The 70096-nt window shown below is 40.3% G+C and overlaps 6 protein-coding genes across 8 annotated transcripts; 1 reads left to right on the top strand and 5 right to left on the bottom strand.

Annotated features, from left to right (window-relative positions):
- Window positions 1-20052: 20052 nt before the first annotated feature.
- LOC104425398 (Werner Syndrome-like exonuclease) lies at window positions 20053-23350 on the bottom strand. Of its 2 annotated transcripts, none has more exons than XM_010038090.3 (2): window positions 22512-23346; window positions 20053-21232 (listed from the first exon to the last, which is right to left on the bottom strand). In XM_010038090.3, exons 1-2 carry the CDS (start codon window positions 23159-23161, stop codon window positions 20368-20370), a joined length of 1515 nt encoding a protein of 504 aa, XP_010036392.2. In that variant the 5' UTR covers window positions 23162-23346; the 3' UTR covers window positions 20053-20367. The 2 variants fall into 2 exon arrangements, with proteins under 2 accessions (XP_010036392.2, XP_039161435.1); XM_039305501.1 differs by having other exon boundaries at window positions 21091-21867; window positions 22512-23350.
- Window positions 23351-23681: 331 nt separating this feature from the next.
- Window positions 23682-27516, bottom strand: LOC104425400 (phosphatidylinositol 4-kinase gamma 8). Its single transcript, XM_018864614.2, has 4 exons — window positions 27094-27516; window positions 26587-26630; window positions 26320-26429; window positions 23682-25742 (listed from the first exon to the last, which is right to left on the bottom strand). Exon 4 carries the CDS (start codon window positions 25647-25649, stop codon window positions 23979-23981), a length of 1671 nt encoding a protein of 556 aa, XP_018720159.2. The 5' UTR covers window positions 25650-25742; window positions 26320-26429; window positions 26587-26630; window positions 27094-27516; the 3' UTR covers window positions 23682-23978.
- Window positions 27517-28666: 1150 nt separating this feature from the next.
- LOC104425401 (4-alpha-glucanotransferase DPE2) lies at window positions 28667-37788 on the bottom strand. Of its 2 annotated transcripts, XM_010038092.3 has the most exons (22): window positions 36922-37787; window positions 35928-36045; window positions 35769-35824; window positions 35559-35686; window positions 35317-35443; window positions 35036-35232; window positions 34310-34388; window positions 34143-34181; window positions 33215-33334; window positions 32976-33077; window positions 32765-32848; window positions 32428-32670; window positions 32190-32315; window positions 31997-32071; window positions 31822-31893; window positions 30983-31099; window positions 30758-30855; window positions 30336-30495; window positions 30168-30266; window positions 29661-29858; window positions 29392-29485; window positions 28667-29239 (listed from the first exon to the last, which is right to left on the bottom strand). In XM_010038092.3, exons 1-22 carry the CDS (start codon window positions 37273-37275, stop codon window positions 29013-29015), a joined length of 2913 nt encoding a protein of 970 aa, XP_010036394.2. In that variant the 5' UTR covers window positions 37276-37787; the 3' UTR covers window positions 28667-29012. The 2 variants fall into 2 exon arrangements, with proteins under 2 accessions (XP_010036394.2, XP_018720863.2); XM_018865318.2 differs by having other exon boundaries at window positions 30168-30495; window positions 36922-37788.
- Window positions 37789-41048: 3260 nt separating this feature from the next.
- LOC104425402 lies at window positions 41049-45969 on the bottom strand. The gene is made up of 5 exons (XM_010038095.3): window positions 45344-45969; window positions 43390-43502; window positions 42945-43316; window positions 41870-42605; window positions 41049-41556 (listed from the first exon to the last, which is right to left on the bottom strand). Exons 1-5 carry the CDS (start codon window positions 45576-45578, stop codon window positions 41486-41488), a joined length of 1527 nt encoding a protein of 508 aa, XP_010036397.1. The 5' UTR covers window positions 45579-45969; the 3' UTR covers window positions 41049-41485.
- Window positions 45970-53562: 7593 nt separating this feature from the next.
- Window positions 53563-64590, top strand: LOC104427460 (transcription elongation factor SPT6 homolog). The gene is made up of 17 exons (XM_039304186.1): window positions 53563-53748; window positions 53917-54024; window positions 55050-55185; window positions 55459-55540; window positions 55646-55799; window positions 55883-56018; window positions 56097-56343; window positions 56434-56622; window positions 56697-56819; window positions 56933-57325; window positions 57414-57521; window positions 57634-58413; window positions 59048-59189; window positions 59266-60440; window positions 61463-61672; window positions 62809-63304; window positions 63992-64590. The coding sequence occupies exons 1-17, from the start codon at window positions 53718-53720 to the stop codon at window positions 64414-64416; spliced, it is 4935 nt and encodes a 1644-aa protein (XP_039160120.1). The 5' UTR covers window positions 53563-53717; the 3' UTR covers window positions 64417-64590.
- A 409-nt stretch (window positions 64591-64999) lies between these two features.
- Window positions 65000-69821, bottom strand: LOC104425403 (probable E3 ubiquitin-protein ligase RHC1A). Its single transcript, XM_039304188.1, has 2 exons — window positions 69579-69821; window positions 65000-66159 (listed from the first exon to the last, which is right to left on the bottom strand). The coding sequence occupies exon 2, from the start codon at window positions 66137-66139 to the stop codon at window positions 65219-65221; it is 921 nt and encodes a 306-aa protein (XP_039160122.1). The 5' UTR covers window positions 66140-66159; window positions 69579-69821; the 3' UTR covers window positions 65000-65218.
- Between the last annotated feature and the right edge of the window lie 275 nt (window positions 69822-70096).

The following is a 70096-nucleotide window of genomic DNA, read 5'->3' as shown; positions in this document are numbered from 1 at the left end:
GCGGTTCCGGTCCCGGTTTCGCGGTAGGGCAGGTTTGGGTTCTTTTGCACACCCCTATTTTTTAGTTAATTATTAACATTAGTGTGATTCTTTCAAAAATTACGAACTTCTCTTGTCTCTAGCAATCAAAAACCCTCTTATCTTACACAAACTTTTATTTACCTTTCTTATCAAACACCTTTTAATTTACCATACCAACTATTGTATAAAATCACAAACCACGTTTATGTGACATAGCAACTTTTCTCTGTTAAAAAAATTTGTAAACTTTTAGGGGCTACTAGAAATGCAAAAAGAAGTTGGCCAAATACTAAAACAAGCATAATATTTTATTTTTGTGTCAAATTTAACATGACCTTTCAAACATACCAAAAAAAAAAAAGTATAATGGTTCATTATCATGACGAATTTAACATGTCCTTTCAATCTTACAAAATTGAAAGCATGGTGTCTGACCCATGTGCCACAAATAGCATATGTTAGTAGTCCGTCCATAACCAAAAGTCCGAACCTTTAAACTATTGTGATTAAATGCGACCCAAACGATGTAGAATGAGATTTAGTTGGCCTAAATTTTTTGTTTTTATAATTCTCTAAAGCTTACCTATCTAATTCACTCAGCCTAAGTCACTAAGGAAATTTGCGTTTGCTTTGATCAGGATAAAAATTCGGGATAAGATATGATTTATTGTATCCTACGTTTGGTGATTGCTCAAGATAGGACAAAATCGAATATAATTGGGATATAGGCTTGATAAAAATTATCCCATTTGATGAGTGGGATAAAGGTGGATAAATTTTATATTGTCCATAATAGGAAAGTTATTTTTCTCAAATAACAAATTTTTTTAATTTAAAAAATTGAAATTATATTTTGACATAAATAATATTTGGATTCTAATTTAAGAAATTAAAAATTAAAAATTAAAATTTCATTTTTTTTAATTTAATCTTATTTTAATTTGTATATTCAACTTTAATTTATCTTATAATAAAAATTCAATCTATAAATTATATATTTATATTTATTATATATTTTAGGAATTTTTGTATTTTAGGTATGTTAGTACAATTTACTCTTTGATAAAATTTTATTAAAGAATGATGAAATGGGAAAAAGAAATAATAAAGAAAATAAATCAAAAAAAGAAAAATAAATTAATGAATAATGTCACGAGAAATTTTCACCATCTCCATTTATAAACTTTTAAGTTCTTTTATAATGATATGACGTTTTTATTTAAAAATGTACATGATATGATATGAAATATATCCAACTTTAATACTATAATTCACGAAACAATGGATAGGATATAGATAGGATATAGAAAAATCACAGGATTTCATATTCTATCCTATCCGTACTTATCTTGATTAAAATTCGGACAACTAAACGTAGCCTAAAGGTAAAAAGTCTTCAACCCAATTCACAGCTGAGCCAAGCCCAAGCTCCGAATTTGGGCCGCCCAAAACCATACTAAACCGGCCCATCATGCCGGCCACCCCTTGAAATGCAAAGATGGAGTGACTTCCATTGTTCATGAAAATCAAGCTTAACGACTAATGACCAAACGAACCGCATCTAGACGTACCTTTGGATTCGAGGAAAAAAACATAGAAGCCATTTCTTAAAATCCCTCTCATAAACATTTCATCAAGCAAGTCTTTGGCGTTCACTAAAAGTGATATGGCATTCCGATGAACGGACATTTCAATGTCGAGTTCGTCCTACGTCGATCGGAGGACACCTCAAGTGAGATGAAAATATTTCAAACAGATCCATGACATGGTTTCACGAAAATAAAAAAGACCTCGGTCTCATTTTTTTTGGAACAACACTAATCGAGGCATTATATTGAGCATGTGATGAGCACGGATTAAAGAGAGGTCATAAGCCCATTCTCGACTCCAGCTCGTGCCTGCACTCAAAAGAAACGAGCAAGTGACGCTCAAACTCGACAAAAGGCACGAGACCCGGTTTCCGTTTCGGCTCCGTTTTAAGCAAAACCTCGAGCAACGGGGTTCCCGAGAGAAGTGTCTATGTCGCGAGCCGGGATCTCGGGATAAAAGTGGATCGAACCCAAAGAAAACTCAACGGAAACTCGGGCGCCGTGGAAGAGGAGGCCGCGGCCTCGAGGCCGTCGGCCAGAGATCGTCGGTTTACGTTGAGATGGCCGGGAAACGCTTATTCGAGAACGGTTCGGCTCCGCGTCTCGCTCTCTCTCGGCCCATTCCTCCGCTCACTCTCGGTTCTCTCTCGGCTTCACCCTTTGCTCTCTCTCTCCTCAATCTCCTTCTCTCTCTCTCTCTCTCTCTTTTAACCTCCCAACGGGCGCGCATGGCTTCGCGACCGCCGGCCGCCGCCGTCGGCCCGGCCTCGATCCCGCGCTCCCTCTCGCCCCCGCTTCGCTTCGTCTGTCTAGTACCTTCGCCGCTTCGCAGAGCGCGGGATAAGCGTGAGAGGAAGGAGGAAGGGGAAAAGCAAGGGGGCCGGGCCTGGGCCGGGCCCTGTGGAAAAGGAAAAAAGGGCGGACCCCCCCGCTTCATTTTGGTATATTAGTGAAACTAAAAAAAGATTTGGATTATTTAATGTTCCATAGGAAAAAAAGTTTAGGATTTTTTTATGGATTTGTCCTTTAAAAATAATTTATGACAGGTTATATGTCGTGAAGAGTAGGATCTTATCGAATGATTCCCAATTCATTAAAAAGATTAGAATAGTTATTATAAGAACATAGGAATTTAAATTTTTTTTTTTTTTTTTTTTGGTCGAGAACATAGAAATTTAAACGCTCAAATTTTATTCGGCAGCTTAGGATTTCAAAGATCTAGGAAATGAAACCTCATAAGGTCAAGACATCACCTCTCGGAAAGGGAACTCCAAAGGTTATAATGGATCCTATCATTGACACGGCCTGAATAATAACCGGTTCTCAATTTGGTCCCGCACGTTCTTCAATTACATCACCTTCTCTCGCTTTGACGAGTAAAGATGGAAAACTATAGAATCCTAGCAGTCACATATATGCATCGACACCAACTTCATGTGCATCGAAATTCTGATATTGCTAGTATAAACACCTAGAGGGGGTGAATAGGCGCACAAACAATTTTTCTCAAATACGGAAGCAACAGATTGAAATACGATCGATGTAGAGAGAGAAGAGAAAATCAAATACAGGATTTATAGTGGTTCGGCTTATTCCAAGCCTACGTCCACTCTTCCGCACCGACAGCCCACCGGCTGGATTTTACTATGATCAAAGAGAAGTTACAAACACAAGCTTTGCCTTGATTCCATAGTGTAGATGTTCTATCACACCTCCTCAAGGTCTCTCACAAATATAGACTCTCTTTGTATACAAGTATTCGCTCAAGAGATTTATCTAAACAAATAGGAGCTTTAGACTTTGGAATTCTTTCTATTACGCACACTCTTTAAACAACTAAGAACGTCTTCCTTATATACTCCTTTATGCCATCATACCCGTTGGCACTTTCCAAAGGAATTCCTCCAATCAATCCGTTGGACGGAATCAATTAGGAAGATCGTTCGAGCTATTAAAGGAACGTGTTGATAGCCCATCAATCCTATTCGCCCATACAATCAGGATCTCGGTTTCCATAAGTAGAACCTTCCAATAATATTTAGACAATCATCGAATCTTCAGTCATTGAATCAATCTTGATCAATCAAAGGATTCTGATACGTCTTCTCCAACCACGAGATCTTCTCCAGATGATAAGGTTAAATCCTGAACAAAACATCCAGTTCGGGATAACCTTTCTTCAACGGATCAATGACTGTCAATGAGGATAGACTTTGAGTCTTGAGTCTGGCTGTCCGGAAGTCTGCAGACTTTAAACCAACAGAGTCTGCTGACCTTCAGACTAGACTGACGGAAACATTTTGTCAACTTCAAAACTCTTCACGAGGATTTCTCCAACAATCTCCCCCTTTTTGATGGTGACAAAACCTTCCCGCAGATTTGGATAACTTTGACCCGCAAACATTTCTCAAACACATATGCATATCTTATGGAAATAAATGGCTAATAGAATAACACTAGAATCTCGCAAACCACGTAAAATAGGTTAGTCCAATCTATGATTTAAGCCATTCATAAGATATCAATATTGATAAATAGAAGCAAGTCAAATCCAAATCAAATCCAAGTCTAGGCGCTTCTTATCCAGACACAAAAACAAAGTCAAAGTCTTTGTCAAAATAAATGACGCTAAACACAATCCAACAAAAAAAGTTAAAAAGATTGAAAGTTTTCAAATCATGCATCTCTCCCCCTTTTTGTCATCATTTAAAAAGGATGAGATGAAATCAAGATTGCTTGGGAACGCGGACAAGCTGGAAATCTTCCATAGATCGAACAATTCCTTCCAACCTCTTAAAGTCTTCCTTCACCTGTACAACCTCCTCACTCTTGGCATTGGCCCGATTCTGAATAGAGAGGGCTTGCATCTTTCATTTAATGAACAGAAGAAGCTTGACCTTCATTCTTCAAGCTTTGAACTTGCATCCTAAGGCATAAATCTGTCCTTTCATCTCCAAGAGAATATCCATGATTCTGCGAAAATCTGCTCCATTATCAGTCTGAGTACTTGCTTCTGCTCGTTCTGATGGAGTAAAAGCAGACGATGGTGGATCAGCATAATCTCGCAGGTTGGGCGATGAAGCTTCATGACCTTCCTCTGGAAATTGAGATGCATAAACATCTTCTGGGTCTGCAGGCGAGCGACTAACTCCTTCACTTTCTCATCCGGAAATGAAGATGTCACTCCTTTCTCCCGAACTCCCCCGTTTTCATGCCTACTGGTGGAGAAGAGATTTCCTCAGTTCTCCTTCTCTTCTTTCTTCTTCAGTCTTTTCTTGCCGTTTCCTTTCTTCTTCTTCCTTCTCCTTTGCTTCTCTTTCTTCTTCTTCCTTCTCCTCGCTTCTTTCGTCCTTTGTTCCGATTCTTTCTGGGAACAGATGACTTAAGTTCCTCAAAGCCATTGCGAGATGGTGATGTCATCGTCATCATCTTCATCCTCAACGAGGAGAGCTCTTTCTTTTCTTTTGATGGAGCAGCCATGGGCTCCTTCCCTTTTCTCTTAGCGTAAAAGAGAATTTATGAGATTTGGTAGGAGTCTTCTCCTTGAATTTCTCCAATTCCTTGCTGCTCCTTCGACGCATTTTGGTTACCATTTTCAGTCCTACTACCACCATATGATCGCATGATCGAACACAAAAGATTTGCGGAGGCTGAATATTCGAGAAACCGAATAACTTCAGAATAAGGCTTGGGTAAGGAGTTGACCTCTGTCCTTCATTACCGCCTCTATACATGTGAAACATAACAAAAAGATGAGGGAGAGAAAACTTACCACAGAGGATGGCATACATCAACTTTGCCTCGTAACTTGACACATCAGTTTTGAAGTAGATTTCGGCCGAAGGCAATTGATCACAATTTTGTGAAGCAAGATGTTGAATGCATTCATCCGTGAGTAAGTGATCTTCTCATCTCGTTCTCCCGCCCTTCACCAGCTCAAGTGTAGCCTCAAAGAATGGAAACTTTAATCGGATGATATATGCCTCTCTCAATTTCTAGCACATCTCGCAAAGATATCCATATCCACAACATAGTCTTGTTCTTTAACACCGAAAGAGAATTTATTCGCATCCAAAAAGCTAAGATTTGAATAGAAATATGCAATCAATTCAAAGTATAAGCCTCAAGAGAGTCGAGCAAAACTTTTCAAGTTGAAGATAACTGAACTTTTCCTCAAGTTCACTTTCACAAAGATCCAGAAAATCAAAGTCCACACTTCTAGGTTTATTACCCCACGCTCAAAGAATTTCGAGTACGATCCTTTTGTTCCTTTGATCTGAACAAATCTCCCTTTTTCCTTGAATTTCAGCCGCAATACCCATTTTCGGTTGAAATAGACTGAACAGATTGTCATCATCATTCCCATCTACAGATTCGGCCCCCCGCCACGAGGATCACTTGGGATATTCGCAAGGGTTTCTCACCACCCCTTTACGAGCGATTCCCAAACTTTCCATTCTTTTCGGAAAAGATATATTCGTTCCTATATCCTTTTTCTTTAACAAAATCATCAACATAGTTCAAAGGAGTATGAATTCTTTTAAAGCACGATATAGCTTGTAGATAAAAGCGGGCTTTTGAACTCTTACGGGTCCGCTCCTCGATGATTTCTTCCCGATGCTGATCAACAACGCCTGAGGACTAGATGGTGGAGAATGACGCCGCCGAGAATGTTGTGGGCTCGGTTGCTGATCTCGGAGAAACTTCATCTTCGCAAGATCAAGTGCGTAGGCCCCTTACTCATTCTTTGTGGTCCCACCTTTGCGATTCTTGACGACTTTCGTGAAGAAGACATCTTTAACGTAGTTTGGAAGTTTCCTAGCTTGACTTTCCCAAAAAAGATGATAACTTTTTGAAGATTTAGCGAAGAAGACAAACGGGAATGGAGGATCGATGCTTTTTAGGGTTTTTGAGAGAGAGTAGAAAAGTGAAGAGAAATCGACAGTGCTTGTTCGGTTAAAAAGAAGAGTAAACAAACCGTCACAAAGGAAATAAAAATATGCCTTTTCAAAATAACTGTCTTTATCCGCAAAAATAGTTATTTCAAAAATAACTTCCTTTTTGAAAATGAATCAATGCAATATTTATGTTAATTAAATATAGCAACAATTTAAACACAGTCCGATGATCGTACCTTTTCAAGATAAGATTGAGAGAGAAAGACTTACAAACTCAAGGTCTAGCCAAGACTCGTTGATAAAGTCTTGTAAGCTCCGAGTCTTTAGTCCGGTCCGTATAGACTCAAATTGATTTTTCTCCAAAGGCTTTGTGAATATATCCGCCGCTTGATTCTTTGAGTCAACAAATTGAATTGAAACATCTCCATTTTGAACATGGTCTCTTATAAAGTGATGTCGAATTTCTATATGCTTTGCTCTTGAGTGGAGAATTGGATTTTTGGTGAGGTTGATAGCGCCGGTGTTGTCGCAATTAATCTCCGTGCATGAGTCTTCAATTTCAAAGTCTCTTAGCTGTTGTTTTATCCATAGAATTTGCGAACAGCAGCTTCCAAGAGCTACATACTCTGCTTCTGTTGTTGAAAGAGACACAGTGCTTTGTTTCCTTGAAAACCAAGACACCGTCCCCGCTTCCAAGCAACCGGCAAGTTCCCGAAGTGCTCTTTCTATCAACTTCGCAACCGGCCAGATCTGCGCCCGAATATCCTAGAAGATTAAAGTCTCCTTCTTAGGATACCAAAGACCGATGCTTGATGATGAAGCGACGTATTTAATGATGCGTTTCGCAGCACCGAGATGAGATTCTAGATCGATTGAAACCTAGCACGAGATGCAAACACTCAACAAAATATCAGGTCTAGAGGTAAGATAAAGAAGTGATCCTATAATGCTCCCGTACAGCTTTTGATCAACTTTCTTCCCTTCTTCATCTTTGTCTATCTTTAAAGAACTTGACATTGGAATGTCTACCTTTTGCAATTCTCCAGTCAAACCTTTTGACAAGATCATTCACATATTTTTCTTGATAAATAAAAGTTCCTTCCTTCAATTGTTTTATTTGAAGACCAAGAAAGAATGTTAATTCTCCCATCATACTCATTTCAAACTCATCCTACATAGACTTAGAAAATTTCTTACGTATTCTCATTAGAGGATCCGAAAATAATGTCATCCACATATATTTGAACAAGTAAGAAACTTTTGTTTTCCTTCTTGATAAATAAGGTCGTATCTACTTTACCTTTGACAAAACCATTTTGTAATAGGAAATTACTTAACTGTCGTACTCAAGCCCGAGGTGCTTGCTTTAAACCATACAAAGCCTTTTCCCGAAGACCGAGTCCGGCTTCTTTGGGTCTTCAAACCCCGGCGGTTGTTCCACATAAACTTCCTCATGGATAAATCCATTTAGGAAGGCGCTTTTGACGTCCATTTGGAATAACTGAAATTCTTAAACAAGCAAACGCAAGCAATAGACGAATAGCTTCTAACCTTGCCACCGGAGCGTAAGTCTCATCATAGTCTATTCCTTCTTCTTGCGTATATCCCTTGGCCACGAGTCTTGCTTTATTTCGACGACTTTTCCTTTCTCGTTCATCTTGTTTCGAACACCCATTTGGCTCCAATAACGGTTTACCTTTAGGTTTGGATGTCAATTCCCAAACATCATTTATGCTGAACTGTCCGAGCTCTTCTTGCATAGCTTCAATCCAGCTTTTATCGATAAAGCTTCTTCTATGCTCTTTGGTTCAATTTCAGAAACGAGTGCCACAAAGACTAGACTCTTCTCGCCTTTTTGGATCGGTGCGAATTCCTTCATTAATTTCGCCGATTATAAGATCTTTGGGATGACTAGACTTATGCTTCCAGTTACTCGTTGATTTGTCTGGTTGATGATCTCTTTCTTTGTTTAGATCTTCACGAACATCTTGAAGCTGGTTTTCCAGAGTCTGAGATGCTTCTTGAGTTGTAGACTTTGGAGAGTGGCTCAGAGGGTTCGGACTCTTCTTGATGAGTCTCGACTTGATTCATCTTGCGTTGAGTCTTGAAATTTGACATTCATTGACTCCTCCACAGTCCGGCTCTTCTTGTTATAGACTCAGAGGCTTTGCTTAAAGTAGAATATCCAAGGAAGATACCTTCATCGATCTTTCTTCAAACTTACCAACTCGATCTTTTGCATTTTTCAATATGAAACATTTGCACCCAAATACATGAAAGTATGAAACAATAGGCTTCTTTTCTTTGAATAACTCATAAGGGGTTTTGAAGAATAGATCTTAAGAAAACTCTATTGATGATATAGCAAGCTGTTGAAACAGCTTCGCCCAAAATCGAGAAGAAATTCTACTTTCAATTAAAAGAGTTCTAGCCATTTCTTGAAGAGATCTCTGTACTTTCTTTCCACAACTCCATTTTTGAGGAGTGTATGGAGAGGAAAACATATGCTTACGGCCTGATTCATCACGAATTTTGTAAAATCTTGATTTTTAAATTCACCTCCATGATCTGTTCTTATACTAGAGATAACACAACCTTTTTCATTTTGAACCTTTTTAGCAAAATTTTCAAAATACGAAAAGGTTTCGGACTTACTTGAAAGGAAATATACCCAAGTAAACGGAGTAATCATCAACAATTACTAGGCGGACTTCTTACCCCCAATACTTTGAGTTCGGTTGGTCCGAAGAGATCCATATGCAGCAACCGTAGTACATGATTAGTAGAGACATAATTAATTGGTTTAAAAGAATTTTACCTGCTTTCCTGAATACATGGAGTGCATGAATCAGTCTTTTGGTGTGGCAATCTGGGTAGTCCTCGAACAAGCTGTTTTGAAGAAATTTTGGCTAATTGCTTCATGTTGACATGACCAAGCTTTTTGTGCCATAAGCTTGCTTCGTCTTGAATTGAGATAAGACATTGCGATTCATTTGGTTTCACATCCGTAAGATAGATGTTTCCATGTCTTCGACCTTAAAAGATTGAGTAGAGTCTTTACTTATTCCGGAACATGTTCCTTCTTGAAAGGAGATCTTGAAACCAGTATCACACAATTGACTAATGCTGAGAAGATTGTAATTGAGTCCTTCCACTAAGGAAACATTACTTATTGTGAGAGTTCCAATTTTCACGGTTCCAAATCCCACAATACTTCCTTTGCTGTTTCCACCAAATGAAACTTTTCCACCATTTACTTGAGCAAGCTTTATAAAGCAATTTGAGTCTCGTCATGTGTCTTGAGCATCCGCTGTCAAGATACCACTTTACCTCGTTTCTTGATGGAGACCTGCATTTAACAAAAAGTCTCAAGCTTTCTTTGGTACCCAAATTTTCTTGGGTCCTTTGGTGTTAGTAAGATAAACAGTATTAGCCCATACTTTCCTAATAGGTTTCTATACCATAGGACACTCTTTTTCAAAGTGATCCGGACTGTTGCACTTAGAACATCCGAGAGCATTTCTACCTACGGGTTTTACAAAGACTTTCTTGAAGTGATTTTGTAAACCTCACTTGAAAGCCTTTTCTTAATTCTTTCTTTTACTTTAGGAAAATCAATCAAGGGAATTGTTTCTTGTCATACCCGGACGGACTTATTGAAGTAAGGTCTTTGTGCTTTGAAAGAATTTTCTCAAGTTTTTCAGATCCCATAGAAAATTTCTTTGATATATTAGATAAGTCTGTTTTAAAGAAAGCATTTTCTTTTAAAATATTTTCTTCACTTTCTTTAAGATTGGAAACAGACAAGTCTAGACTTTTAACTTTTTCTGCTAAAACCTTTTCCTTTTGTTTTAGAGCTGAGTTTTCCCTTTTAGTTTGGAAATACTTTTGAGAGAAGTCTTAAGACTAACGCATAGTTCCTCAATATATTTAGAAACTTTGACAGGAATTTTAAAATTACTTGCCTCAAATTCACTGTCTGAGTCGGATCCTGAGTCTGATCCAGAGTCTGAGTCTAATTGTGTCATTAGACATAGATTGGCATATTCATTATCACTTTCTTCACACTCGCATCGCTCCAGGTTTCAACTTTGAGAGCTTTTCGAAATTTTTCAGCTTTTCCTTTCTTTTCTTCAAAAGAGGAGTTGGGTCTCGATGTGTCCCTTTTTCTTGCATTCAAAGCAGACTACATCTTTGTTTGGTTCCTCATCATCACGGACTTGGTATGCTGTCTTTGAAAGCCTTGTTTCTTTGAGTTGAACCTTTTTCCTTTTCGTTTAGTTTTTCGAATCTTCTTATCATGAGAGCAAGCTCCTCATCGTCCATATCTTCTTCAATCTGTAACATCGAATCATCATTTGATTTTAATGCAATGGATTTCTTACCTCTTGGATCTTCATCTTCATTGATTCTTTCCACTTCATAGGACTGAAGAGTTCCAATCAGCTCATCATCGAGATAGTGGCATAATTCTCTGCGTCTCTCTTATCGAAGTCTTTATGTGATTCCAATCCTTGGAGAGTCCACGCATTAGCTTGTTTACCTTCATGGGATCAAAAGTTGGTTGACCTTGATTTTCAAGACCATTTACAATATCTCGTAAAACGACTAAACATGTCGATATTGATTCTCCCGGCTTCATTCGAAGGCTTCAGATTGACCGAGAAGAATGTTGATTCTTGTTTCCTTCACTGACCGTTTCCTTCATAGGTGATATGCAATCTGTCCCAAACTTCTTTTGCTGTACCACAAGAAGATATTCTATTATATTCAGTTGGTGATAAAGCACAATATAAGGAATAAATTGCTTTTGCATCGAGTGTCTGTCTCTTGGTTATTTCTTCCTAAGACATTCCATTTTGGATTCTTCAGTTTCTTTTCCTCTTTCGTAGATCGATGCGGGGTAGGAGTAATTCCTTTTCTACAACGTCCCATTCCGAGAGGATCCTTTGATCGTAGGAAAGCTTTCATCTTGTTCTTCCAGATGTTGTAATCCTTTCCATCAAAGTAAGGTGGTCTGGTATTGCTTTGCCCTTCCATCAGCCCTGGTGCTAGCATACTAGCCATGGATCTTTTACTATGAAGTAATACACTTCAAATAAAGTAAGTACACAGGCTCTGATACCAATTGATATTGCTAATATAAACACCTAGAGGGGGGTGAATAGGCGCACAAACAATTTTTCTCAAATACGGAAGCAACACATTGAAATACGATCGATGTAGAGAGAGAAGAGAAAATCAAACACAGGATTTATAGTGGTTCGGCTTATTCCAAGCCTACGTCCACTCTTCCGCACTGACAGCCCACCGGCTGGATTTTACTATGATCAAAAGAGAAGTTACAGCACAGCTTTGCCTTGATTCCACAGTGTAGATGTTCTATCACACCTCCTCAAGGTCTCTCACAAATATAGACTCTCTTTTGTATACAAGTATTCGCTCAAGAGATTTATCTAAACAAATAGGAGCTTAGACTTTGGAATTCTTCTATTACGCACACTCTTTAAACAACTAAGAACGTCTTCCTTATATACTCCTTTATGCCATCATACCCGTTGGCACTTTTCAAAGGAATTCCTCCAATCAATCCGTTGGACGGAATCAATTAGGAAGATCGTTCGAGCTATTAAAGGAACGTGTTGATAGCCCATCAATCATGTTCGCCCATACAATCGGGATCTCGGTTTTCCATAAGTAGAACCTTCCAATAATATTTAGACAATCATCGAATCTTCAGTCATTGAATCAATCTTGATCAATCAAAGGATTATGATACGCCTTCTCCAGCCACGAGATCTTCTTCAGATGATAAGGTTAAATCCTGAACAAAACATCCAGTTCGGGAATAACCTTTCTTCAACGGATCAATGACTGTCAATGAGGATAGACTTTGAGTCTTGAGTCGGCTGTCCGGAAGTCTGCAGACTTTAAACCAACAGAGTCCCGACCTTCGACTAGGCGACGGAAACATTTTGTTAACTTCAAAACTCTTCACGAGGATTTCTCCAACAAATTCCCGATCAATGTGTGCACAACCAAAAATATGGACAGCGCATGTGTTTCGTAATGCGGTATACAATTGGTGCGAAAGATGCGAACTAATGCATCAGATCTTGAGTGTCTTCAAAAGTGAAACAGGAATTGAGCACAGCCACGAAACGATACTCCTCCACTGCATTCATCTCTCGAGATTCAAATTCATGTCAAGCTTTTACATCCATTTTGCAGCTGACTAGTAATCGGTTTGGAAACTATGCACAACATCAATTACGCATGCTCACTTCTGGTCAATCAATCCCAGGCCGCGAGTTCACATTATGCATGGCTCAGACACATTCCTCAATCCTCATCTTCGTTTCGGGGCATTCAATCAAACTATAGACCGTTATCGTAGACACACACGAACTTAGCTATTGAGGAGATATAGAAGTATGAGAGCGGTGATTCACAAAAGGAAAGTCATGCTAGCGAGGTTTATGCCATCAGGTTCTCTCCTTTTTCTTTTTCAATTGTATACCTACACTAATCACCAGAGTTACCAAGGCACTGGTGACAAACTTAATTCTAGTAAGCAATGCAGTTCCATACATGTGGATTGCGATGAAGAAACCAAGATATCTATGAAACTCATATACCGACGGGAGAGAAGATCCATACCAAAACGAACACATTGCTGACCTGATTTGAAACCAAACAATCTGTCACAAATCATCATATGATACTATTGTAAAACAAAGAAAGAACAAATGGAGGTAAGAATTTAACGAGGTTCGGCAATGTCCCAACGTCTTCAGAAAAAACTCTCACACTCTTCTTTTCTTGTGTCGTGAGAGATGATCTCCCATTATTTTCTATATGTACAGAACATGGTTGCTAAAACCATAAAAGGAAAAATATCAAGAAAAATATCCCTAAAATCAAGATGCAGAAATAGGAAATAAATCCAGATGCAAAAATAGGAAATACAATATTCACATCTCCTTTCCAAGAATAGGAGCATGAATTCCGCCAACACTCCCCTCCAGTTGGACCAAAGAGATCATCAAAGGTCAACTTGTTCACCATCTCTTGAAATGCTCCTTTAGACAGAGTCTTGATAAAGACGTCCGCTAATTGATCTTCACTACGAATGTACGGTGTCTCAATAGTCTTATCTTGCAAATTTCTCTCACAAAGTGACAATCCACCTCTAAGTGCTCAATCCCCTCATGGAATACAGGATTCAAAGCAATATGAGTAGCGGCATGATTATCACATAACAGTTTCGTTCATTTGGTTATAGAGTTGCAACCCAACTCTTGAAGCAACAATCTCAACCATACTATTTCACTTGTAGTCGTAACCCTAACTCGATATTTTACCTCTGCACTAGATCATGCAACAACCACTTGTTTCTTACTCTTCCAAGTGACAAGATTTCCTCCCACAAATGTACAAAAACCTGTAGTAGATTTTTTTATCAACGAGGCTACCAAGCCAATCCGCATTCACATAACCAATGATGTTCATGTGACCATTATTCTTCATCAATCCCTTTTTTGGAGAGGCCTTCAAGTACCGAAGAAGTGATTTATCAATTCCATGTGCCCCTTTGTTGGTTTCTGCATGAGTTGACTCACATGGCTAATAGCTTGTGCTACTCAAGTCGAGTAATAGTTAAATCAATCAATCGTCCAACGGGGCACTAAAATTGCCCAACATCCTGCAACAATGTATTATCAGAAATAAACTTACTATTATAATCCATGGGGTGTTCGCTGGCTTGACTCCTAACTTACCAGTCTCTTTCAGCAAATCAATAACATATTTTCGCTATGATAAGAACAATCTTTTCTGAGATCTAGCAACCTCAATACCAAGAGAATACCTCAAATTACTGAGGTCTTTGATGTCAAATTCTTTATTTAAATGCTATTTGAGAGCTTCAATTCTGAACAAATCACTACCTGTAATCACAACATTATCAACATATACTGGGACAACATCAATTCCTCTATCTATGACCTTGGTATACATTGAGTAGAGGTGGCAAAATGAGTCACTTGCTTTTTGACAAAAAGTAGTTAAATGGGTTTAACAATTAAAGACTTTGATAGATGGGTCTTAAATGGGTTTTAAGTGATTCTTAAATGGGTTGAATTTAGAACCTATTTTCACCCAAAACCTCACAATCTCTCTCTTCTCTCTTTAACCTTACAAAATAGTTATAAAACCGAAATTATAATTAGTTTTTATTTTAATTTTATTTATTTTTTCTTTCTTCTTTTTTTTTTCTTTCTTCTTCCTCCAGTCGTCGGCACGGCAATGGCCGGCGACCGACCAGGCGAGCCTCGAGCTTGCCAAATCTGGTGCGGCAAAGGCCTCGCCAATGCCCAGCAAGGCTTAAGCCTCGCTAGATTTGGCGAGGGCAAGCTCGAGCTCGCTCCGCCGCCGAGCCTCAAGCTTGCCAAATCCGACGAGGGGTGAGCTCGAGCTCGCGGATCCGGCAAGGCTCGAGCCTCGCCGGCGTCGAGTGAGCTCGAGCTAGCCGGATCTCGGTGAGCCTCGAGCTTGGCGTCGGCGAGTCGGGCGAGTTCGAGGCTCGCCTATGGCCAGAAGAAGAACAAAAAAAAAAAAGAAAATGAAAAATTATATTTAAAAAAATAATTAAAATTTAATTTAAAAATAATAATAATTAAAATTCGATTTTTTAAAATAATTATTTCAAAATTATAAAATTATCCATTAAATTTGTGTTGTATAAAACTATTTTAGCAATACCATTTTTTAAATATATATATAATATATAAGAAATGGATCCGGTATAGGTCGGGTCGGATATGAGTCAAAAATTTTGCATTACAATAAATGGGTCATAAACGGGTTAAATGGGTCGATTTGGGTCGGACCATTTATGACCCGACCTAAACCCGACCTGACCCACCCATTTAATGGGTCTAACATTGAGGAATCTGGTGCAATTCGCTTGAATTCAACCTTGACTAATGCGGTGCTAAGTCTACCGTACCATGCTCTAGGGGATTGTTTAAGACCGTAGATAACTTTCTTCAATCAGCACACAATTCCATCTTCATCCTATAAGGAATGCCCAAGTGGAAGATTCATGTAGACTTCTTCCTCAAGATCTCCATGAAGAAATGCATTCTTCATATCCATTTGAAACAATGGCCGCTCGCAATTAACTACTATAGACATAAGTGTATACATCTTGACGATCGGAAGAAATCTTTCTTTATGGTCTATACCATAAGTTTGTGTATACTCTTTTACAACAAGTCTTGCTTTGTGTCTTTCAACTGACCCATTGCTATTGTACTTGGTCTTGTAAATCCATTGGCATCATACAATCTTCTTCCCTTTTGGTAGCTATACCAATTCCCAGGTATGATTTCAATCAAGAGCATGAAATTCATCCTTCAAGGCATTAACCCACACATTCTTCTTATTTGCTTCCATGAAGCTATTGGGTTCCTATTGATCTTCAATGGCAGATAAGAAACTCAAAAACAGTAGAGATTTTGTCACACCTTATATATTCTTGAATAGGATGCTCAACAGAATAATCTGTGGCAAAGTCGCGAAGGCGAGTTGAAGGTCTCGGAACGCAGAATGACCTTTGTGGCTAAATTGGTGTAGCTGATTTGTTATCAGTTCCCCTTTCTACTTCAGATGTGTCAGTAATCCCCTTTTCGTCTTCTACAATAACTTCAATTGGTGCCATAACCGACCTGTTATCAATCCCCCTTTCGGTTTCAACTGTTTGTTCTATTGTTGGCACAATAGTGCTTTGTTGTCCTTCAATTTTGTGGCCCACTTGTGTGTTTTCTTGCCTCTTAAAGTCTTGACCAGTAGACACTCTGTCAATTTGCATAGTGTCAACATTCACCAGGATAGGAGCAAATTCAAAAGGGAATTCGCTATAATCATCTTGCTCCTCCTGAATTTGAGTCCTATCAAAATAAAACATGTGAGTTTCATCAAAACTAACATCTCAAGAAATATAGACACGTTTTGTGCGGGGATCATGGCACTTGTATACTTTCCTGATGGAAGAATATCCAATGAGCACATTTACAAGCACGAGGGTCCAATTTGCCTCCATTTTGAGAATGTACATAGCAAACACACCCAAAGATTCTTAAATGGGAGAGATCAAACTTGCGACCGTGCAACTCTTCCATAGGGCTTATATAATTCAAAATGCAGCTGAGTGCCGAACTTCTGGCACGGAGAGACACTTAAGTGCCAAAAGTTAGGAAAGTGACACTTAAGTACCAAAATCGGGGCAAAATAGATCACTTAAATATCAATCTGGCCAAAATGCTGACGTGACGATTTTCCGGCGAAATAAGTGCAAAACAGCATCGTTTTACACTCGACGTGGTTAGAAAATGCAAAAACGACGTCGTTTTGTCTTTGGCGCGATAAATAATTAACATAAAAATTAATTAAATTAAAAATATATATTTAAAAAAATGAGGGGGGAGGGGGAGAGAGGTGGCTAGGGCTAAGCCCTCGCCCGCCGACGACGGAAGGGGAGGGTCGGCCAAGGTCGCCCTTGGCCACCGGTGGCGAGGGCCCGTGAGCCTCGCCGGATCTAGGCGAGGGCCACGACCTCGCCCAAATCTACAGCCCTCGCCGCCTCCTCGTCGTCGCCGGGAAGGGCCAGCAACTATAGGGGAGCGTCGGCCGGGTCGCTGGGCCTCGGCTAAGAGCCGCAACCCGGTCGACCAGCGGCGAGGGCCACGAGCCCTCACCCAAATGGCAACCCAGGCCAAGCCAAGGCCGCCGCCCACCGAGGCGACCCTCCGGCGGGCGGCAACCCTTGGCTTGGCCGAGCAAGGGTCGGCGACCCTCATTGGATCTAGGCGAGGTGGCGACCCTCACCCAAATCTAGCGACCCCGACCGACCCTCCCCCTTCATCGCCGGCCTTTCCTAGCGGTGATGGGGAGGCGGTAGCAGCAGGGCTTAGCCCTCAACCGCCTCCTTTCCCGCTCTTTTTTGTTTTAATTTAAATATTTGTATTTTTAGTTTATATGTTTTAAATAATTTTATTTTATTAATTTTTTTACTACATCAGCACTAAAACGATGTCGTTTTTGCATTGTCTAGCCACGTCAGCGTGCAAAACGATACCGTTTTGCACTTATTTCGTTGGAAAATCGCAACGTTAGCATTTTGGCAAGATTGGCACTTAAATAATCCATTTTGTTCAAATTTTGGCACTTAAGTGTCACTTTCCTAACTTTAGGCATTTAAGTGTCCTTCCGTGTCAAATTTTGGCACTTGGGCTATACTTCTCCCAAATGCAGCTAGATAGTCGATTTATCAAATAGTAACTAGTAAGCACAGCATCTACCCAAAAAGTTTTGGGCAAATGTCTAAAGAATGGCAAGGCCCGAGTGTGACATCCGGGTTATCGCTCAACGAGATCATGAGCCTCGAGTACTTAGCAACCATTATCGGGCCATCAAGCTCATAACCAAACCACGCCAAGTCAGCACCCCCACCACCTCATCAACCAACGCCACCTTGATGACACGTTTGCACCATCGCCACTGGCTGATCGCACCACGTCACACCAGCCACGCCGCCTCACCATTCACGACCCTTAGTCCTTTCGAGCGAATCCACATCCACGTGACTAGCTTGCTGCCAAGTCAACACCACGCGACCCTCCTTTTCCTCCCGTTGGCGCATGATACTTCTGCTGAGTCAACCACGACAACGCCACCTAGCACTCACCACTTCATTTCATCGTTCAACACCACCTCTTCAACAGCTAGCAAGAATTTCTATTGCCGAGTCAAACAAACGACTGCATGAAAGCGTTGTTCTCTGTCATTGCTACACCATCTCACTGATCTCTTCAGCTTGCACACACAGCCACAATGATGCCGTCCGACCACGACGATGCAAAATTCAGCCAGCCGATCACATCGTCATTCCGCCGCTCGAGTCGTCTTCCTAGGCCACGGCAACTCGCTGAACAGCGGCCACCGTTCATCCAAGACTTGAGGCAAGTGATTTATTGCCGTTTATACTACATAGGTTAATTTCCATACGTCAGGGTTGATTTCCCCGAGTTTTAGTTGCCTTGATCAAATTCACACTTGATTATATTCATCAGCGGTTGGGAAAAATTCGTGTTGCAAATAGTGTTAATAATTTAGTACTTTGAGTTTATTAATATGTTATTGAAATGCTGATCACTAAGATTTTAGTGCATTTGAGTTTGAATGTCATGAAATGTGAACGGAATATGCGAACGCGATTATTCCTATGGTACAAATTTGATGGGACTTTCTTCACAAAAGTTTTGTGTTTTGGCTTATTCTACGATGTACTTAAATTTCATATTTTACGGATTTTGTATGTGCAAAATATATTTCAAAAACTATTCAGGTCTGAAATTATTTTTGTAAGCTATTTCCGAACCTTTGTTCGATTTCCATGAGGACCAAACTGGATCGAAACTAGCAGTTCCCATGAGGACCAGTTCGATTCTCAATTCCAATTTGGTGGAATCGATAAGTATCAGTCCAGTTCCCAATTCTGTGCATAGAACCGCCCATTCACCCGCCCAGGCCAAACCGACATATATATATTTAAAAAAAGAAATTTCTTCTCAATTACCTAATTATTTTGTAGTTTTTCGACAAAAACACATATGTACATATATGTATATTTGTAATTTTTGGACATCATTGACTAGTTTTGTCTCTTGGTGCATAAGAGGATTAACCCCTTACTTTTCTTTTCTTTTTTAATTCTAATAATCCATTTACTCCATTTCTCAACCAAAACAAAATAAACAAACGCAGAGGAAGGGGAGAACAAATTGAAGATGTCCATAAGAGCCAACAACTTGTTTTACGAGTGTAATTAGGTCTCTCATTAACCATTCACATGATTAAATTAGGTTTGACATTGAAAAAAGATGAATCATGCAATTAATTTTGTAACTTCTATGAAGGTTGGGACTTTTGACATGAAATCTAATTCTCCACATGTTTCCGGTGTTGGGAAATCTTAAAAGGATGACACCACCTTTAAAGAAATTAAGTTTTTAGCTGACAAGTATAAGGCCGAATATAAGGCCAACCAAAATCAATGGCTCACAATTGAACCCGAATATAAGACCGACCAAGCTTTGTAGGGATTAGGGATCGGTTTCATGGACCCATCCAAAAATCGGACCGGACCAACAGTCTAATTCTCTAGTAAGTCCAAGTAAGTCCATGGAACCAACGGACAGGTCTCGATTCCAATTTTTCGAAACCAGTCCTTAGTGGGTGGTTCTTGATTCCAATGTGAAAACCGCTCATCCAGACCATGCTTACCCCAGCTCATAGCTATCCCTCACCAATCATTTTCTTGTTAAAGCGATCTTGAAAAATCACCTTTTAAGGAGTAAAAGATGACATTGCAATCCCACTATTTAACACATTTTGCTAACAAACAACAAATTTGATTTCAACCCTGGAACTATCAAAGCTTTGGCTTTTGTCAAAAAAAAAAAATATTTACTTGGCCCATGCCTTAAGTTGGGACTTGAACTCCATTCACAATAATTATAAGAGGATACAAAGTGCTGGAAACAATATTACATAACACATATGAAGAGCTACACATATGGTCTGTAGCCCTAGAATCAACAATAATCCGAAAATTAAACTTAGTAGAGAGAGCATGGAGATTACAAGGTCTTGGCCATATTTTCGGATTCAATGCCTGTAGCATCCGATTCTTGCCATGACTTTGAAGCAACTACTAAACCTGTTGAGTTAAAAATTTTAGCTTAGACTGAAACTCTATGTCATCCCCCCGAACTGCAAACTTCGCATCAAGACCTTTATCTTTGCCAGACTGGTCGCAACTGCGGATTAAGAACCCAACACCGTTCCCTGGAATGCCCGTCACGATTACAGTGATCACAATAAGATCGTATGGGTTTCTTTCCCTTTTCTTTTGCCCACCGACTGCTAGCATCACTTTGCTTGAAATTAGACATAGTATAATAGGCTAAATTTTCCGGTGAATCAACAAATGCCTTCACCTTTGAATTTGCCACCATGAATCTTTTCCGTGTTTCCTCATTCTGTATGATGGAACACACAGTATTGAAAGACGGCAGCTTAGGTCGCATAAGAATATCTCTTTTGGTCTCCTCAAATTCAGGCTTGAGACTAGCCAAGAGCTGGAAAATCCTGTCTTGTTCTTCCCGTTGGATATAGTCGCGAACGTTTGGAGTAATAGGTCTATACTGCCGAAGTTCTTCCCACAGTTTCTTCATTTTACTCAGATGTTCTATGAATGACTGATTCATCCCTTGCTTGGAACTAACGAGACCTTGTTGAAGCTTAAACACTCGAGATGCATTATTGGCTTGTCCGTACATCTCATATAGGGAATCCCACAAATTCTTAGCAGTATCCATATAGGCGAATATCTCATATATTTGAGGCTCCATGGAGTTGAAAATCCATGACATAACATTATGATCGTTGGCTTGCCATTTGTCAAAGTTGGGATCAGTCGTAGCAGGAGCTTGGGTTCGTCCCGTAACATGACCCAGTCTGGATCTCTCTCCAAGAGCAGTTGTGACTGCCAGAGACCACGGAAGATAATTTACTCCATTCAACAACAGGGTTGTAAGCCGTTGATTATTTGTGTCTTGCGCAGCACCATTGGTGGGATTGCTAGATTCAGCCATAGAGCTGCAGCAACATTCAGCACAAACAACCAAAAAACAATAGCAACAAGAACGTGGATCAAGAATAAGAAACAAGAAGAGGTCGATTCACTTTTGCTCTGATACCATGTTGTAAAAGAAACAAAGAACAAATGGAGGCAAGAATTTAACGAGGTTCAGCAATGTGCCTACGTCCTCAGACAAAACTCTCTCTTCTATTTTTGTGTTGTAAGAGATGATCTCCCATTATTTTCTATATGTACAAAACAAGGTTGCTACAACCAAGTAAACAAGCAACCATAAAGGAAAAATATCAAGGAAAAATATCCCCGAAATCAAGATGCAGAAATAGGAGATACAATATTCACATCTCCTTTACAAGAATAGGAGCACGAATTCTGCCAACAGATATTCACATTGAAGCATAGAGATGCTTAGGTCTAAGTCATGCTCATGCATGAAAATACAAGGAAAAAGAAGTGCTGCAGATTAATCAACAGCTAAATCTCATTCTTGCATCAGCATGGCTCCGCGTACAACAACTGTAGTATAAATAACGCAATGCAGTTTTGTCCAAATCCAAGCAACCAGTAGATGGATAATATACGAGCTCCAATATTCACATAACAAGCACTAGTCAAGCACTAGTTTCATGTTTCCCTTGCATGGTCAACATGGTCAACACGGTCAGAAATCCCAACAGATATAATGTGCCGATGCAAGATTAGAGGGAAATGCCTAAATGGAAAATATCTAAATCTTGGAGCAAACCTAAATCCTAACTAAACAAGAGAAATCTTTCTAAAGCGGACAAGAGCATCGCATCATATTTCCGACGTATGCAGAAAGAGAGCCTCTAGCAAAGACAGTTTCCTCCACGAGATTAATAACCATCTATCCTTTACAGTCATTGCATATTTGTTCAGTTCAGTTCACATAATCAATAGAATCAAATCCCCAATTGTTCTACCACCCGTGTTTACGCACCCGTATCCAAATCCCAGATCAGGCACAAAATTATGAGAAGCAGACACCATCCCAATAAAATTTCCGCATCTAATGAAATTAGGACCGGCAAAGCAGATAAACATCATCCCTCTACTGTCAAAAAAAGATGCAATGCGACCATCGACCATATCACATCAGAGAAAAATTACAAACTGCAGTCAATCCCTTTGCAATCAGGATATTCAGTGTCCAAGTCAAAAATTGCGGTCGATCCCTTTACAACCAGAAGATTCAGGAGTCCCAAGTCTTGCACAAGAAAAACCTAGCAAACGCCCCAGTCAAATCCCAAAATTTACCTTCCTTCGTCCGGACGTGCCGTCGGCCGAGCACCACCAGCAGCATTAAGAGCCTCCCCAATCCGGAGCGACACGAAGGCGTCCAGGCACGCGTACTGGACCTGCACGCTCGTCAGCCACGGGTTGTCCCAGCGGGACTTGGAGACCCGCTTCGGCTTCTCGATCTCCCTCCCCAGCACCTCCTTCGCCAGCGTCTTCAGCCCCGCCCTCCCCAGCTCCTCCCGGCCGAGCTCCCTCGCGGCCAGGGCCCTCAGATCCACCGTGTTGCCCACATTGAGGCCGTAGTCGCAGAGCAGCTTCTCGACGTCCTCGTCGATGCCGACCCCGACGAAGACGTGGCGGGGATCGCGGAGGAAGTCGGCGAGGGTCGGAGGGATCTCGGGGGCGTGGAGGAGCTGGAAGATGAGGCAGTGGAGGCCCACGGAGAGCTGGAGGATGGCGACGGGGTTGTCGCTGTCTCGGGTGAAGTTGGGCCGCCACTCGACGTCCAGGCCGACCAGGAGGGCCTGGGAGCCGCGGGACGAGAGCCAGGAGGCGGCCATGGGAGGGGAGCTGGTGAGGAGGGTGCGGACGCTGAGGTCATAGAACGTGACGTCATAGAGGTTGTGGGTGTCGTCAGGGAGCTCGTGGTCGACGATGCCGATCGTCATCGTGGTGGGTGCTGCAGAGACTTCAGAGATGGTGTGAAGAAGAAGAAGACGAAGACGAAGACGAAGAAGAAAAAGAGGAAAAAGACAAAAAGTCACGACTTTTCGACCGTCACTGCCAATGGGATTGCTTGTGTTCTCGTCATTCGATGAAAAACAGTAGGGTTGTCTTGTGAGACTGACAAAAGACGAAGATTCTCTCTTCCCCTTAAAGAACAGACAAAAAAAATTAAATCTTTTCCAAAGGGTCAGATCTAATAATCTTGTGTAGTCATCTTTTTAATTTATTCTTAATACGACATAAATTCTCCCGTACGTGCGCAGTAACCTGGTAAGGAAACAAAAACATTCACGTTTCATCAGCTACTGTCTAGTTGGCTTGCCATTCTAAAGTCAAAACAGGGCTAGAGATGCACCAACACCAGTTGACAGGACTTTTGGAGTAGCTTTACTGCTATGTTCCAGAAAACCAGACCCCTCAAATTTGATCGTGCAGATCAGAGTGAACATACACACGGTGATGTAAATGGGGCAATGAGCTTATACACAATACAATACACACTGATATAATTGCATGGTGATAGTTACAAAATGAGGACGAAACCGCGTGATACAGTAGAAAAAGGAAAGGACGGCGACTTGCCGATCGCTTTTCCTCTCACGTCAGGCCCCGAATGGTCATTATCTACAATCTATACTAGCAAGTCATTTGGGAAACAGAAAAGGAAAATTAGTCCACAGTAATTACAAGCGATCTGTGTCCGAGCTTCTTTCTATCTTTTTGCTGATCTTTAAATCGTCTATTGCTTTGGTGATTTCCTCAGAAGTCGCAAGAAGTTCCCAACCTCTGCTTCGAGCTGTTGCATCTAGCGTTCTCCGTGACCTCGGGCAAGAGCTTCTCGAAGATTTCGAGGAACAGAACCCACTCGTCTTCGCTCATATCTCCGAAAGAGATCCCCTCGCCCTCATTGTCGTGTTGCTGCACTGCAAAACTCATGCTCCGGTTGAAAGCCCCCACCTTGGGACGGTTGATGGCATCGTCATGATTTTCAACCCCATCGTCTTCCATCGCATAAAACTCGTATTCACAATTCAGGGTGTCGTTTTCCTCCCTTTTTGGAGATAATAACACATCAGGCAGCCCAGACATTGACTTGACAGATAAAAACCTGGGAAGTTTACGTGGCCTAGCCGTCTCAGGGAGGTCCAAGTCCTCCTTCATGTCATCATCATTTTCCATGACAAACTGAGTAGCTTCAAGGTCGTCTCCTTCGTTTGTTTCATCAACAGGCACATCGCCGCCCAAAGTAATCAGCATGCTGGCCTTGGATTGAACGCACAGCTCCTCCAATAAACTAAGACTCTCCTGCCCACAAGAAAACTGGCGAGTCATCATCTCACCTATATCTGCAAGACAGAAGCCAGCAGCTGCGGTGTGCTTTAGAAAGATGGTGCATAGGATGAGAACCCGGACAGAGGACTCCTTCAGAGAAGGAACCTCGGTCCTCAAAAGCTCAGCATCCTTAAAGGGGTCTAAGTTGGATATGTATTCGCCTTCTAAATCGGAAAAAGGAACAGAGGCTTGAGGCCAGTGCAGCCATTCAAAATAAGGATCCTCAAGGAACTCGGGTAGGCAAAGGCCATGATCTATCGGCACAAGTTCCAGTGACCCAGCAGTAGAAATTTCGTTCAGATGTTTCTTAACCAGAATGTTTCCTGCGTGCCTGTCAAGATTTAGCATCCTCAAGTCCAAGATCCCAATTCTATGAACCGACGTTACCGAGAAGCTAGAGGGACCCAATTCTCCAGCATCAAAATCATGATCCACAAAGCGTTGTAGCGATGCGATCTTGTAGGGTGCTAATGATGTCGGCGACGCATCATTTTCATTAAAAACGTGAGAGATCTTCACCAAAGCAGTTGGAGGAACACCGGAAAATCCATCATGGTCAAGAATGTATGCAGCCAGTTCTCGAACGCCGCTTTCGCCAACACATATGGATCGTTTCATGCCAGGTTGGCCTAACATCAGACCCCTGAAGCCTTTGGGGTTGTTGAAAGCTAAAGGTTCTTCGTCAACAGGCTTTGCCACGGCGATGTCATGCCCATCTCGGCCACGCATGTAGTATGCTCCACCAAGTCCACTCGACACTGGCACAGGATTGACCCCAGAAGCCATTGCTATGGCAACCTCTACAACTAGAGCGCGAGCTCTGAAGGCCCTGCAGCCACCAAGAATCTCAATTTGCGGATTCCTATCAAAGTCATCTTCAACTTGGGTGGTCAAGGACAGGCAAGGGGTGGAGAAGCATCGGTGGAAATGAGCAACATCAAATGCTTGGTTCGAGGAACGGGCCAGATGGGTTTGGCCAAGATCAATTACAGTGAAGTCGAGATGAGTGAAGGATTGAAGTTTGCATCTCTGAGGTCGGCTTGGTGGCCTGAATCCATGATGCTGATCAATAGCTACCGCCATATTGGAAAATCTCATTCAACAGAACAAATGGCAGCAGGGCAGGGCAAGGGTAATCCCCAGAGGAATCCCAGAGAACAGGTCTTCCTTAATGGATTGGCCCATCAGAAACTGCATCCCAGAATAGACAACTTCGAGTCAGTCCTAACGGCACATCGACCGAGATGAACATTTGACAACCAAAACAAGTTGCATAAGTTATTACATGGAAAGAACAGTCCCTAACAGCCGAGCATATCTTTAGATTAACATAATTGCATCGTTCTCAAAATTGCTGGGAAAAGTTTGTTCGGGGATCTCTATTGAGAGTAAAAATTTCAAAAAAAAAAAAAAAGAAATGAATCATTTCTCAATCTCTTCAATCCCCTTGTATTCATATCAACTATAACATGATCAACGGTGACAATGCACACATTCATCACAGTACTAATCACAAACATTCTCTGTGGCACTGTAAAACTGACGAGTGGAATATGTTGTGTGACTTGACTAGATAAAACTTCCCCATGCTTGAACCTCAGAAATCTTTCTGATTCGACTTCCTACTCCATCAAGTAACGCTCGTGAAATAGACGCGGAAGCTGATCCAGTTGGATCTCTGCTTTGCTCCCAACAGAATAACAACTAAAACATCTTGGAATGCTTGAAAACCATATCCTAGAAAAATATAAAATAAATGTTGCCTCACCAGAATAATGCAGGTGCATATGTACAGTGCCGCACTTGCTTCATTAATGTCGACTTGCTGATGACAATCACATATTAGGTTCGACTCATACCCAATGGATCCATCATAACCTGCATATTCCAATGAAAAAGGACAAGGAATTTATAAGGAAAAAAACTACACGGAACAAACCAAAACCAGAAAGAAAAGCTCATTAACCAACGCGTAATGAAAAGAAAGTGTTGAGATATCTCGGGAGCAATCAAATCCAATATGGAATGCACCAACCTACAAAAGCCCTCGCTCCTCCGCACGAAAACCGCCACAATTTTCTGCAAACATGAGATAAAATGTCATAAACACAGAGTAATTCCATCTCACACGCATTAAGGAGAAAAATTACAACAAAAATGTTTCGCGGGCTCTCCTCTTTTTCTCTCGTTTATTGCTGGATTATGTTTCCTGGGCAGTGGAACAGGTGCAACCAGAGGTAAGCATGCTTGACACTGTACAAAATGACTCCAGGCAACCCATTTCTATTTCTTCTTCTTCTTATTATTTTGCTTGCACATGCATCGCATTGCAACAATGCAGAACAAAATGCAGAGGAAATGAAAGGATCAACCATGAAGAGCCAACATAAAACAATAGAAGACAAAAAAAGGGCATGACCACATGGAATTACGAATGGCACAAGCCAACAAAATGATCAATGGACAAAACCCAGACACAGAATGAGAAAAGAAGGGCCAAAGAGAACATGGTCAGAAAGAATTGACAGAGAGAGAAACAGACCCTGAACACTGGTTAAGGCATTCAGGAGACGAAGAGCAACGGGAGCGCGAGAGGATCAATCCGTCCCTACTTTATTTAAGAAAACAAAGACCCCTTTTTTTCTAAATTTATAAATTTTTTTCCCGAGAGGATTCCCACGGATGCCCTCCTCCCTTCAAACCCACGACCCCTTTCGTCGGTATCAGTCAATCACACGATAAAAATCGATCCTTTTCTTCGTTCGCGAGGACAACCCAACTCGTCCACCGAAATTCGCTGCGTCTTCCAAGGTAACTGCTTCCTATTTCCGGACAACCCTCCTAATTTCCGATCCGACAAAAGATGATAATTTAAGCAATGTCGTTTCGGGACGTGGTTCTTGGCGTGGAATCGTTTCGATTTGGTGCCGAATTTAGTTGAATCCGAGTTGGTCCAATTCCTTTTTTGGGAGGGGCCTAGCAATCGCCATTCATCATCAAAATCGAAAGGACTTAGTATTAATGGCAAATGGAGAATTTTAGGTCAAGGCAAAACCAAACTCCTAACTAAAAATTCTAGATCCATAAAATGTTTTTTAAAATCTTTTTAGTTGGTATTTTAGACGACGATTCGGATTTGACATCACCACTGATGTTTTGTGTTCGTCACTAACATAATTGGAGATGCCGTGGCTTTTATGTCATATTCGTACAAGGATTCTCTTGGTTAGATTAAAAGATGAATCGGTGAGTCATGTTTTTTTCTTTCCCCTCTCTATAGTCGAACGTAAATTTTATTATTTTTGGTGAAGGGTAGGAACATAAATTACTACATATTGAAAGGAATTTCATTATAGGTGAGGGCAAATTTTATTGATTGGCCTAACAAAATCTTTCCAAACTTCCCACCAAACCAAGTAATCGACCTCCAACCCAATGTGGCTGATTGTCAAAGCAATTGATTCTTTTCTTTGGTAAGGTAAAGTGAAAGAAATGATAGAGAAATATGAAGATGGCTTACGCAAGAGCGCAAAGAGAGAGGGGGAGAGAGATTGATAGCTCTAGTTCATGGTCCTTTCTTGAACAGTCATGGTGCATGATCGGATGAGTGTTTGGACCATGCAAGTTTAAACATGAATGCATTGGCGTAGAAAAGTCACGACTCCTTTTGGGTAAGTTTCGACATCCCTTTTCAGCCCGTATAGCATGAATTTGTCCAAGCAAGGCTGGTGTATCAGCATCGGAAGACAGGTAATAGTCGCAGCAAGGATCCCTCTTTTGATGCGAATATATTACATGACCTGTATTGATCTTCCATTATTAAACACCAACGACCTAAAACCATGTAGATGTCAATTCAAGACCGCATACCATTCTCAAAATCTTTGAGCGATAAAACAGGCATACAAGCTCGTTCGTTCAAACATAGACTGTTCTATCAGTAATGATGTAACTAAAGAACAGTGTAATCACCGAAGAGTACTCGATATCGAAGGAACCAAGGCAAATTACGAATGCTCTACTCATTCTCGATTTTCTTGAAACCCTTTTCATTTGCCAGCCTGCCAGGTCCCGAGCCACAGGATATAACAGCAGCCACATGACATAACCGCGCAAGAGAACAGAAAAATTCCTTCTTCCCTGGAAAAAAATTTAAACTAGGCTGCCACAATCTGCAGCCTCAAGATGGAAATGATAGTAGTTTCTGGGCCGTAAGTAGCAATATGAGAATGAAGCAGTTCGACTATGTGCTTCACTATCTCGTGCGATAAGTGGGTATATACTGATGTATCTAAGTCATATTGTATCGTTTAATACAGTATTATCCCTCAGCTGTGTGACAGGAAAGGTTATTCTATGCTTATTGGGAAAAAAAATCCAAACTTCAATAAAGCAAGAACTCCAGGTACCTCCTCCTTCCGATTTTCCAATAAAATGTCTAGCTTACATGCGCCAGCTGGATTATGAAACCACCAGGCTCTCCCTCTGTGGAACTCCTTTTAATTGTGCGGTTAAGGCTTCTCCACTGACTAGCTTCTTTTCTGTAGTAGTATTTCCCGTTTCTCGACTGCTACTCGTATTAGCTTCGACGAGAAGGGGATGTGATCTTCCGCTCCCACGTATAAGATTCTTGATCGTGGATATGAGATCTCGGTCCTTCATCAAGGCCTCCAGTGTCACATGTGCACCTGAGTTCGAGATGCACACGTCTCAAAACTTAGCAGTCTTTGTATCTTCTTAATTTAATTTCAAATAATTTAAGCAAACCATAAAGAACTGCAGAATTTTCTCTCATATTTTTAATCTCAAAAGCTAAAAACAACAGAAGGATTAAGCTTACGGTATCTCCAGTAATGCTTTGGATTGGTCGGATCATTGATTGTTTCCTCAGTTGCTGGACGAGTCATGTATTCTCCTTTCAACACCAGCAAGTCCTGACATCAACACAAACTTGACTTAAGCACAACCGAAGTCACAGGATATCCAAACAAAATAAAAATAAATCAAGCAAAGGAACCCCATTAAGGGTATGAGGTTGGATCTGCCACACCTGACAAGAAGTTTGACGCAAATGGAATTTCAGCTGAAGAATTGAGTCAGGCAAAATACCTGAAGAGGGAAGATTGCCCACATGGATGGAGCTTCGACATGTTGGCGTAAAACAAAATATGCAACATCAGGAACGCATTTACTCGGGGGCAGCTTGTCAGAACCCACCACATTTTTGAAGAAACGATGCCTTCTTTCTTCATCTTCTTCCCACCAAGCACGTAAGGTAGAGCAGTCATGGCAAGATGGAGCACACACCTAAGTAACAGGAGACGTTTCACCGTCAACTATTTAGTTCTAATAGAACATGTTGGCTTTGGAAAATTTATTTTCTTTGGTACTTCATGTGCACAGGCACGCATACATAAGGAAAGGGAAAGTTCTCTTATGAACACACAAAGCACAGACTTGATGAAATGAAAAGACAGAACTGCAAATTTTAACTTTCTTTGATTGCTACGGACACAGACACATATAGATATCTGAAATAAGCTTAAAGCACAACTCGGTTAACAAAGGATTGGTGAAGTATTCGAACAAGCTACATGGATTCCTGTAGGATCATACCGTCATGTAGCTGTACTGAGAAGGAATACCAAACTCGAGATCTGGTTCACTAGGCATTCGCTGGATGCGCAAACCTACTAGTCCAAGTTCTTGCATAACCTGTGAGATAATGTCAAAGTTACAAGAGCTCCTTATTAGAAAGCGTTCGTATGAAAGTGGGAGACATACTGGATGTACACACGACGGGATGAGGCCTAAATCTTCTCCACAAGCCAGCATATCTGAACAGTTCAGGAGGACAGGCAATGTCTTCAAAGCATTTTGTCTCCACAGGTTATCTTGCCGGTGAAAATAGTAATCATAGTACAGTCGCTTCAGAATATTCTTGCTGCACAAAAAGAATCTCGTTAAATGTCACAAAGTGGAGGAGTCATCCATATTCCAGTAAAGCCCCCTTGTTCCCATCAAGAAACCCAAATGCAGCACAAGGTCAAATAATTTTCACCAAAGATATCAAAAGAACACCATGTTTTTCCAGTAGGACATAATAACCAGCAATTAAACCATTAATGTAGACTGAGCCAACATTAGTGAAGCTCAGGTTTGTCATATGTCACTCAGTGACTCAACAAGAACCAAAAGATTAATACCTGTGATCATCTAAGTCCATAAAACTTGTTGTATCTTCCAGATTGAAACGTGGATAAAATTTCTTTGCATCCTCAGGATCCCTGATAAGAACTATATTCTGCAAGATGGAACAGCACTAGGATTGCAAATGCAAATAGATTCTAGCAAGTGAAGGTGGAAAGCTAAAAAAAAAAAAAAAAACAAGTGCACCAAATTATAGGAGAAACAGAAGATTGACTCATTACCTGTAGAAGATCAAAGAGATTCCGTCGTATCTTATTTTCATCTTCCAATAGGGACCTTTGCACAAATGACTTCAGTTTTGCAGCAATTTTCTTCTCTGTTCTGCAGTCTTCCTTGAACTACAAAATCAAGCAATCTCGTGTGAATCAGTGGATAAATGGATCACTAGACAGAAAGAACCGTCTGAAGTTGAAGTTAGGCCAAGATGCTTTTATAATACATCTACAAGCAATAAAATTCCAAAAGCAAATAAAGCAACAAGGGTAAACGTGAGAGGCAAATAAGTTCTACTTCATTTGAACTTGCCATTACTAGACACATGAAACCACTCACATCGCAGCACCATCAAATTCCATCCAGGGCCGAAGAGCAAGTAAATATTTTTCCCATCTCCTCACTGCCATTACCAGAAAGTTTTGCAAGGAGAAGATGCTCTATATTATAAGCTTTAATAGAACGAATAACTACTTCAATTGTCCTTTGTCCTTCCGTTCATTCTTCTGTTCACTCTTGTACCTCCCCATGTCCCATGTAGCAACTTTAGCCCTTTAACGATGAAGAGAGACTTCTACATCATTAATTTTAAGAATTTCATGGCACCCCTATCTCCACAGAAGTAAGTACAACTAAACATCTTGACATATAACAGGCACATCAAAGTCCATCACTATTAATTTAAGTTCAAACCAATATAACTTTTAACTGGATTAGGCAGACATGGCCAACTATACTTGAGACAATGAAGACCCTCAAAGAGACATCAGCCAACCTGAATTTGAAGGTGAAAAATCATAACAGGGAGAACAACATAAAGCTTCATGGTGCTTTAACTGATTTTTACCTCATAATGGTGCTTCTCATATTCATTGAAGAAATTAGAAGCAATAAAAGGCCATGATTCTCCAAATTTTTCCTGCAAGAGGAGAACCAAAAAGCCTCATTATGTGGTACCAATTGACAAATAGAATCATTTGAATGTACAAACACTAATCACAACACGTCAAAGAATAGGCAACCTGTAATAATTCCTGCCGGACGTAAGGATTGCTCAAACGATTAAAATCCCATATTCCCTCTCGTTCAAGTTCTTCCTGCAATCAGACATCATTTTTACTAAAAGGCTTCAAAAAATGGAAGAGGAATCTTTTATAACAAGAAAAAATCTCTGTGAACTTTGTTTTGAGTATGAATCAAGAGGATTAGAAGTACCTGACTAAGAGGAATTGACGGTCTAAATTTACCAACAAGGCCTGTCATGGCATGCTCTGGAAGTTCCCAGATTCTAAAGAAACCAAGTATGTGGTCAATTCGGTAAGCTGTGAAGTACTTCGCCATCTGGTGAGAAAAATTCATATTCATGCTTATTAAGTTCATATGACCACTGTGCAAACCAAGAGCTCAAAAGTCATGGACACATGGTACTGTGCTATTAGATTCCAACACAAACCTGTGTTAAACGGGCACGCCACCAAGCATAATTGTCCTTTGACATTTCCTCCCAGTTATAAGTAGGAAACCCCCAGTTCTGCCCGTTCTTATCAAAATAATCAGGAGGGGCTCCAGTTGCCGTGTTCATCCGAAACAAATTTGGATAGACCCAGGTATCGACACTATTTCTATCAACACCAATAGGCAGATCTCCTTTTAACACCACTCCTTTCTCTCTAGCATACCCGGCTGCTTCTGACAACTGCCAATTCATAATGTTTCAACCGATAAAAATGTCAGGATGCTAGTGAACAATTTCCAGAATGCATTAAAATGAGAAAATGCACTACACTTACTTGCAAGTGTAAATGGAATTGAATGTAGTAGTGAAAGCATATGATGTCATAGTGCAAGCTCTCTATTGAGACAAGTTTATCAAGCTGTGAGGAAAGAAGGACAGTCTTATCAGATCTTCAATTAGAGTGTGTGAAAATCTAGTAAGTTCATCAATAAAAACTGAATAAACAATCGCGCCAAATTGACTATAAAAAATGAAGTAAAAATCACCTTTTCCTTGGAAAATTGGGAAAAGCGGCCCCATTGGCTGTGATCGGAAGTTTCAAAGAAGTCACGTAGGAAACAAAAGGCTGCATAAGGTTTCAACCATTCCTACAACCAATTGAAGCAGGAGTCAGAGTGAAAACTGTGGCTTCAAAGGAACAGCTCATGAGTTGCTACCATGCATCCTCATCTCACAAGACCATCATCAATTAATATGAACAAGACAAAAAGAATTTTTGTATGACCTCATTCTCTGAAAAGAACTTTTGGAAGGTGCTTGAATTAAGGACTGAATTCTTCTCAAGAGAGAAGATTTTCTTGGCAATTGAAAGCTTTGCGGCCATTGTTGCTTCATAGTCAACATCCTAGACAGCCAAACCCAATTAAGGTAATTTGCGTGTCAGGATATACAGAAAAATTGGACTCTGCAATAACATAATTAGGCACTTAGTAATTAGCAACACCGAAGATGTCAATTATGCTTAAAGTGTCCCATACAAAAAATTACTGATGCAAGCCTTTCTTCAACTAGAAACACAGAGCAGCTTCACACTTAGTTGCCAACTTGTCTTCATAGAACATGTCAACAATCTCATAAATAGAAGCAAACTTAGATGAACAGATAATGCATCCAGACCTACTGAGGTACTGACAATTGCTCCACTTTATCAGGAAGAAAGTCTTCAAAACCAATAACTAACCCAATAAAGCATGGTGGTTCCAGCATTGTATATCAAAACAAGAGGGCATTAGGATAGAATCACGTACATGAGGAACCATCTTAAGGAAATTTGGCCAGCATTTTGGTAGAAATATGAGTATCCCACCTTGAGAAATAATCTTTTTTTCCAGCACGAGATATAATTACTAGTTGGTAACCCAAACCTCCATGTCACAGTTCAACATCTAATGTTAAAAATGCTTAGATATAAAAAAGTTTATTTTATTAAGGCTTAGGATTACTATACTACTGGAAAGAGTGAAATCATAAGCATAAATTGGACATCAGCCTCTGAGTAATCATTTATTGTCATGCACGAATCTCTCATGCATTTCAGAAATTCTCCCCTGATGAAGCCACATGGCCCAATTCTAGCTTGTTTGCAGCTAGAATTTCTGAACATATGTAGAAAAAGTTCCTTAGATAGCAAAGAAACTAATAAACCATGTTACCTTCTTATCCAGCTCCTCCTTGGCCTTCAGAATATCGTGCTGGAAGACAAAAAAATTACAGATCAATTTTGTAACTAAACACGTGTTTGAGAGTTTAAAGCTTGACAATAAAGAAGCAGCTCTCAAAATATCTATTGCAAGCAAAGGTGAAAAGTTGCATATACCACCTTGATATCATTTGGTATGTTCTTCGAAAGAGCATCCAGTCTCAGGTAAAGTGGATGTAATGCAAATACTGAAAGTGAGCTGCATGAACACAAGGGAAAATAACCAAATAGGTAACCGTATGAAAACCCAAAAACTACCATGAGAAATTTCATCTTCTCCACGGTGAACAACTGCTAGTTACTGATATATGAAGTGATTTCACCGATGAATCATGCATCAGGAGCATCAAGCTCTTTTTTGCATGAGCCTCTTAATTAAAAAAGCTGTAGCTTTTTAAACAGTGTCGTTGACAAGATATTGCCTGGTGGTCAGATTCTGTGCTTCTTCATCCGCTTCCAGGTGCTTCTCTATGATAGTGTCCTACTCCAGACAGAGGCATTTCTGTGACTATAAACTAGAATATATTTATCACTGTGAATTTTGCATACTTTTGCACCTCCCTATTCAGAACCTCAACTCTTGTCCAGATTTCTTGCTCCAAAAGAAAATGGATAAAGGTTAAATAAGACGCCATGGTTGTGAGTTGATAAAATAAAAAAAATTACCACATGTGGTAAGTGGTATGTGAAGATCATATGGTGCACAAACAATATTTGTTATTCGATATTTCTTTTTTGTGACTATATACTAGAGGAAAGTAAGATTCAGGGATGAACGGATGAAAGAAGGCATAATTATTCCCATGATAGTCAAAAAGTATATGAACTTTCGAGGAGACAGCTTACCTGTAAGGATACGAGTCCCACCACATCCCATGTACAGATGTATCATTAATTGGTAAAAGTTGAACCAAGTGAAATCCAGATTCAACAGCCCAGTCAACAAGCAACTTCAAGTCAAGAAACTCCCCAACTCCAACATCCTCTTCGGATCTGACAGAAAACATGGGAATAGCAACGCCAGCACCACGCCATGGCATTGCCTAAGAAACAGATTGATGAAGAGAATGTCACCGAATGTCACACATCATACCACTTAAAAGCCGATCAATAGTGAACTTGCTTACTCGAAACATGCCATCAGAAAGGAAAATATATCTTGGTTGACTTTTGGAGGATTCGAGGGAAAGTTCCCGTTGGGAGCCGATTTCTAGAGAAATGTTCTCTGCCTTGCCATATGTACAATACTTGTACGTATAAAAGATAGTTAAGGAGGGAGAAAGAGGCTTGCAATAGCCAAACTAGCAGCCAAGAAGATACTAATTGAAAGCAGTCAAATTGTTGAAGCCAAAGGAAACTCTAAGGATATTTTAATGGAAAGTCGCCCCTTCGGACTACACAATCAGCATGCCAAACTGAATCACCACCATGGCTAAGTTTAACTCCATTCTGAATCTTCCACTGCCCCAACTTTGAACAGCTCCCTATCACATACACCTGAAAGCCCAACAGGATAAGAAATGGATAGAAATTGTTTATGACAAACTAGTAAAAAGTTCAGTTCGAAAGGGGAGCTTACTGCAGTGTCCTCTTCTATACTGGGGCAGCATATTCGAAAATGAATGAGGACAGAATCTGCATTTAACCCAAGCTCAAAACAGAACCAGTCAGTTACATGAAAAGCTTCAAAAGACATTACATGCAAAGGTTTAATTAAAAGTCTAAATGAACAAATTACCAATTTCATCCAAATTATTCTGAAGAACAACAAGGGGTCTCTCTATGCCCAAACTTGCACTTCTACGAAAGATGACATCTTTGAACGCGCTTGTGAATGGGAGAGTATCTGAACCAGTCTGCTAGGAAAAAGGTGTCAGCTACTACTCATCAAGATCTACTTTAAAAGAAGAAGTTGAGCACCAGTTCTTGTCAAAAAACTTTCACAACATCAAACAACCTTGCAAGCTAAAACCAGAAAATAATCATTGGGGCTAAATTACTCAATCTAAATGTATCCAGTATTCCAGTTTAAGACACCTCAGAAACACTTTACAATCTCAACTGCTCTAAGATGAATTATCCAAGCGGCGCTTGGCCACTGATTATACTTTTCAGATTTACAATGGCTAAACGAAGATGGTATAGTTAGAAAAACAAACAAACATGTAGATGGAAGATGAGAAGCGTAAAGCAGCAACCAAACTTCAGAATAAAGTGAAGAATCGTCAAGTCAGGGGCCCCCAGAACGATGTAGGTTGTGACAGCAAAACACAATCTAAAATATAAATGGGACTAAGTCAAGGACAGGGAGCACTGCCACAGTTGCATTACTCTTCTACCTAGTGTTATTGTACAGATTTTCATTTTATAATCACTCTTCACCGCCGTTTCACAGCTTGTTAACTTTGCATAACACTCCGTTGTAAATAAACAATCTTATCATAGATCCATTTTGGTCTGGACAGAGAACAAAGGTAAGTTCCTAGAATATAGGAGTGCAACAGAGACACTCCCACCCATCTTCTACTTTTTTCCTGACAACAGGAATCTACCACTAGACAAAAGTAAAGCAACGCAAGAATTGCAACTCCACAATACCTATCAAGAGAGACTTCATCACCCCTTTCCAGACACCAACAGAATAAAAGCAAGAATCATAAACTTCTCTTTTGTTTCCACGACACATTAAGAGACTAAAAAGTTAGCAGAAGAAGACTCAGAAAAAGGATAACCTGCCAAAGATCATAAAGCTCCACCACATCGCCATCCTTCACTCCCTCGGGCAACACCAGCCTGCGCTTCTCCCCCATTTCCCATCTCAGCACGTTCCTGCCATCGTCCACCACATAATAACTGTACTCGCTCGCGTAACCACTCGGCACGGTGATGCTCCCGCGCCATATGAGCTCGTCCCCGTGGTGAGACGGAGCCAACAACACGCCCTTCTTCACATTCCACGATCCGAGCACCGGCTCGGAGCCGCACACGAGCAGGCTCTGACCCCAGTGAGTGTAGTACGGTATCCTGAAGCCGACGGTCACGGATTCCGTGGACTTGGAGCCGGAAGATATCCCCCAATTCGCCATTCTTTCTAGAAATCTCTCCGACCCAGAAGGGAATTCTCGGAATCAAGCAAAACCCAGGAGAGAAATCGCAGTTGGAGCTATCAAGCTCCCGCCTTTTCGTTACTTCTATAAGAAGTCGTCAAGAAACTTTAATGGGTTGCAAATAAATGCTTGGATTTTTACGAAGAACGCTCGCCACCCGATTCAGAAGATAACGAAAGAGAGAGAAGGAATCACCGCTTTTTGCGCCCAGATTTTTTTGGGGAAAAGCGGTGGCTTTGCTCCTACGAGAACGTGAAGACACTGAACCAAAAAGGGGTGCGAGCGAGGGAGGAGTTTGTCCGATCTCCCGATCGAGTCGATATTTTTTTGGCCTTTTCGTTTGCCGCTACGCGAGAGCGAAGCGCCTTTCTCGTTCGCAAGGAAGGGTCACGCTCTGGCGTCTGAGCTCCGCAGAGGCTCCCTCGGGCTCCCTCCTCCGTCAGTCTCCATGCTCCTCACGTTTTCACAGTTCATGCGATTTTTCCTTTGAGCAGTAGGTGCTCAAGTTTAGTTATTTTGTAGCCATGATTTCAATTTTGGTTGTTGGTCCTCCAATTTTTGAATTTATTCAATCAAGTCTCGTGATTTATATGATTATTTATGCGCTTGATTATGATGACACGACGGTTGACATAGCAGATTAGACATTGAAACAGAGAAATATTGTCCGTACCAAAATTGATTAAACTGTCGACATGAGCCAACTTGTGATCAATACATGAACATAAATAGTGACGTCTTGTCGTCGGCCGTAGGAATTAGTGTTGATATTAACAACCGATATTGACACGCATTCACAGTGCATATTGACAAAAATTGCCAATGATGATGGCTAATAACTATTGATGTGGATACTGATGAGCGAAAGACAGCAAACCATCAAAACTCTTTTGAGGCATGAAGCAACATAGGAATGTAGTTGCAAGTTTAAAATCACGAGGGGACAAAGCAATTGAGAATCGAAGAGAAATCAGCATGCATATTTTGGAGGACAATTACTTGGAAATAGGGTTATAAAATAGTTACCATTCACGAGACAATTATCGATAGATTGTTGCCAGTCACCAATTAGTAAAAGATGGTGGGACAATTATTGTTTGGGAGCAAGATTGTGGGACAACCGACGTACGTTTGTCAAAGAACAATTGTCTGGGAATAGGATCAAGAGACATGAGCACACGACCGGCGAGATTTTCATAATCAAAAGTTGTTGCTAAATCTTTTGACGATTTGCTAACATAATTATTATGATTGATTTTATCCGAAAATCGCTAATGTTAAGGATTGTGTTGGCAAATTATCAAAAAAATTATGAGTAAATAGGTAAAATTAAAAAATTTAAAACCAAATTGCCAACGTGTATACTTTTGGAATAATTATCCCAATATTCCGCTTAGTTAGTGAGGAATAAGTATTATGTTATCCTCACAAAACGAAAAAAAAAGATAGAGATAAATATTACTAGGTCAACTGATCCATGTGAAATTATCTCATGTGATTCGGCACTCAAAAATATTATCACGAGAAACATCGGATCATTGAATATAATCAATCATTGGCAAGGAAAAAAAATAACTAAATGAATCAATTTTACATAAGTCCGACATTTATATAAAATAATCATAATTGTTCACGCTGTTACCATCATCTCTAACTTGCATAAACACACTTTACGTTAATTGTTGCAAATAAAAATTCTATTTTATGGAACTTTTTTGTACCTCATATAATGTCACAAATACTTCAGATATCTTGATTATCAAATAGAATGTGTTTTAAGCTCAGTTTATTTCACAAAAATAAATAATTTTAAAATGCATTTTCCTTAAAAACGATCATTTGTATTATATTTTTATCACCCACGAAAATGTTTAAATATAAATTATTATTTTTTATTGATTAATTATTTCAAGTAGTGCAAACGAGGATTTTAAAAATATATTTTTAAAATCATTTATTCATTGTGAAGCCTTAAAAAAATGTTAAAATCATATTTTAAGACGACGATTCTTCCTTATTTTCTGCCAACAAATTCTCCTGACTTGGCAAGCACATGCATATAAATCCAAACGTGCGAGAACGTGATCTCTTGACCCCTCCTTTACTCATCGCTCGCCTCGCCTCTCTCTTACCCTCATTTGGTCAAACATCATTTTAGGAAAACTTTTACACAAATACGTTTTGTCTTTTTTGTTTTATAACAAAAATAATAGGCTTTTTTGGGCAAAAATATTCTTTGAATGACTATGAATAAAACCGAAACGTTCCAGAATGGGTTAATTAACAACTTATATTTTCTTCTTATTCGCGTGTTGCTACCGTCAACAATGATCATTTCCCGTGTATTGTAAGATGTCTGAATTATTTGCTTCTCACCTAATGATTAGAATCTGCTCATATTTAACTAAAAAAAGGGCTTTGCATTAAGAAAATAATAGAATAATTTTATCTAGATATGTTATAAAGTAATAAATATGCTTCTTTTGTTAATTTTAAGTAGTCGATATTTATCGCTAGCTGTATAACTTGCAAGCTAAACATATCATGCAGACACGATAAATGCCATTTGAAGAAAATGATGTTAAATAATCATTTATTGTTCTAGCGCACCCAAACGCATTGCTTTTGGTTATGAAATGGTTAAATAAACTCAAAACAAGTTACTTGAATTTATTGGCAATAAATGAAAACAAAACCAAATGTATCTAAAAGGCATTCAAAACTAAGGTTGTATGTTTTGCCAAAAATGAATAATCTTTTTAAATATTTTAAAAGAATAATTTATTGTATTGCTTACAAAAACTAATAAATAAAAAATATTTCACAATTCATGAGAATATTTAAATATAAATTATTATCGATAATTAAAATATTTTCAATTGACTAATTCTTTTAAATGATGCAATTGATCATTTTTTGGAAAATATTTTTAAAATCATTCACTTCCCCAAAATTATTAACAAAAAGAAAACGATATACCCATCTCAAAAAGATTTTGAAATTTGCAAATAACAATTTTCTCCATACTAGCCAAACAAAACAAAAAAAAAAAGGAAAAAAGCCAATTCTTGGTCACCCAGATGGGAGCAAATTATTCGATCCAAAATAGAAATCGCGAAATCATCAAATTCAATAATAAAAAAAAAAAAATCAGCATATTTTTGTAGTATAAAAAAGAAAAAGCAAAAAATATTGCTTTCAAAAGCATATGCTAATTCAGGGTCCTGAGGTGCCACCGACGGATTGCTAAAAGCTACGAACCTGCCAAAAATTCAAAACTCTCATTTCCATTTTTACGAAAATACCCCACCAAGCCATTATCCAGATGCAACTACACTCACCAACGCCCATCACTCAACTCCTTTCCCTTATGCCGCAAATCATAGATTAATTAACTAACTAAATATAATTCATTATCCAGATGCAGTTACACCCACCGACGCCCATCACTCAACTCCTTTCCCTTATGCCACAAATCATAGATTAATTAACTAACTAAACATAATTAGGCACAAAACACATGGCAGGCCATAGCCACCTCGATCGGCATGGCCGGAATTAGCTAGAACGTGGGACGGTCCGACGCCGAATGCCGGAACTCTGGGCGACCCGTGAAGAGCACCCACTTGCTCATGGGTTCAGCCCGGAAAGCTTGTGCAACAAGCAATTCCCTCACCCACCTGATAAAGCCGAAACACACAGATGATCTCGAGTCGCCATCGAACACAACAGAGCCGAAATGCGCACGCCCGGCGAAAAATCGTACTCAACGTACTCGATAAGTAGATTGTAAACAAAAAAAAAAAAAGAACAGTTTTATGCAGTTCCTTTGTTCTTTCTTTTCTTTTTTTCTTCCCTTACCGTTACAGTTGCCGCAGAAGAGAATACACAGCGGCGGAGATGCAATGTGAACCAACGGCCTGCCACCTCTAGTGACTTTGACCTGATGGTGCATCTACCGGCCGGATTTCGAATAACATATATACACACACATTCCCGTGCCCAAAACCTACGTACATCCATCCACACAGATGCGAGCGGGGCCGCCCCTTTTTTTGCGGCCGCTCCCACCCGTAAAGCTCCCTCCGGCTCCTTCTACTAAGTATAGGTCTGATCATTTGAGGCCTTCACCAGGACCAGAGACTTGTCTGTTTCAACTGGTCAAGATACGGTAGCTTCATCTACGACATCATAATTGTAAAAGGATTGCGAAGATCAGGGTGAATGCCCATTGTGCCGTGGGAACAAGACCTGCAGAAGCTGCAAATGCAGAGATGTACAACATTAGATTCGTTGATTATGTTGCAATCCAATAGATCAAGGAAGCTAGTATGCTTTTCCATGGAAAGGTTTCTGGTCTGGGACAAATGCTAAAGACAGAACTAATAGGTTTCATGATAAATATGAAAAGCGCACTGAAAAGATTTAATCGTGATTCTACAAAAAATAATCTCGTTCCCAATTATCTAGCATGGCTACCACAAATGGGGATAGAAGAACTCATACAAGAACTTGAATGGGAGACACAGTTAATCACATTTATGAAGCCGTAAGCAGGATGCATATTACTTACATGAATTCAGTGATGGAGCAACTGACGGCGTTTGCACGGGGTTCTCTGTATGATGTTTGGTCGTTGATGGGGGCTGAACATGAGGATAGACAACATGCGGTAACGGGCTAGACACAGGAACCGCCCGTGGATGATGTGCTTGTGGGGATGGAGAAACCCCAGAATACCGAGGAGCAAGTGCTGGTGCAGGAACTGGAGCTACATGAGACTGCTTTCCACTCCCTGAAGGCTTTCCTTTATAGCCAAATCTACAGCCAGGAGGCCTTGCCTCATAACTTGGTTGAGGTGCAGGTGATGGTGAGCTTTTGCCGTGGACAGGTGAGATTTTTCTATGGGCAGGTGAAACGGCTCGAGGTGAATGCGCACTATCATGAGTTGCAGGTGCAGGTGAAATAGTAGGGGGCTGATGGAAGTGATGGTGGTGAGAGTGGTGGTGATGGTGATGGTGGTGTGCATGGTGGGGCCCAGGAAGAGGAGCTGGAGAAGGTGGTAATGACGGTCCAGCTCCGTCGCCACCATTGAGAGAGTGCTGCAATATCGATGAAAGACGGACTTGCTTGACCTTGCCAAATATGGTATTGTTGAGACCGAGATTTCTTGAGTGAGAACCCGTGATTGTTTGTGCCAGCTGCTTCAACCTAGGCTTGTTTCCAATCGCCAGCAAAACAGATGACTGAACAATGGTCGGAGAAGCCACTGTTGAACCTCTCACATTCGATAAGCTAATGTACAAGATCTACACAGAAAACAATTCACCAAAACTGGTAAGATTCTCCAGATTGTTTAGTAAACACACACATTCCTATAAGCATAATCCAATTGGGAGGCAAGAAATCCCTTTCAGATAAATGATAACAACCAAATGTCTTCTCACGCCGCCTTAAAAATCCCCACACAAGCCCCGCAAAAAGCATGAGAACTAATGCTCATAATCCACAGAAGTAAACAAATAAAAATGGAGGACGAACACCATAAGGTTAACCAAATATCGCTTGCAGGAGATGATAACTGAAAATATGAATGTGCTAAGTCAGAACATTCTAAAAGAAACAACGAAAAGGTGCACGTCTCTAACCTCATTGGACGAGAGACGCAATCCTGATCTCAACTGGCTTCTGAGATCTTCAAAATACGCTTGTATTTGCTCTATGGAGTAGTTTAAGGTGAAGTTGAAGTAGATCTGCGCTCTCTGCAGAGGAAATGCCTTCTGAAAAGGGCTGATGGTAATTCCTCCGGGGAACTTTAGCACCTCAAATGAGAATGGGTCGCCAAATAAGGATGAAGTCAAATGGAGAAATATCTGGCGTGTAACCAGAGATTCAAAGGACTCCCTTATTATAATTTCAGTAGCATTGGATATTTTTGAATTTTTCACATCAGGATCAATAGCAAACACGACCTTTGCTGAATTTGATCCAGCTAAAGGCTCCACAGATAAGATAACTACCTGTTCAGAGAATGGGGAAGATTAGCCTCATAATCAATAAGATGGTTAAAAAAAGGAATTGGGAAGCACATACTCTGATAGTCGCGAGATTGATCTCTGCAAAAATGTCTTCTTCGAGCTGCAAGATATTGTCTTGAAGTAGAAGAACTGGCTTCTCAACATTAAAGGTAGCTACTATATCATGACCTAGAAAGATCAAAAAGTGAATAACAGATCAATCTTAAGCATAGAAGAATGCTGTTCTTCTACTTTTGGCTATGAGAATAACATTGCTTGAACATACCAACAAAACATTGAGGAAATTAAATAATGAGATAAAATAGAAAATTGAAATATACAAGGCTTAGATTTAAAGACTGAAGGTGAAGAAGATCCATAAATGGTGAAAATGCATTCAAGAATATCAATAGATTGAACAACTCATAGATTTCTTTTTTGACATGCTAATCTTTTCATGCTGACAAACTACATTGGTACTCAGAAACTTCTATCACATGTGCAAACCTGCATCAAAGCAAGTCAGGCATGCTCAGGCCAGAATCAGCCAGCAGGCACATTCATAACAAACTGTCAGTGACTGCAAAAATGAATTCCAACCATGCAGCCTGCAATTATTTCCCATTTTATTGCATGGAAAATGGCATCAATCAAAATCTGGTAGGTTTATATATTCCCAATGGATGAAGTACATAAAATTGAGAGAATCATGCAGTTTTGTCAAGAGTAGGGCAGAATCAAAAACCCTTCCAGCATATAAAAGTCATTGGATCCTTTACTCCTAGTGATGCAACTAACAATAGCCCGAAACAAGCCTTTCTTTGCAAGCTGTAACAGGTACATTAGTGAAACATTGGACAGACAAATGAGAAACCCAACATTATGAAAGCTGTGGATTGTAAAACCCTGAAAAGAAAATTGAGGACAGCTGTCACAATTCCACTCTGTCATTTGATTAGTAACAACAATATGACCCTTCCAGTACAAAAAGATGCACCATATGACAACCGTAGGTTGGCAAGCAGTTGAATGATGGATACACTGAATACCTTTAATAAAGTAACAATGAAAGAATTTTGTAAGAGATGGAATCTCAGTGCATGAAAACTAAACAATAAAAAGGAAAGGTTAAAATTCCCACTGAAAGGGTCTGACTTATTGTATTAATAGGTAGCAGCATATATTCCCACTTTGTTACAAGCAAGAAAGCATGCAACAGAATCTATGAAAGCTGCAAGATTAGGAACCAGATCTTCAATCCCTGAACAACCATGAACCATTTGCAAACTGATGCTGCATGAATACCATCGGACAAACCAGCGGCCGAACACTAGGAAAGCATAACATTTAAACGGCCTGACCCAGCAAGAGATTAACTAGGCATGATTGGACACATGAAAAGGGGAGCATGAGCAAGCACAAGCATGTATATGCTAACGAAAGGAAAGACAGATCCATCAGTCCAGTTTGGTAAAGAGTTCATCCCCATAAAGGCGGTCTATAATTGACCATAAAACAGAAAAACGGAAATTAACAGCTAAAACTAAACCATTTATCGACTCATTTGCCATCAAAACTGAATGGAAACTTTCCATTTCTATGCAAATTGGACGGATCATAAGACGCATTAATTCAAATTCTTACTTGATTCTATATGTAGTCAAAAGCCTATCAGAGTCTTCCTAATAGAGTAAATTCCCTCATTTACTACTTTTAGCAATTAAGGATGAATAAATAGACCCCTAAAATCAAATGAACACATAGGAATTACTACTAACTCTCCTCAAATGCGAACACTGAAGCTCCACTATATCTATTTCCCTCGGATCTTCATCTGCAATTACTCCCAAAACATTCCTAACAAACCCAGAAGCAAGAACTAAACCATGTACCCCAAGCAGTTCGAGAACGAACGAACCCTCGAAACCACGTGTCATCTTCAGGCAATGTCGGCACTCAAATTCAAGAAAACCAGGGAAAAGCGAGCACCCATCGAGACAAGATTCCAAGAATCCACCGGGAAGACCCACCTCTAAACCTCGGATCCAGATCCAGATCTCCTCGATCTGCGAACTGCAAGAACGGAGGCAACCAGAACATGGCCGACAAGAACACGGCCACGGACAAAACCAACACCGCCACGCATCTGACCCCGACCCGCTTCGAAATCCCACCGCACCCACAGCGCCGCTCCGCATTCCTCTCGGAAGTGATGGACACCACCGTCGCGGCCACCTGCTGCTCCTCCTCGGCGCTCTTCCCCATTGCGGAGGCCGGCAATGCAGGCTAGTCCCGGGAGCAACGGCGGCGGAGGCCACCGCCGAACCCACGTCCCGTCCGGCGAGCTGGGCCCATATTAGATGCACCCATTTCCGCCGCGTTGCTTGCAAAGCGAAGGAAAGAAAGAATAGCGTCAACAGAGAGAAGCGGCCCGAGCGCTCTCCTTGCCGGTGGTTTCTTTCCTTCGCATTCAAAAGGGGATTGAGTGGGCAAGAACAACTTCCTCTGCAAATGGATTATCACACGCCCTCTCTCTCTCTCTCTCTCTCTCTCTCTCCTCTCTCTGTCAAGGTAGTCTTTCTCTCTCTAGTACTCCATCACAGTTGTTTTAGTCATGGGATGGTGGTGGTTTATCTGTTTTTTTGTGGGGTTTTTTGTTTGTACTTATGCACTGTCTTGGACATGTACTCCCCTCACCCCCCGTCTTTCAAAAACACCCACCAACAAAAAAAAAAAAAAAAAACAATTTTTTTGCCTTTTATCTTTTCAATGGTGGGTGCTTGGCTTCATTCAAAAGTGACACGAGAGAGAGAGAGAGAGAGAGAGAGAGATGGTGAAGCGCAAGGAGAGGCAGGTGCGGAATAATAAAGACCTCAGCACCTCCTGCGCACTTTCAGACAGCGAGTATCCTGGAAAGAGAGAGAGAGGATGTGGAGTTTTTAAGTTAATTTAGTTTAATCCAAGTTGATTAGCAGATAAGATAATGGAGATCGAGCAACGGAGAATTCTGCGATCGGGGAGGTGAGGGTGGTTTTGACTCTCGGGGCCAGAGTGCCGATAAAAGGCGTGTGGTGGAAGCCAGTAGCCACGGTGGGGGCGTACTGTATGCTAATATCATCGATTTGGTCAACCAAAGTTAAAACCAAAGTCTTCCCCCCTCCCCCACACATTTTACATTTTCTTTTTTTCTTCCCCAGAAATAGAGGTTCTAGATTTTCAGATCATAATTTGATGGCATTTTTAGGAAACTTGTAGCTCAATAGTTGATCTTTTAGGGGCTGATACCCTGAAAAATCCTAGGCTACGCTATTGCGACACAAATATTCCAATTTGTTTGTTGCTAAAAATTCGAAACTTGTTCATTACAAACACCGAATTTTAGCAAATGCAAGTGTTCCGGCCCCCTTGCGGCATCTCTCCAGCTAAATTATTAGGGCTGTGCAAAAGAACCAAGACCCGCCCAAATTGCCCAGAATTGGACCGAAATCATTCGGAACCGGTGGTTCTTTTGCAATTGATTGAGAGTCTCTCCCTTATCGCTGAGGTTGAGAGTTCGAAACCCTACGTTGCTAGCAATTTAAATAAGGAACCATAGCGGTGAGTTGCTGTGCTAGTTTTCCCCAAAGTATAGGGGCCCAAGCCAAGTGGAGTTCTTGCTATGCTAGTCTTCCCAAAATATAGGGGCTTGATCCTCATGAGCCGTTCGGGCACGGAGGGCATGTGACAGAGTTCTCGGTCACCGAAAAAAAAAAAAGTTTGGTCACACAAAAATAAATGTTTGGATACTTATGTTACCGTGAGAATAGTTTGCCCATGATTAAATAAAGAAAGACCATCGAATTAATACCTCTAAATTTATGAAATTAGAGGAAACCGGGGCGATGGCTTTTCGAGTTAAATGATTTCGAGAAACGTCGAATTTGACTAAGAACTTTAGTGTCCTTAATGTAACGAGAAATATAGATGCGTCGGCGATGTCGCGGTGCGTGGCCCTTTTCGTGACCCACCACCGTCGTCTCTATCCCCTCTTCACATGGACAGAAAAAAGAAAATGAAAACTAAATCCAATTATAAAGAAAACCCATTAAATAAAGACAGGAAAACAAAAAGAAATCAAAATGTGTTATTTAATGCCAGAGACCGTGAGACACCGACGAAACATATGTACCAAATATGTGGACGAAAAGTGGGCTGTCCGAAATTTGATGGTGGTCTTTATATACATATTTATATAGCTAATTGCAAAGTCAACAATAAAATTTGCTCAAAGTCCATCATACCACCATTAGATCAACATTAGCAAACTAAATTTGATTAAGGGTAACTTCAGAATACAGATTTCAGTGTGCATCGACATACGTTACGCACGATATTTGCAATAAAGCACAAGCCAACTTCCACATGTGTGTATATATATATATATGTATATAATTTTATTTTTTTTTCCATTTTGTGGAGCCGCCACGGTCAAAGTGGTCCATAGGGAGAGAGATGGTGTTGATCTCGAGGAAGATGTGGCGGAAACGCTTGCAGACCAAGGAGCAAAGGACGAGTAGGAGGGTTTTAAGGCTGGCAACCTCGGAGATGATGAGTAGGAGGAGAGCATCGCGAGAAGCAAATCGAGTTTAACGACTTACCAATTCCATTTTTTTTTTTTAGAAAATTTAACTTATTTTCCATATAAGATGCAGGCATCTGAAAACATTTTCGATCACATGTAGCCAAACAAAGAAAAACGGAAAATAATTTCCCATAAAACATTTTTTTTATCGTAGAATTTTTCCCCGAACAAACACGCCCTAAGCTATTATTAATCTTAGGCTTCATTTGTTTTCGTGAAAAAATGAACAATTATGAAAAAACATTTTTCGAAAAAAATCACTCACACAACTCATGATATGGATGTAAATTATCTCTATCATCCACAAAATTATTCAGACATAAATTTTTATAAAAAGTGAAAGTAACTTTCATCAGCATTATCTCAAGCGATATGAGCAATGATTTTTATTTTCCACATGACATATCAGCCTTAAAAATTCTTGAATTATAGTTTTTTTTTTTTTCTTTGGGGGGAAAACACGTGTATGGATTTAATTAAGAATTGATAGTGGGTAGGAGGGGAGGGGGCGGCGGGTTGGCTACAAATCTCAATCGCGGGGAGTGTTAAGCGGGAATGTGCGGGGAAGCGAGCGAGGGACGACGTGGATGTCGGGCACGCTTTTCTTATCGTCAGAAAGCGAACCTCCTCTCTCTCTCTCTCTCTCTAGAGTAATGAGGCCCACGCGCCGGTCACGGGATGAATTGCAATTTCCCCACTTTCTCAAGAATTCGCTTTTCTTCCCATTTTCCATTTTCTATTTTTTTTTTAAATTTTAATGGTCGCCCCCACCGCGCCTCCCGTGATTGAGATAAAACCGGCTCGCTTCATCGCGTGGTGGGGAATAGGGTCTCTTCCATGGTTCTTCCACATTTTCTTCTCGGAGGACCACGCGGAAAAAATTGATTACTTCTAACGGGCGGGGCCCGATCGGCCGCCCGTCGTCGTTCGCTAGTTTCCTGGTCCGCGCTTGGCACGGGATGCATCCGTTTGTAATCCCTTCGTCTTGGATTCGGAACATGAGGGGGGAAAGGCACCAATTCGATCCTGAAATTATTGTGCGAATCCCGTTGCGGTCCTTGAAGTAATCTTTATTTTGTGCTTTTCATGCCTGCGAAAGAGTCTCCAAACTCAAATTGAGCTCTCCAGCCATCGAAAGAAGACCAACTATCGGCCTCCGTCTATAGCACGCCTCAAACTCGATAACCCCTTTTTTTTTATGCTTTGGTTCATCAGCACAAAGTGATGCTAACGGAGGACTGTTCGGTCAGATATGTCGAATAGCAATTCTTTCTCAACGAGTATCGAAAAGATTCATGCCTTCACTCCGACTGGGCAGTTTATTGGAAAGTTGGCACTTGATCTCGTCACTTTCGTTCATCTCTACTTGAACCTCTCAAAGAGAGAGAGAGAGAGAGGCAACCAAGAAAAATGGATTCACCCATCATCTCAAAATAGCTCGACGCAATTGACAGATGATAGTGTTATTAAGGCTTTGGGGGAATATGGTAAGAATTGACTTCAAAGTGTCCCAAGTTTGACGCACTCGAACCCAAGATGTAGAGGACTCGGCCTCTATAGTAGCTTCAAGCTTGAGCGCCCGAATAGGCATGGCTTGAGCTGTGCCACGCCCTCGAGCTCAAGGCCTAGACCTCGTTCAACTTGTGGTCAAGGTTCGATGGACGAGCTTTTGATGGAGGACTAGAGTGTTGTTTTTATGTTATGGGATAAGTGTAAAAGTCCTAAAAATTGTCACTTGAATCATAAAATTCATAAAAAGTACATTAAGTCCTAAAAGTTGTCAAATTTATGCAATTAAATTTACTCATTAACTCCATCCGACTTGATAAACAAAAAATGCTGTCGTGACTTTTTACTTTTTCCTCTATCCTATGTGACAATGGCATAGTCAAAACAATATCATTTTGGTTTGAATCTATTTTTTAATATATGTTTTATTTTAATTAAATTAAAAGAATAAGCTAAATTGAAAAGAAGGGTGGGTGAAACTAGGCTAAAAGGGCAACCTCGCCATCCCACCATTGCCAAGGAAAGGCTTAAAGGTGGGGGATGGCTGGTGAGGATCACCGAGCCCCGCCCAATGGTTGATGACCCTCACCGACTGAAGGCGAGGGCTACAAGCCCTTGGCCTGTTGGTTTCTCATCTATGCATTTGTCTTTTTTTTAATATTATTTTTAAATTTCAATTTAAATAATATTTGTATTAAAAATTGGATTTGGATCAAACATACATCATTTTAGCCTCATGTTTTATGTTTTAGTCACATCATCGCCACTTAGAAGAAAGAAAAATAAATATCAAGTCAACATTTTCCGTTAACAAAGTTGAACAAAGTAAACAAAAGAACTCGATTACACCACTTTGCACTTTATATAAGTTTGTTGACTCAATTACACTTTCCTAACAAGTTTTAAAAGTCTATTATTCTCTTGACCAAGTAAAGTCAAATGGAGGGGTGGAAGTATTTTGTGAAAAGGGATCATGATATTGATTCAAAAGTGAACCAAGAGAGCAACACATTTTTTTTTGGCTCGGAGATCGAAGATTAATAGTAACTAGGATAAAAAGAAAAGACATTCAAAAAATAAAGCAAGCATGTCATTTTGAATAGACTTGTTCACATCAAACTATAGCCATAATATAGTCAACAATAATTAGACCGCCATGTCAATAATTTTAAATAATAATTGAAATTTTACGTGCAAAAGTTTAAAATGATAATAAAGCATGTACTATATATTTAGAATTGAATTGATAAATTTTTTAAAATCACAGCATAAGTAGTCCTTAAACTTCTCTAAATTGTTTGATCAGGCCTTGGAACTTTTCTTCTTGGGGAAATGGATTCTTAAACTTTTTTTTTTTTTTTTTTTGTTCAAGTTGATCATTCAGTCATAATTATAGATGGAAATGTTGACATGGCGTCCTGCGTGTCATTTTAAAAGTAAAGAAAGATGGAGAAATAAATAATGTTAGAAAGAGAAAATAAATATCACAGAAACAAAAGTGGAAATTCGAATCACAAGTTTTGGGTAATAATTACAAGTTTGAAATTCTCGAGAACGTAACATGAGTATTCTCAAGTTCACTCGTGTGCATTAGCTCCATCCAACAGTCTTCTCAGCTCTTTTCTCGTACGGCGATTTGGAATGTTTGGAGCTTGAATTGATTGTCGGTCGTTGCACCATCGTCGAATTTCCTTTTTCCTTGAGTAAATGTTGCCATCCATCCACGAAATCAGCTTTCGAAGATATTTTCCAATCATATCATTTGACTGTCCTCCACAGAACCATCTATACATGGCAATGATTCTAGCAATCTCCATCTAGGATATGTTTATTTGAGTGAAATAATTTTTTCGCAACCTGATTTTCTGGATTTTCGTGCATTTGATTTGTTGAAAATGACCACCGGATGAAAAATCATTTATTATCAAAACAAATGTGCTAGCTTAAAATTAGGAAAATGAATCCCTCATTTGAAAAAGGGGAAAGTATTTTTCATGAAAATGATTTTCTCTAAATGATTTTCTCTTATCATAAAATTTTCTTTTAAATAGATGCACACTTAGTAATCAATTATATTAATCATGCGGCATTGAGCCTAAATTGGGTATGACACAATTATATGTATTATCCGTTCCCTAAGATTTGCCGGGAAAGTGTTTTCTTGTGAATATCTTTCACCAAAGCAGTTAATTTTCAGTTTTTTGTTATTGGGACAGGGTTCTATGTAGTTTCAAGAAGGATGTAAAAAGTTCTATGCTACTTGCAATAAATTAAAGGATAAACACGAGATAAACATGTAATTAAAGATAAATGTGCAACAAATGAAAAAAAATAGAAAAAGACGATTATTCTTGTGTTTGTGAATTTGTTAAAAGGTCCTAAAAATTATGTTCTTTCGGCTATTTATAGGCTGATCCAAGAATAACCGCTCATTGGCAGTGATTAGCTTTTCGAATTTAAATTACTTCTAAAGACTTCAATATTGCTCCATTAACCGCTTCGCTCCGTACTTATCGTAGGTACCAATATACGAAATTGTTTTCATTCATATATTCTTGCTCTCGAGCGGTTACTAATCTCGAAGCTTTAGTATTTTTATTTTTATTTTTGGTAAAATCTCGAAGCTTTAGTATTTTTAATAACTGGTGGCCCTATTTCATAATTGGCCCATTGGGTTCCTTTTTAGTTCTAGGCCTGATAAACCAACTTTTTGCACCAACATCCGGATCTCGAATATTTAATCATGATTTATATATGGAAACTTCCGGACACAGCGTAGAACGTGTATCTTCTGTATTTTATTTTTTTCACACGAGAACACTAGGAAGATTAATCAATAATTTAAAAAAAAAATTATCCTAACATAGGTTTCTCCAATTTTCTCTTCGACATAAATAAATATTTCCCTCTTCCCTCCATCTCCAATTTTTCTCAACCCAAAAAAGTTATCGTGCGATGTAATCGGAATCCTCATATTGTAAAATTCAATATCACTTCTCATCTACTTCATAAAGTTTCACTTAGTTATAAAATTTGTAAAAATTCAGGGTAGGCACCAAAGTTCGACAATTTGCCTTATATATTAGATATATAAAATAAATAAAAAGCCCACAAAAAATTAAAAACCTTGCCATGACACATTTATCTCAAACTTTTTGTGACACCAAAAGCTTATGTGACACATTTATTCAAAAAAAATTTCCATGACACAAAAAGATCTTAAACTTATATTTGTGTGACACGTAACTATAACTTCAAAATCCTAAAACTCATACTTATATGGCACATTTACCTCGACATTCATATAAGTATAAATTTGAGATTTTTGGGGTTATAAAAAATGCTTTAAGTAAATATGTCACACAAGTGGGAGTCTGGGATTTTTGTGTCAAAAAAAGGTTAGCGTAAATGTGTTACATGAGTATAAATTTGGGGTTTTATGTGGCTTTTACTATAAAATAAACAAAATCTATTAGTTTTAAGGGAGTGCATAAATTGATTTATCAAATTTTATATCATGAACGAGTTTTTAAGTAAAGAAACGCATTTGATAACAATTCATAATTTTTGTTTCCGAAACATAAATTCGTTTGATAATAAAATAAAATTTCTACTTTTAATAGAGGCAGTGGCGAGCACCTAGCGATGGGTGCTTAGTTGTGGGCATCTTATGTTCGGCGATGGCAATCGACTTCTGGTTTTTGGCAATGGGCAGTCGACGTCTAGCATCCAATGATGAGCAGCAAATCAATTTATGGAATAAAAAAACTTTAGCTTTTGATTTTTGTTTCAAATCTATTTCTAGAATAAAAATCTGATCTAAAAATATAAAAATGAAATTACATTATTAAACAGATTTTTATTCCAAATCTCTTTCGGGAACAAAAAAAAAAATAGAGAAATAGTAATTTCGTCTCACGCGTCCTAAACATCCTCGAAGATTCAAGCAAGCCCAGATTGGGCCGGGCCGGCTGCCGGCGAGAGCAATTAGTCAAAAACGCCCGGCGGCCCGCAACCACCGCTCGCCCCGGCCGGGCCCAAGGCCCCAGGAAACGGGGGGCAGTCTCGTGATTACGGGGGGCGCGTAGGAAAGGAGCGAGTCATCGGTGTTCTTCTCTCTCTCCCTCTCTCCCCCACCCAGCAAGTCCCCAAAGCACCTTCGTTTCCTGCAATCTCAGTGAAATCTCTTCGCTGCGCTCGCCCTCTTTTCTCTCTCCAACACACGCTCGCTCGCTCTCTCTCCGGTACCAAACCCTAATTCTTCCACCGCGGCCATGGGTAAAGCGGTCGTCTCCGACGACGAAGGTGAGCCCCTCGAGAGAAACGCGCCGCCTCCGATGCGCTTCTTCTTCCGGCCTCGAGCCTCTTCGGTTACTTCTTTTTTTTTTTTTCTCCTCCTCCGCCGCCACCTCACATTGCGGCGCGTGATTATTGTCTGTTTTTTGTGTTTTTGTCTCCGGTGCCGTGGGGCAGACGAGCTCGAGATGGGAGACGGGAGGGAACACCTCGAGGACGAGGAGGAGGACGAAGTCGGGGGACGCCGCCGCGGCGTCGACCAGGAGGAGGAGGACGAAGACGACGGTAAACTTTTTTAAGCTTTCAATCTTCTCCCGCCGAAAGGATTTTTTAGGGGGCCGATCGTGGCTCGTTCTCTTTTGAGTTTCGACCGTCGCGGTTTTGGAGCTTCGTGATTGTTTGGGCTAGGGTTTGTTTGTTTGTTTGCTGGAGAGGTGGGCAATTTTCCTTTTTTGATCCGACGATGGGTTCGAGTGAGTAGGTTTGGGACATTGCATGTCTGGTCTTGTTCGAGTTGGTCGTAGGCAGTGTGAGGGTTGGGGCTTCTTACGGATCGGTTTGGGGTATCTTTATGAAAGTGACGGACAATTTTCCCCCCTTTTTCTTTTGGGTGAAGAGCAGTGCATGACAGAGATTTAGAGGCCAGGATGATTGTGGTTAGGTATGAGTTAGTTTCACTGTGAGAACTACTGGATGATTTGAACATCATTATGGAAAATGTCAATAACCTCACGGAGGGTTTTCAACTGGGGAGATAGGCTCTGGACATTGTAGATCTTCCTTGCAGACCAAACTTGCTCGTTGATGGGAGTGTAGAGTTCTGGAAAGTGGATGGTAAAGAATCTTTCGAAACTGTAAATATCAGGGTTTGGGCAAAGAAATATTTCTGGTAATCTCTCTCGAAAAGAAATGAAAAGGGTCACAAGCGTTCACTTGGAGATTGTCATAGTTTTGTGCTTTCTCTTGGAACAATTGTTATCTGGCATTATCTTTGGGTATGCAAAAATTTTGATTTTCTTCATATGCCGTGGGCACTTCATTGGATCGGTAATCCGACTATGAGTGGATGAGCGTGCTTTCAATGCTGAGCTGAGCTGAGCTGAGCTCTTGACCTGTATTTTGCCCATAGCAATGGGTCTTGATCAATGTTATAATTATTGTACTAAAGTTTTAGTATTCTTCCTTTGACCAATAATTAAGTACATGCTTCATTGGATGTTGAGTTTCAAGCTGCCCTTCTTTTAGTTAGTGCTTTCTTACAGGGATGTCTCCTTGAGTATATAGTCATACCCTCCAGTTTTGTTTGGCAGAAGAGGGACAGGATGAGTACGAGAAAGATGGATTCATCGTAGATGATGTTGATGAAGAGGAGGAAGAACAGGATGAAGAAGAGGATAGGGCAGACAGTGATGAGGAGAGGCAGAAGAAGAAAAAGAGAAAGAAGAAGTAATATCTCTGTTCTCTTTTGTGAAATAAGTACAGCTTTCTTTGTTGATTTTTCCCCCCTTTCAAGAAAATCATCTAAAGAAATAGAGGATCTTTGCTTATATATAAGTTTTTAACTGTGTATATGAGTTTGATGCGGCTCTTCACTTGTTGGAGTTTTTTTTTTTTTTTTGGGGGGTTGTTTTGAAAGCATGTTCCAGTCTGAAAAGGAGTGAAATCTCTAATTCTTTTCTTTCTTCATTCATCCCTTTTCTTGGTGATTGGGAATTGAAGTGTTAAGGAGTTTCAACTTGACGAGGATGACTACGATCTCCTTGAAGACAACAATATCACTGGTTTTCACCGCCCATCGAAGGTATTCTAGTGGTTTTTTTCCCTGTTTATCATTTGATTGTTTGCTGCCATATTGTCCCATTCTTTGTTAAAAAAATATTTAGTTTAAATGTTGGAATCTCTTCAGGAGAGCAAAAAGTTTAAACGGCTGAAGAAAGCACGGAGGAATGCTGATGAGGAAAGCTCTGGGTTTTCTGATGACGAGGAGGTTGTTGGAAGTGGTAAAGTTGGGCGAACTGCGGAGGAGAAACTCAAGCGCAGTCTGTTTGGGGATGACGAGGGTATGTGTCTCTTTATTGCACTGTAAAATTTATGGACTGGGGTCTGAACCTAATTGTAATGGTTGGTATTCATACTGTTATAGGACCACCGCTCGAGGATATTGCTGAAGACGAAGAACCAATGGAGGAGGAGGAAGATGCAGAGATAGGTGATGACGATGACATGGCCGATTTTATTGTGGATGAGGAAGAAGTTGATGAGAATGGTGCTCCTGTCAGGTACTCCTAAAACTCCATTTGTCATTACAATGTTTACGTAACTGAGTTGTCACACCGGTGTTTCTTTCTTTTCTTAAGGAGGAGGAAATTTAAGAGAAAGAAGTCTAGACAGGCTCCTGGAGTGTCATCATCTGCACTCCAAGAAGCCCATGAAATTTTTGGTGATGTTGATGACCTCTTGCAGTTGCGCAAACAAAGCTTAGAATCTACTGATTTGAGGGAAAGGAGACTTGAAGATGAATTTGAACCTGTTATTCTTTCAGAGAAGTATATGACAGAGAAAGATGACGTGATTCGTGAGAGAGATGTTCCAGAGAGGAAGCAGGTTTATACTGCATCAACACAATTTTTGTAGTTGCTTCTATGTATGTGTTTGCTGATTGATCCTTTTGTGGTCATACTCTTGTTTTGATAGATATCCGACGAAGGCATTAATCTGCGGACAGATGAAATTGATTTCGAAGAAGAGACAAACTGGATATACAATCAGCTCACAAGTGTATTAGCATTGCTCTTCCGTAAGAAAGATGGAGGGCCCGATGTATCTATAAACAAGGATCACATAACAAGATTTTTGAATCTTTTGCACGTTCAGAAGTTGGATGTTAGTATCACTGTCTTTGTTTCTTGAGCAGCTTTATTATGGTCAGAGAATTTATTTTTCTTATTGGCTTTCAGATACCTTTTATTGCGATGTATCGTAAAGAGGAGTGCTTGAGCCTCTTGAGGGATCCTGAAGGAAATGAAAGTCTTGAGAATGATGAAAGTTTTGAGAGAGCACCTACACTGAAGTGGCACAAGGTTGATGTACCAACCATCGAAGCTGTGATTTGATTTTGAGTTGGGCTCAGTTTTGACTGATTTAATATGGGGAATGATGAGTGTTAACCAGCCATTGCAATGTGTGAATGCAGGTACTTTGGGCTATTCATGATCTTGATAGGAAATGGCTCTTGCTTCAGAAACGAAAGGCTGCTCTGCAGTCATATTATTATAAGCGATTCGAGGAAGAGTCTAGACGAGTGTATGATGAAACAAGGCTCAGTCTGAATCAACGGCTTTTTGACTCGATTATCAAGTCACTCAATGCTGCAGAAACAGAAAGAGAGGTTGATGATGTTGACTCGAAATTCAATTTGCATTTTCCTGCCGGCGAAGTTGGACTGGATGAAGGCCAGTATAAGAGGCCCAAGAGGAAGTCGCAATATAGTGTCTGTAGTAAGGCTGGCTTATGGGAGGTGGCAAGCAAGTTTGGATACAGCTCGGAGCAATTTGGGTTATCGATATCATTAGAAAATCTGAAGAATGTAAGATTGTTTTCTTGCTGCTTTTGTGTGAGATTGATATTGATAGGAAATAATCAACGATCTTGCCTTGTGTTTTATTGCAATGTAGACGGATGAATTGGAAGATGCAAAGGAAACTCCAGAGGAGATGGCTTCTAACTTCACATGCGCTATGTTTGAGACTCCACAAGCTGTTCTTAAAGGGGCACGACACATGGTATACATCGGTGTTATTTTTAAATTGTTTGCTTTATGGTGAATGATTCTTTTCCAATGGGTGTAACAAATTGTGTCATTGCTAAGTGCTGATCCTTTTTAAAATTTTTTAGGCCGCAGTTGAAATTAGTTGTGAGCCCCGGGTTCGAAAGTATGTCCGAAGTGTATTCATGGATAATGCTGTGGTGTCGACAAGTCCTACACCTGATGGAAATGTGACGATCGATTCTTTCCATCAGTTTGCTGGTGTTAAGTGGCTGCGTGAAAAGCCACTGAGTACGTTTGAGGATGCACAGTGGCTTTTAATCCAGAAAGCAGAAGAGGAGAAGTTGCTTCAAGTTTCAATTAAGTTACCAGAGGCAGCACTGAAAAAGTTGATACATGACTGCACAGAGTGTTATCTGAGTGATGGGGTAAGTAAATCTGCTCAGCTGTGGAATGAGCAGAGGAACTTAATCTTGGAGGATGCACTTCATGGTTTTCTTCTTCCCTCAATGGAGAAAGAAGCGAGAGCATTGTTGACCAGTAGATCCAAGAATTGGTTGGTAACAGAATATGGCGAGGCCCTGTGGAGTAAAGTTTCCATTGGACCTTATCAAAGGAAGGAAAGTGAGTTTAACTCGGATGATGAAGCAGCACCAAGAGTTATGGCTTGCTGCTGGGGTCCTGGAAAACCCGCGACAACCTTTGTGATGCTAGATTCATCTGGGGAGGTCCTAGATGTGCTTTATACAGGATCCCTCACCTTGCGGTCTCAAAATGTAAATGACCAGCAACGCAAGAAACATGACCAACAAAGGGTTTTGAAGTTCATGACAGATCACCAACCACATGTTGTAGTTCTGGGAGCCGTCAATTTGTCTTGCACACGGTTGAAGGATGACATATATGAGGTGTTGTCTCTGATAGATTTATATCAATTCCTTTTCTTTTGTTGCTTGGGCTAAAGATTACTAGTTTGTCTTGAAAGTGTTACTATCTTGAGTTTGTTCTTGCTTTTGTGTTAATTACTTGTTTCAAGGAACCTTGATTTTGCGTAGATTGTGGATGCTGGGGTAGCAAGTGAATAATCCCTTAAGTTCTTATTTGGTATTTATTCAGGTCCAAATGTCCTGCCAATAGTGTGTGGTAAGTCTCTTATTGCTCCAGTGTTCTGAGAATGATGGAGTGGGATTTGTTACTCACGAGTTCTGTCTCTTTATAGTCATGTCTTTCCAGTACTTATCTTGGAAATAGTTATTGTAATGTATTTTTTATCTTTCATGCTCTTTAATTTTTGTCTGGAAAAGACAATAAGAGGGACTTTTTCCTACACTGTTTAAACCTTGACATGTCTTTCCAGTACTTATTTTGGAAATAGTGATTGTAATGTATAAACAAGTTTTCTTTGGGTCTTCTTGTACATTGCCAAGGATAGGAGATGGATTCTTAGTGAGATTTTACTGAGTTGGATGTCCTTTTTGAAGACTTCTTTTGTTGCCTTCTCTGCTTTGCTGATGTATCAGTGTCCTGTTTTCCTCTCTGCAGATTATTTTCAAAATGGTGGAGGAAAACCCTAGGGATGTGGGTCATGAGATGGATGGCTTAAGCATTGTATATGGGGATGAATCTCTACCTCGTCTATATGAAAATTCTCGGATTTCATCGGATCAACTGCCATCTCAGCAAGGTAAAAAGAATGTCGCGTTTTGTATATATTGAAGTCTTAAAATTGTGATCCTCTATCCATGTCATTCTTTTTCCAGGCATTGTGAGGCGAGCTGTGGCTCTTGGGCGCTACCTCCAAAATCCCCTGGCAATGGCCGCAACTCTTTGTGGTCCTGGGAAGGAGATATTATCTTGGAAACTTAATCCATTGGAGGATTTTCTCACTCCCGATGAAAAGTACAGCATGGTTGAACAGGTCATGGTGGATGTGACAAATCAAGTAGGGCTAGATGTTAATTTAGCTATTAGCCATGAGTGGTTGTTTGCACCTTTACAATTCATATCCGGGCTTGGACCTAGAAAGGCAGCATCTTTACAGAGGTCATTGGTGAGGGCTGGAGCTATTTACACTCGAAAAGACTTTGTAACGGTTCACGGACTTGGTAAGAAGGTGTTTGTGAATGCTGTCGGTTTCTTGCGTGTCAGACGAAGTGGCTTGGCCGCTAGCAGCAGCCAGTTTATCGACTTGTTAGATGATACAAGAATCCATCCAGAATCTTATAACCTAGCGCAGGAGTTGGCCAAAGATGTTTATGATAAATATGGCGACGGTGATGGAAACTTCGATGATGAGGCATTGGAAATGGCTATAGAATATGTCAGGGACCATCCAAAGTTTTTGAAATCACTTGATCTTCCTAGATATGCTAAAGACAAGCAGCGTCAGAATAAAATACAGACCCTGCATATGATTGTGAGAGAATTAATCCAGGGTTTTCAGGATTGGCGAAAACAATATGAAGAACTTAGTCAGGATGAAGAGTTTTATATGCTTTCAGGTGAAACTGAGGAAACTTTGGCTGATGGGAGAATTGTGCAAGCCACAGTTCGCAGGGTGCAACCTCAAAAAGCAATTTGTGCACTTGAATCTGGTTTAACTGGTGTCCTTATGAGGGAGGACTACTCAGATGATTGGAGAGACATATCTGAGCTGTCCGATAGGTTGCATGAAGGTGACATACTTACATGCAAAATAAAGTCAATTCAGAAGAATAGGCATCAGGTTTTCCTAGTTTGTCGTGAGAGTGAGATGAGAAATAGCAGATATCAGAATGTCCAGCCCCTTGATCCTTACTACCATGAAGATAGGACCAGCTTACAGAGTGAGCAAGAGAAAGCTCGGAAAGAGAAGGAGCTTGCTAAGAAACATTTCAAACCAAGAATGATTGTTCACCCTCGCTTCCAGAATATAACAGCTGATGAAGCAATTGAGGTGTGCAGCCTAAAATAAAGGTCTTTTGTGAAGTTCAAGTGCATAGATTTTGTCTGCAGAATTCTCACATTGCTATATCTTATGCATGTCCCTAATAAATTGCTGATTAACTGTGATCTGCTAAAGTAGGCAATTCTGTTCATTTCTGAGCATAAAGCAAATAGATGACTGGTTAGGCAGCAAGTTGTTAGTTTAGTTTATATGCATCATTATCGAGTGTCTGAGGGTGGTTCAGATGGAAGAGAAGGAAAGCAAGTGAGAAGGTTTTTCTAATGGCAGTGGTTTTAGTTGGGTGGCAGGTGGTTCATTTTTTCTTAAATTCTGGGCCTGAAAGAATCTTGATCTGATGAGATACTTTTCATTGTTGGTTCCCCTTCCACCTTTGGGTAGTCTAGGGTGATAAAAACTAGGTTTTCTATGATATATCTTGAAGTTGTGAAAGATGGAGTTACTCCATCTTTTGAGTCACGTGGACAAAATATTTTGTGATGCACAATGTTATTAAGACTTTTTTGACTACCTATATTTGGTTTGGATATGGTTCAAGTATCCGTAATATTATGTATGACAGAAGAAAAAATGTGCTTTTTTTTTTTTAACATAATAGCTTTTGTGCTTGTTCGGCAAGACCTCTTTGAATCGAGTGGGCATATAAGGATATATAGCTGGGCCCACTTAGTTGGACAAGGCTTTGTTTGTACTTGTTCTAACCAAAAAAATTATCCATAGATTTCAGTTACTCGGCACTATTTTGGTATCTCAGCCGTTTTTTGGCTTTAATAAACTGAAACTTGATTTTTCTTATATATGTTTGTCAACATAAACTCTATTGTAGATGCATATTATGGATATACAACTCTTATGGAATATTTTGGGGCTGAGGGCCAGGAAAGTTGGATATCTGTTGAGTGTCGATAGAAATTGGTTTGAATTTAGTGCTACATGGCTCTTTTGCACTTCAGTTACTTCTAAGAAAATCATTTATTGAGCAAAGTACTTGAAGAATGGTTCTTTTGTGGCAGTTCCTGTCGGACAAAGATCCTGGTGAAAGTGTCATTCGTCCCAGTTCTCGAGGGCCCTCTTATTTAACCTTGACTCTTAAAGTTTATGATGGCGTTTATGCACACAAGGATATAGTTGAAGGTGGCAAGGAGCACAAAGACATCACAAGTCTTCTTCGCATTGGCAAGACATTGAAAATTGGGGAAGACACCTTCGAGGATCTGGATGAGGTCAGTAATTTATAGTGTCAATCAACTAACCCCATGAAGAATTTCAAACTATGTTGCGTGTCGCATGGTATTTTGAAAAGTACAAGGGTGTGCTTCGCATTACTTAGCTGTGTTTTAGCTAGTCTGTTTATTGCATTGTTTGTATCAGATTTTTGAGATGCTGAGTTACATTGCTTGATTCTTTGTGGTTGGAACTTTCCTTGGAATTATAGAGTGAGAATTTATTGAGCTGATGGGTATTTGGACTTGTTCTTGCTTCTTAATTGATATAGCCTGAGAAAATTGTTTAACAGTGGTTTTTGTGAAATAGGCTTGAGATTGCAGACTGGGTCCATTTATTCAATATCTTCCTCCCTACATGTGTCTTTATGCTCACTGCAAATGAATTGTCCGAGCTGACTCTGAATAAATTGGATAGTTCCAAAGCATCATAATATGACTCAACTGACTTCTTATATGGGTCAGATTTTTTGCAGTAAAGGCTATCTTTACTTAGTGAACTTGTAGTTCTTTCTTATTCAAGCAGATGATTTTGTGGAAAAGGAACTCAGAAATACTTTTGGGTTTATAGGCTGGGTGGGTTTAGGGGCTGGCAGTACTTAACCATTGAGAATATAGTGTGCTTTCCTATAATGACTTAAGCAGTTTTTTCGGCTGAGTGCAGGATGTAGCTATTGTTAAGAACCACAATCCAGTGAAATTCTCAGTTTAGTGATACCTCTGGAAGTTGTTATCTGGAATTTACTTTTAAGATGCAACCTTTCAAAATTTATTAGTTAGCTTGCATTGAGGATTATGTCTTATTAAGGACAGAAAATGACCATTTTGAAGTTCCAGAATTGACTTACTTCCAAGGGTATTATAAGAAAGGGAGATTTTGAAAGCAAGCGGCAAAACATGGGACGTAACATATTAATCTTCAACTCTGGAAATTATATGTAGTGCTGTATTGTTTTGAAGATGCTCAATTGTATATATTTGTTTTCTATTGTGGATTTTTTGGCAGAGGCTGATGCTAGGGCACTTGTTTTAAATTTATGCGAGGCTGATGCTAGGATACTTGCTTTTATTTCAGTGACATTCGTGCTCAAATGGGGTGAGATATCCTTTCTTAAATTGAGTTGCTTATATTGTAGGTTATGGATCGATATGTGGATCCCTTGGTGGGTCATTTAAAGGTGATGCTGAACTATCGAAAGTTTAGGAAGGGCACTAAAGCAGAAGTTGATGAGCTTCTAAGGATTGAGAAGGCAGAGCATCCTATGAGGATAGTTTATTGCTTTGGCATTTCCCACGAACATCCAGGCACATTCATCCTTTCCTATATAAGGAGCACAAATCCCCACCATGAGTACATCGGTCTTTACCCTAAAGGATTTAAGTTCCGGAAAAGGATGTTTGAGGACATCGATCGGCTTGTGGCATATTTTCAGAAGCATATCAATGACCCTCAACATGACTCGGCACCGTCAATTAGGTCGGTCGCTGCCATGGTGCCTATGCGAAGCCCTGCGACTGGAGGTTCTTCTGGAACATCTGTGGGCAGTGGTTGGGGTGGTTCCACAAATGAAGGCGGCTGGAGGGGCCAGTCTTTTGACAGAGATAGATCTTCAACACCAGGGTCAAGAACAGGTACTGTCGGTCTAGATACTTGATATATAGACTTGCATGAGTGCTTTATGTTTCTCCCGTTGGGAATTTCTGCAGAAGGTTGAACATTCTGAGATTAGGAAGAGATGGCCTAAGTTCATTGCTAGAATCTACGAGTCAAGACTTGGTTTTAATCTAAAATAGTAAATGGGTCCGGTTAACAAGTGTCTCAGTGCACTAGTGAATATACTAGACTTGAAAATAATTCAATTTTCAAAGCACTGATTATACATGATATGGGGACTATCAATGCATTTCCTTAGTAATTTTGGGACACTCATCACCAGAATCCATTGTAGACATAGTATCGATATGCAGTAATTGGGAGTCTCTTCTGGTTTGGTTGAATAAGATTCTTTAGAGAAGCTCATGATGTTCGCTACCTGTAACTGAGAATTGGTCTGGCTGTTACGATTTTGGTGTAGGGATTGGTAGGGCATATTGTGGTCTGTTTACATAATGTATTTAATGTCACATTGCGTCTCTTTTTTTGGCCATATGTATTTAACTGTTATGGGCTATTTCCCTTCTTGTCATGTTTCTCCTCTGGTTGTTCTTCATTTCTCTTGTGTTTTCAGATAGTTGGGAAGTTCTTCCGTGTTCTTAATGCATTCAGATGGCCCACTAGTTCTCTTTAATTGAAAATACATTTTGGATTAATTTTTACAGGTCGAGACTACAGAAATAGCGGTGGTCGTGATGGGCATCCTAGTGGGCTTCCTAGGCCATATGGTGGGCGTGGACGTGGTCGGGCCTCTTATAATAACAGGGGGAGTAGCATCACCAGTAATGACCGACCAGATTCAGGTTACGATGCGCCTCGATGGGATTCAGGTAACAAGGACGGAGGTGACGGGTGGGGCAGCTTTCCGGGTGCTAAAGTTCAGAATTCGCCAGGCAGGGAAGCATTCCCTGGCGGATGGGGCGCCGGGGGCAGTGGAAGCGGTGGGGGCGACCGTGGTGATTGGGGAAGTGGGTCTGGAGGTTGGGGTAGCACCGGTGCTACTGAGGGTGGGACCGAGAATGGTGGCGGTTGGGGGGGTAGTAACTCCAAGAAAGCTTCTGACGATGCATGGTCTAGTGGGGGTTGGTGATGATGCTACGGACGAAAACTTCAATGTTTTTTTGTACATCTCCGAGTCTTTCCACTGCAAGGATGCAGAGGATGATTAGCCCTGATTTTCTTTCCACCATCTCTTTTCTCCAAATGAACCGTGAATTGGATAATGCTCACATACTTCCGGCTAATATAATTTATTTTTGTCTTTTGTCGAGCGCCCCTTGATTTTTGAACTCCTGAAGAACCAAAGCTGCTAACGCAAGAAAGACTTGCCCCCTACTTTCCCAAAAAGAACAGAAAAGAAAACGCTGAGCGTCCAGAATGAGTTGTGCGATTTGAAGCCTAAGATGATGTGATGCACGTGAGTGCCGAATCGATAAGGAAACATTACCACCACATGTTAGATCCACATCAGCTCTGTTAACTGAAGGCTGTCCTATCAGTTTTAAACAGATAAGCGGTCTATATAGAATTTTTCACGATGCTGATACGTAAACGAAGTGAATCCCCGAAGAAGATTCGATTTTCTCTTCTTCCTTTGTCCTTTTGGGGCAACAATCCACCACAGAAGGTTAAAAAAAATCGACGTTGAAAACTTGGCACGCTGGACTTTCCCACAAGCCTTTAAGAGCACATAGTACAGATCACAGCCGAAAATGCCTAGGACAGAATTTTACCAAACGAGTAGATTTACAGAAACGGCAGAAGAGAAAAGAGTATCGTACTAGAAACAGCACACAATCTCTAAAAGCCAATTCCATTACAAGCAATTCTCTTACCATGAATTGTTATCAGAATTACAAAGCAACCACGGACTGCACGGACGGCGCATCGACTCAGTCAAAAGGCCATTCAGAGTACTCCATCTGGTGGTGGTTATTTTCACGCACAGTCGAGGAGTTACTAGGGCTGTGTCTATTGTTCTGAGAGCTGGAATTCGATGAACGGAATGGCCACAAGAACGAGAAGGGATTCCTCCTTCCTTGACTCTCCCTCCTGCTGGTGTTGCCATTATTGCTGCTGCTCCGATTCGCAGCAGTTGGACGACTGCTGCTCGATCCTTGGGGCGGCAGTTCTTGGCGGCAAACAGGGCATGAGTTGTGCTGGAGTAGCCATGGGACAATGCAATCCGAATGATAAATATGGCTGCATGGCATTTGCCTTGCATCTGATCCAAGCTCAAATTTTTCTTTACAAACAGGGCAGTGTGAATCGGAGCGAAGATGCCTCTGCAAGATCTTAATAGTGGGCATGGAATCGATCAAAGGCCTCGCCGCAGGAGCAGGGCCCTGATGTTCATTAGCAGAAGCAGCAAGGTGTCCAACCATTTCTTCTAGTCCAGGCCCGATAAAATAGTCGCCCACGTTACCCCTTGTCAATCCAATTCCAGGAACCACATTAAAAAGGGCCTCAATTCCATTACTTGCAGACAATCTCACGGGACCGCCATATATCAGAAAAGGACTAACTCCAGAGTCACGCTCAGAAAATAGATCAGATCTGCCCCTGATGCCATGGCTATGGCTTCTATCTGCCAACCGCTGCCCTACCAATGCTGAGAATGCTTGCTGCATCATCCGATAGTGTGGGTCACGACCTTCATCACCAAGTCCAAAGAAATCGAGTCGGTTAATGTGCACCAGGTCAAGTTCTTGAATAAATCCTCCAATACAATAGGGGCAGACTGCATCTCGACCTCGTAATCGTATTGGTCGTCTACATTGGTAACACCAATGGGTGTTTCTGCTACTTGACATAGTCTCCTCTCCCTGTGCCTCTAGAAATCAGAAAAATTTGATCAGAACTCACCATGGGAACACGAAATACTGCTGTCCAAGCATAATGCTGAAAGGTTTCTATTGCAAGAAATCCAACTGTTGCACAATTTCCAACCAAGTTCCATAATGTAACACTGATACATGCATAACCACAAAATAACATAGCCTTTCCCACTATTGTAGTAGAATATATTATGACATCTCAACGCAAATTACTGAATTAATTCCCTCATATAAAGAAGTCTCGTTTGAAAGGTGCTCTCACTTATCACCCACGACAGGGCTAAAACAGGGGGGAAAGCACTAATCACTCGACATAATTCAAGGAATTCTTCAACACAGTATATGTACCACCAGTCAACGGTACTTTTGCAACTAAGAAAACTCTCTCTAAGTTCTGACCTCTTAAAAAATGGGTTTTACTAGAGAATTATTCATCCAGAAAAGGGGGAATGGGAAAAGATTTTTGCTAATTTTAACTTAATAGGAACTAAGTCCATAAACTTCACTTTCACAGAGAAGCCACAGTATTTCTCAATTCAAATAAATACATCAACTAGCATATTCTGTGCTGGTCCACATTTTTCCAATCAAAATACATAGACTTTAGTGCTCTGCATTATGGCAGCCCAATAAAGATGCTCTCTCTGTCTCTATGTCTATTATAGAGAGGTCGAGATGGTAATCAAATAAAGCCCAAGAACAACAGTTTGATTTCGGAAACGTTATTTCTAATAAGTTCCAGATAAGTTACAGATTCAATTGCTCAATTTCGCATTCCTTCATTCAAATGCTAATCTTTGATTTGTTCTAATCTAAGCGCCCGGCGCAAAAATCTCAAAAACAAGTCCCAAGAGTCTCAGAGCTGAATTTGTAGGACCTAATAAATTTGCTTGGTTGTAGTTAAAATTTAAGCAATGACAAAACTGAGTTGTTTCATCACCATTGGAATCTCGACATGTTTAGTATGAACACTTCAAACCATTCTATCAGACTATGTAATAAGGACATTCTTAGTCGTATCAACTGCCAAAAAAATACAGCTATAAAAAGAAGTGTCAACATGCACGATACTGGTTATTAAGCAAAGACTCAGTTGTTTCATGACTGTCAGAATCTTGACACATGTAAAATGATCGCTTCTTACCATTCTATCAGATTATGCAATACAGACGATCTTAGTTGTAATTACTGCTGCAGAAAAACCAATTATAAAAAGAAGTGGAAACTTGCACAATGTTCGTCAATTGTTAACGTCTTTGCACATGTTAAATCAAGTTTGACATGGAGCCTTTTAACAATTACTACATGCAAAGTTTTTGGTTTGTTTCTAAACAAATTTAAGAAATTGCTTATTCATCATCCTTTGCATTTCATAGGACCAAGTTAAAAGTAAGCAAGCACCGGGACTCTTTGGTCTCCACAGTGAATAAATATAAATTCCTGGAAATAAATGGACTAACAATCACAAAAGTGACTCAGTCAACTGCAATCCTTACCACTGAATAGAAAGTAAAAAACCTCTTAGAAATGATTTGAGTAGTTCTTATGGGAAGCAGATCATCAAGAAGTTTCCTCACATGCTTAAAGCCATTTCTATTTTAATAACCTAGCGATCTCTCTCTCTCTCTCTCTCTCTCTCTCACACACACACACACACACACACACACACACACACACACTGACACTGCAGGCGCACTCACCCATTCCAATTAGGTTAGAATAATAATTGTGCATACAAATATCATTTCCCTATAGGAGAGCAGGTTCTCCTCAGAAAAATGTGCATTAAGCGAGAAGGGGAAGTTTTCCGCCAAAAAACAGACAAAGACAGACAATGTGGAAATCAAAATTGGTTAGGACCTGAAAATACTAGGAAACGTTGGCGAACAAAAGTCCACATATAAACAGAGTGAACTGATTACTACTGGCCCTGTGCAGTGTCCTACATTAAGTAGGTTCCTTCTCACGTTTCAAATGAATATAAAACTGTTGGGTGACAATGACATTGACATCATTAATCAAACAGAGGGAATAATGTCACATTTCAGCATGAGGAAAGTTATCAAACGGACCCTAACTCACCGGACTCTGACAATTGGTTCAATCTAATTCTCCCTGTAATCCTAAGAAGATCAAATGGAAGCTCATGTTTGCCAGAATGCAAACATTTGGTGAGTGACAATAGATCAAATCTAAAGCTCGCAATGGAAGTTACATGAAGTATTCCCCTTAACATTGAAATAAAATAGTAACTCGAGCATCTGATTAAGGTCAAAATAAAGTACCCAATCAAAATCGAGTGCAAGGTTGACTACAAAATTCCTCCCTCCATGTTGCAATAAGCATCAAAACTGGTGCTATGACATCCGACAAACCAACTTGTAAGTGGTTTCCAGCTATAATCGAAACTATTCTATCAACGATGTTTAAAATCCACAAAGTAGCATGTAGGAAAATCCAGGAAGCCATTTCTACTAAAATTTTTTTGAAAACTGTTCTCATACTTCACGAGCATACAGAAAAAGAAAACCTAGGATGAGGACTTCGACGAAAGTAATGCTTTGCAAAGCCAAGGTTCCGAAATTCTTGATCATTAGCTTCTCGATAGCTATCTAAGGTAACCACATTTAAAGTGCCACATGATACAGATAAGCAAGCGGCAACATGCCAAGAGCAACCATCTCTCTTTGCTGCTCCATGTCTCCAACCAATCATCAACCATTTTCTACATTTAGTCATTGACATCGTTATCATCTCAAAAACAGCTCGTAAGCAATAATTAACCCAATGGCTTTGCTGGCAACCAAAGAATATAACATAGCCGCTTCAGAAACTAGAGCGTTCGAGACGCATCTTATCATAGCTCTAAGTGGGAGTCCACTAAACAAGTTCGAGCATTGATACGAACAGGACTGGTCACCGACATTTTGCTAGAGTTACTTCTAAAACTTAGGGGTATCCGTAAGGAGTGAAAATGGACCCATTTTTCGTCAGGCAACAACCAACGTCCCCGATGGCTGCCGGTGCCAAGTATGCAGCAAAGATCATTCTGATCAGTACAAACTCCCCGGAAACTTAAATCCCTAGCCAGTGACAACAAGAGAACTCCACAAAAAGTCAAAGACCAAACTACGTAGCTAAAAAAAGAAAGAGGAAAGAGCATCTCACTCCCCCCAAGACCAAAAAATAAAAAGAAAAAAAATTGCGGAGCTCTGAGCGGGGAGATCATCAGGTCAGAGATCCAATTCAGCAGCAAAGATCGAACATTTCAAGCCACAACAAACGCACAACAAGCCGTCCAACAAATCCCCCCAACTCCCAGACCTCCATTTCCTCGTGCAACGAAGAAGAGCGGGAGCGCTCCGGACTGTGGGAAGATTCAGATGCGGGGGGGCGATGGGGGGGCGGAAGTTACCTGCTCGGATGCGAACGTCGACCGGCGATCAAGGGAAGTGGGAAGAAGAGCTGAAGACTCGCGCGCTGCGAGAGAGATTAGCAGAGAGAGAAAAAAAAAAAAAACCCTAAAATCGAATCGAGGGGAGCTCAGTGGCGGAGTTTTCTTTATTACAACAGGAGAAGACCTTGACGAAGAAGGAGATGGAGAAGATGCCTTGCGTCTTCGCCTGCGCGCGACACGTGGCCTGCACGTTGATTATGTTAATCAATCCTCTTCCTCTTCTTCTTCTTTTATTATCTCAGCACTGATGAAATGGCTTTGGTTGGGTGAGCGTCCAGCGAGGGTGTTTTGGTAATTTTCAGAAGGGACACGGTGGGGGGATCTGCCTTTCTCGAGGGCGTATTTGGGATTTCGCATCGGCCCCACGCTCCTGCCCACTTTTACCGGCTACTGCGCAGTCTGTGGGGGAGGGCTTGGTTCCCTCGGTTTCAGCTCAATTCACAATATTGAGGTCCGGACAATTCTCTCCCGAAGTC

This window comes from Eucalyptus grandis, chromosome 11 (genome assembly GCF_016545825.1).
Source record: "Eucalyptus grandis isolate ANBG69807.140 chromosome 11, ASM1654582v1, whole genome shotgun sequence".
NCBI classification, from domain to species: Eukaryota; Viridiplantae; Streptophyta; class Magnoliopsida; order Myrtales; family Myrtaceae; genus Eucalyptus; species Eucalyptus grandis.
This window is presented reverse-complemented; position numbering and strand designations above follow the sequence as displayed.

Excerpts from the sequence above, each read along its gene's own strand:
- LOC104425398 (XM_010038090.3), bottom strand. The coding sequence starts at position 23,161 with ATGACGATCGGCATCGTCGACCACGAGCTCCCTGACGACACCCACAAC. Across the intron at positions 21,233-22,511 it reads GCACGTCCGGACGAAGGAAG|CTCTATGGCTGAATCTAGCA; the intron begins GTAAATTTTGGG and ends ATGTTGCTGCAG.
- LOC104425401 (XM_018865318.2), bottom strand. The coding sequence starts at position 37,275 with ATGGCGAATTGGGGGATATCTTCCGGCTCCAAGTCCACGGAATCCGTG. Across the intron at positions 31,894-31,996 it reads TCCGGCAGGAATTATTACAG|GAAAAATTTGGAGAATCATG; the intron begins GTTGCCTATTCT and ends CTCCTCTTGCAG. Across the intron at positions 30,856-30,982 it reads ATCTCTTTGATCTTCTACAG|AATATAGTTCTTATCAGGGA; the intron begins GTAATGAGTCAA and ends TCCATCTTGCAG.
- LOC104427460 (XM_039304186.1), top strand. The coding sequence starts at position 53,718 with ATGGGTAAAGCGGTCGTCTCCGACGACGAAG. Across the intron at positions 53,749-53,916 it reads GGTCGTCTCCGACGACGAAG|ACGAGCTCGAGATGGGAGAC; the intron begins GTGAGCCCCTCG and ends GCCGTGGGGCAG. Across the intron at positions 56,820-56,932 it reads CTACACTGAAGTGGCACAAG|GTACTTTGGGCTATTCATGA; the intron begins GTTGATGTACCA and ends GTGTGAATGCAG.
- LOC104425402 (XM_010038095.3), bottom strand. The coding sequence starts at position 45,578 with ATGGGGAAGAGCGCCGAGGAGGAGCAGCAGGTGGCCGCGACGGTGGTG. Across the intron at positions 43,503-45,343 it reads TCTGGATCCGAGGTTTAGAG|GTCATGATATAGTAGCTACC; the intron begins GTGGGTCTTCCC and ends TGATCTTTCTAG. Across the intron at positions 43,317-43,389 it reads TCAATCTCGCGACTATCAGA|GTAGTTATCTTATCTGTGGA; the intron begins GTATGTGCTTCC and ends TTCTCTGAACAG.
- LOC104425400 (XM_018864614.2), bottom strand. The coding sequence starts at position 25,649 with ATGAGATTTTCCAATATGGCGGTAGCTATTGATCAGCATCATGGATTC.
- LOC104425403 (XM_039304188.1), bottom strand. The coding sequence starts at position 66,139 with ATGTCAAGTAGCAGAAACACCCATTGGTGTTACCAATGTAGACGACCA.